At 36.8% G+C, this 62704-nt stretch overlaps 4 protein-coding genes, 1 long non-coding RNA gene and 1 pseudogene across 6 annotated transcripts; 3 read left to right on the top strand and 3 right to left on the bottom strand.

The window, feature by feature from the left end:
• Nucleotides 1–2061: 2061 nt before the first annotated feature.
• On the bottom strand, nucleotides 2062–3549 carry LOC133881245 (F-box/LRR-repeat protein At3g58980-like). The gene is made up of 2 exons (XM_062320203.1): nucleotides 2521–3549; nucleotides 2062–2385 (listed from the first exon to the last, which is right to left on the bottom strand). The coding sequence occupies exons 1-2, from the start codon at nucleotides 3526–3528 to the stop codon at nucleotides 2173–2175; spliced, it is 1221 nt and encodes a 406-aa protein (XP_062176187.1). The 5' UTR covers nucleotides 3529–3549; the 3' UTR covers nucleotides 2062–2172.
• Nucleotides 3550–9293: 5744 nt separating this feature from the next.
• On the bottom strand, nucleotides 9294–15865 carry LOC133860972 (cyclin-dependent kinase F-4-like; annotated as a pseudogene).
• An 8413-nt stretch (nucleotides 15866–24278) lies between these two features.
• Nucleotides 24279–26290, top strand: LOC133880682 (uncharacterized). The gene is made up of 2 exons (XR_009902376.1): nucleotides 24279–25320; nucleotides 26052–26290. It is a non-coding gene; the product is annotated as an uncharacterized LOC133880682 (long non-coding RNA).
• Nucleotides 26291–27415: 1125 nt separating this feature from the next.
• LOC133854254 (serine/threonine-protein kinase MPS1) lies at nucleotides 27416–35674 on the top strand. 2 transcript variants are annotated; one of them, XM_062290366.1, is made up of 6 exons: nucleotides 27416–28641; nucleotides 29371–29784; nucleotides 30016–30983; nucleotides 32675–32875; nucleotides 34042–34203; nucleotides 34989–35674. In XM_062290366.1, exons 1-6 carry the CDS (start codon nucleotides 28482–28484, stop codon nucleotides 35559–35561), a joined length of 2478 nt encoding a protein of 825 aa, XP_062146350.1. In that variant the 5' UTR covers nucleotides 27416–28481; the 3' UTR covers nucleotides 35562–35674. The 2 variants fall into 2 exon arrangements, with proteins under 2 accessions (XP_062146350.1, XP_062146341.1); XM_062290357.1 differs by having other exon boundaries at nucleotides 29947–30983.
• A 290-nt stretch (nucleotides 35675–35964) lies between these two features.
• On the bottom strand, nucleotides 35965–49399 carry LOC133854267 (histone-lysine N-methyltransferase ASHR1). Its single transcript, XM_062290379.1, has 14 exons — nucleotides 48900–49399; nucleotides 48041–48186; nucleotides 47395–47529; nucleotides 44666–44720; nucleotides 44438–44556; nucleotides 43784–43872; nucleotides 43624–43705; nucleotides 40158–40262; nucleotides 39942–40032; nucleotides 39725–39844; nucleotides 39412–39518; nucleotides 38719–38788; nucleotides 37513–37576; nucleotides 35965–36608 (listed from the first exon to the last, which is right to left on the bottom strand). Exons 1-14 carry the CDS (start codon nucleotides 48997–48999, stop codon nucleotides 36431–36433), a joined length of 1461 nt encoding a protein of 486 aa, XP_062146363.1. The 5' UTR covers nucleotides 49000–49399; the 3' UTR covers nucleotides 35965–36430.
• Nucleotides 49400–50351: 952 nt separating this feature from the next.
• On the top strand, nucleotides 50352–58750 carry LOC133854275 (biotin--protein ligase 2-like). The gene is made up of 10 exons (XM_062290392.1): nucleotides 50352–50518; nucleotides 50703–50976; nucleotides 51075–51136; nucleotides 51237–51385; nucleotides 52842–52962; nucleotides 53174–53329; nucleotides 54708–54753; nucleotides 55702–55768; nucleotides 57627–57703; nucleotides 58455–58750. Exons 1-10 carry the CDS (start codon nucleotides 50392–50394, stop codon nucleotides 58495–58497), a joined length of 1122 nt encoding a protein of 373 aa, XP_062146376.1. The 5' UTR covers nucleotides 50352–50391; the 3' UTR covers nucleotides 58498–58750.
• The last annotated feature ends 3954 nt before the right edge of the window (nucleotides 58751–62704 follow it).

The raw sequence follows: 62704 nt of genomic DNA, 5'->3' as shown, positions 1-62704 counted from the left end.
TGTCTCCATGATGCCCTGTGCATAGTAAAAGTTCTGTCATTTCTACATTTGACACGTAGCCGTTATTTTCACGAGTAACATATGGTATATATTATTTTCTTATCTTAGTCTCAAATTATTGGTTGATATGGCAGACTTAGCAGTGCTCATCAATCATTATATCAACTTTTACAAAAAAAATAAAAAATAAAAAAATAAAAAATAAAAAATCAAGAACTGATGGGCACTGCCACATTAGCCCAATAGTATTTAAGTTGAATGGGAAATGATGATATAGAATTACTCTATTTTTCACACTTTCATACATATTCCAACTCATCTTCTGTACTTTTACTGACTTCACGATTTTTCCAACTCATCCACTAGAGTTCGTCTATAAGGTAGACTTTAGTCCTCCCAGTGTCTGCCCAGTCAAATGTGTAATATATCAAAACCTGATTTAAATTTTCCCCCATTTAAAAATAAACCCTAAAAACGTGTGATATATCAAAAAAAAAAATAAATAAAAAGTTAGATTATCAAGGAAATAAAAACATTCGACTGCTTTCTCTCCTTTCGTCACTTATAAATATGACAATTAAAAGAATGGAAGTTTGAACGAAAATAATACAAATTCATTCCTTACACATCTCCTACCATCTTATTTTCAAATAAAAATTAAGAAGTTTGATTATCAAGGAATAATAACATTCCACTCCTTTCTCTCCTTTCAGCACTTATAATAATCACAATTAAAAAATTGAAGGAAAATGATGTAAATTCATTCCTTACACACATCCTACCCATTTTATTTTCAAATCAACCATTGGATTTGTAAGATTCACATTAGGTCCCACAAATCCAACGGTGAATTTGAAACTTGATTATATGGAGATAAGTAAGAAATGGTTAGGAGATGGATGTCTAACATGTCACAAGTTTTAAACCGTCAAAGAGATTAACCATTTCACACGCGAAGTGATGAAGCTACTATCATTTTGTAAGGGTGACACCACATTATAGATTATCCCTAATTTAAATGTTAAATTATGCACTTAGCTCATTGTCCTTCAGCTAGGGATGTGTGGGAAGCTTGTAGGCAAAAGATCCATAAAAGTCATAGTCATGGAAATGAGTTTATACAGGTTATGGAGGAGCTGTCAAACAGGTGCAATAATGATGAGTGTGAATTGATGGTGCCATGGTGGTGATAGTAAGGAAAAATTGGTTTAGAAGAAATAGAGGGAGAGTTTACTCACCCTAATCAAGTTATTCAAGGGGGTACTAAATTCTTGGTGAATATATATAGTAAAGTTAACGCTAAGGAAAATAGTCTAAAGAAAGATATATATGGCTAAGAGGAGCAAAGGTTGTGGAAGCATTCCCACAAGGATTTCAAAAGGTGAACTGAGATGTGGCACTGGATACAGTTAATAAATGTATTGGCATAGGTATCATTTTGCGAGATCATTAGGGATATGTACTTGCAGCTAAAAGAACCAAATTGGTTATTTTAGAACCAGTAGCGGCGGAGGCTTTGGCTATGTTACATGTAATAGAATTTAGTCATGATTTAGAGCTACAAAGAATCATCATGGAGGGTGATGCAGCTCAAATAGTTTTGATAACGAAACTGGAGTAGATATAGACTGCTAGTGGAGGATACTAAAGGAGTTTTGAATAGATTGCATAATTGGCAGATTTGTCACCGTAGAAAAGAAGCATTTTAGGTCTTAAAATACTACTTTTGACATTATCGTACTAGTAATCTTTTTTTTTTAATCTTCTGTAATAAAGTCCAAGATGAAACTATATTTAAGTGCATGCATCCATGTGCTCGTGTGCATGAGAGAGAAATTGAGGCACCTTTTCTCTGGAATAAACTTCACATTTGGTATTGTTCCTGTTGAAAAAGGAAAGATTATCTTCCTGATTTCTCTCCCAGATTTTCTCCTTGATTTATCTCCTTAATTAGAGTGTTGCAGATTTGCTGAATATGTTGAAGATTTTATGAAGATTTGTCCACCGTAAATAAGGCTGATTTATTTGTATTAATTTGATTACGATATTTCTTTCCATATTAGGTTCTAGGTTTTTCCTATTTAATCAATGTAGCCTTATGGCACAATATGAAGTTGGAAGTCATGTAATCAAGATATCAAGTCCTCAAGGAATAATAATATTTCTCTTTCTCTATTTTTCTACAGTTCCCTCATGATATGAACAAGCCTTGTAAATTAGCCAAAAATATCCCCTTGTCCTGGTCCAGGTTCGTACCTTAGCTGCTCCTTTCAGAAGTAAGGCCATCGCTGGCACTAGATTGTCATAGTCACTATCTGTAAAGTTTATACGCAAAGTATGTACATGCTTCAAAGGAATCGGCAGCATGCCTGCCTCATATAATGCCTGCAACATTACGAATGTCAATTATTAGAATGACATTGAAGATAAAATCATATTTCCTTAAAGATTTCATTGCAAAATAAGTTCTCAACAAGTAAATTGTTCCCCGTAGTGGATGAAGATGATGCGGTTGTTTACCTGAAGACACGGAAACTGTATCACTAGATCTTTGATCCCTTCTAGAAATTGAAAATACTCCATGTGCGGGGGCCTCCATGAGCTAGAAAGCTGTTCAAGACTTAATGCACAAGAACGTAAACACTTTAAGTTCCCCAGAAAATAGTTATCTGGAGCAAATCCACCCCATGTAAAACATTTGAGATGGGGAGTAGCAATTTTCAGTGATCTACCACCAGAGGGAAAAAATTTCCAGCATATTATCAACTCCTCAAGTAGCTCCCCAGAGACATTCACATGGAATAGGTTATTATGCATATAACTCGTAATTTCTAGATATTTAAGAGATGAGGACTGGATGTTAATGTTATTCGTCCCATTAACGCCATGAAGGCATAACTTATCAAGGGAGTTGCAAGAAGACAAGACCCGTTCCACAAAAAGGTCGTCAAGAACTCGAACATGTGTTAGTGATAATGATTGAAGCTTCTTGAACCCAGTTGAGGACGGCAGTTGGAGAACCCCTCCAAACAAACTCACTGTTAGAAACCTCAACGATTCACAATGCAAAACACAAAGTGGCATGTGAAAAGTCCCTCGACGAAATATACAAAGGTCAAGATAAATCACTTCAACATTAGACCTTACTGCATCATGCAACCATGTGAGAAAACGATATTCTTCAGAATGCCAATCAGGAAAAGTCCAATGAACGCAAAACGGCACCATCTTCATTCCATTGCGTCGAAGCATCAACCTATCAAGAAAATTCTTGAAGTAAATTAGTTTAAAATCCTTGCCTTTATATCGCATACCGTCAACGTCAAGGGTCAAGGACGGAATAGATATGCATAATTCTTGCCACCACTTTGACACTATGCTCAATCGTGCAATGTCTTCCATTGTAAGAAATGAAAGGATGTGATAAGCAATATGATTCGGAAGATTGTTGATTCTGTCGCTATTATCTACAAAACTTCCTTTAGATTGCAACAAAGAACATGCCTCTAGTTTAGGCAGCTTTTCCATGATAATAAAATTTTCCTGTTTCACTGAGAGAAATAAAAGGATACATAACTACTCGTAAGGATTAAGAAAATGTTAAACAAAAGCAGCTATCTCTTTTGTAGTTTATTGTTATTATATCATCAACAATTCAGTAGCATTTTTTTATTTTAATATTTAGTTGCAAAAACATCCAATGAGTTTCAAACTCACAACTTAACCTTCCATCTTGTTCTTATTGGCCAAAAGGTGACATTTGATCTAGAGCTCATTGATATCAACATTACTACTATTATTACTGTTAAAATTAATGCATTTCTCTACAAACAATAGGAGGAGGTAATTAGATATGCAGCCAACAAAAATTCAAGAGTAATTATAAAATATGAAATCTAGATAAAGCATTAGAAATTGATCATGCTCATGTAGATAAAGCAATAAAATATATCATCTAGATAAAGCATTGGCAATTGATCATACTCATGCAGTAACCAATAAAATAAAATCAAATAAAAAACATGATAAATGTGGTAGTAGAATTGGAGAGCAAGTGCTCCACCAGCAAGCTTTTATCTTCCTTCAACTATTGTTCGAAATCCTAGTATTGCACCTTTCAAGCTTTTTTCTTTTTGATAAGTCAAACAAGAGGTTCAATTGAACCCTCACTTTTTAAGCTTTTATACATCTTAAAATATTTCCTAACCTGGTTCCATTCCATCACTAGGCAACTAACACAAAGACCGGTGCCATTACCACTGGCATACCACATACAAACTAACCCATGCGACTATTGTGTCTGCAAAAACAATAATTGGCGTACGACTGCAACTAGTACTAGAGTGTTACAAATAGTAGGCACCTAAGATTTCACTCCTAGTGAGAGTTCTCTTCTTTCCTTTATTCGAGCTCTGGAAACTTTGTGCAAACAACTAACATACAACAAATTTTTTTAAAAAAACTAAAACAGCAACAAAATCATAAAATTACCCTAGGGGTCTAGGGTGCTACAGATATCATTAGGGAAGCAATTACGTCCTATTCAAAATACTCATATTTTTTATTTAGATTTCTAAAGTACGATTTTCTTTAAAGCTTTTGCTCTCTAGTTTAGTCTGAAAAGCAGACTTGTGCTATGTCACAGTTTTTTAATTGGGTGGTAAAACCCATCTATATCAAGTGACAGTTTGCTCCATTCATGTAATTGGTGAACAAATGGATGAGGAAATGGAGCAAAAGATGAGCAAGCTGACAATGAAGCAGATGACTTCAAATATGAACAAACTCAATGAAAGCTCACATGAACTAGTGACATGTGGGCCTACAACTGAATTTGATGAGTTCATTCGACGCCATCATTATATTAGAGATAGGAAAATTCATTCTCAACTCTAATTGAACCTCGTCGAGCACTTATGGCAACTACATGGCGAGGCATAGGAACTTGTGATGAAGAAATGTCATGATCATTGTTTTTGGAAGGTTTATGTATTTCAATTATTAATATTTTTGTAGCTACAGCTCTTCAATATAAACTTTCTTTCTAATTAGTGAAACATCACAATCATAAAAGTTCTTTAATTCTAGCCTACACGACCATTACCTAATAAAGCATTTTTTTTCGTTTTATTGCTTGAGGTGCTAAAAACACATATACCATTAATAAACAAACATATATAAGAAATCCAAGAGTAAGCAATTACGAAAAAGAGCAAGCAAAATTCCTTATCTCATTTGGGCTTAGGTTACAATGAAACATATAGCTATTCCATTAAAGCACATTCCATTAGAGTACAATGAAACATATAGATAGCTATTCCATTAGAGTACATTACCCACATAATCCCTTCACTTTCACGCAAAGCCTCTAAAACATTTTTTTTTTTTTTTTACAAGTAAATTTAGTTTTATTGAAAGTGTAATGCGCCTTTAAGTATACTGAGAGTATACAAGAGGAAACATCTAACTAGGAATAGAAAAACAAACAAGGAAATCAGCAAAGTTAATAGACAATGGGGACAAAAATGCCACCGTCCAGAGATATAGCGTATGAAAAAACGAAGATAAAATAACCTACATGGAACTCTCCACATGCGCCTCTCTCACAAAGCTCACGTTCCACTAAGTAGAACCACCCAAAACCTCCATATTATCCGCAACTGAGGCATCCTTCACCCGAGCAATACCAAAGAGATCAGAAAAAACTTTCTTCAGAACTGCATCCTTGCACCACAGATCGTGCCAAAATTTTGTCCTAACCCTATCCCCCACCTCAAATCTAGCAAATCCAAAGAAAATCTCCCACCCTTTCTTGATGTTCTTAAACAACCCCACTCCATGAGCACCTACAGGCTCAAGTGAACACCACCTGCCCCATAAACTGCCAAACTTGGAGTCCACCACCACTCTCCACCAAGCATCTCTCTAAATTCCATACCCCCATAACCATTTACCTAGCAAAGCGCGGTTGAACAACATCAAGTTCCTTGTACCCAACCCTCTTCTAAAATTGGGGTACAAACCTTCGATCAACTCACCAAGTGATATTTAAACTCTTCACCAATCCCACCCCATAGAAAATCCCGTCGTAACTTCTCAATGCGAGCAACACTCCTTGGGATAGGAAATAGAGACAAGTAATAAGTTGGTAAATTGGCTAGGGTACTCTTAATAAGGGTAACTCTACCACCCTTGGAAAGGTATAATCTTTTCCAGCTGGCTAGTCAATAGGGGTGTACAATCGTGACGGTTATTAACCGAAAATAACCGGTAATTGCTAATACTCGCCAATAACCGCTAACCGAGAAAATCGAAAAACCGAAAATGACCGCAACTGGATAACCGGGTACCCAGTTGCAGTTACCGGTTATTACATATTGAAAAACCAGTTAATAACTGGGTAACCATAACCGGTTTAATTATTATATAAAATAACTGGACAACGTCTCAACCCTAATCCTAAAGTCTTCTTTCACTCTTAAGTCTTCAAGCTTAGCACGCCGCCCAGCCTTTCTTCTTTCTTCTTCGATCTCCATTGTTCTCGTTCTCCAGCCAGTTCTCTTCTCTTCTTCTTTCTTCTTCAATCCCATCTCCCCACCCCACACAAGCAAGCCTCTTCTTCTTTCCCTCTTTCTTCTTCTTCTTCTTCTTCTTCTTCTTCTCTTCTGTATCTCTGATCCACGCCCACGACGCCCAGTGCCCACGCCGACGATTCCCAGTGCCCACTGTCAGTCTGTTTTTTTCTTCTTTCCTTCTTCTCTTCTTATTATTGTTCTTCTTCTCTTATCTTTGATCCACTTATTTTCCTTCTCTTTTGTTGAAAAGCTTGGGTGATCAAGCATTTGTTTTGGGTACAAGCTGGATGAAGAAGGAGAGGGTGGATGGGTTTTGTTGAAAAGCTTGGGTGATAGAGCATTTGTTTTGGGTACTGATTGTTGTTTCTCCATTTCTGCTCAAGAGCTTGTGGGATGTAAAGGGAATTGCATTACTTCATTCATCAAGATGAAAGTCATGTTTTTAGTTTAGAGGACGACAGCATTGGCAATTTAGTCACTTACTCGGTGGTGAGGATGCCATTTTTATGTTTTATTTTGAATTTGTAACAGTTTTTATTTTTTTATTTTTTTTTATTTTTTAATATAACAATTTTATTTTATGTTTAGACTTATTGTTTTTTTTTCTTTTTCTTTTGGATTTGAAATGTCTTTTTTGGTGACTCGGTGGTGAGGATGCCATTTTTATGTTTTACTTTTTTCTTGTTTTGCCAATTTTCCAGACAATGATTCATGATTGGTAATTTTTAGGACAGAAAATAATGTAATTGAATGCAAATGTTGGATTTTTTTTTTTTAATAAAATTAAAAAAAAAAAAAAAAATTTGAAAAATTCAACATATATGAAAACCGGTTATCCAGTTAATAATTGGGTTAAAATAACCGAATAACTGGCGGTTAGTAAAAACCGAAACCGACCTACCGGTTGCGGTTGCGGTTATGAGCTAATAACCGTTATTGCAACTGGTTGTACACCCCTAAGTCGACGCTCTATCTTCTCGATAACCCCATCCAAAATATGAGTGGACTAATAGGACACCCCCAAAGGAAGACCAAGATATTTCACAGGCAAGGAAGCAATCCCACACCCTAGTATGCTGGCCAACCTTCCCACTTGATCTACATTCTCGACTGGAATTAAATTCAACTTAGCCAAATTAACCTTCAAACCCGAAGCAGCTTCAAACAGAAGGAAAAGACTCCGCAAATAACACAAATGAGAAGAATGAGCACTACATAAAATCAAAGTATCATCGGCAAATAGAAGATGCGAAAAAGTAGCATTACCAACTTTGAAACCTTCCAACAAAGCCCCATTGACCGCAGCAGAAATCATACTGCTCAAAGCCTCCATAACAAACACAAACGAAAGGGGTGACAGAGGATCCCCTTGTCTCAAACCTTGGGAGCTACTGAAAAAGCCATTAGGAGAGTCACTGACTAACACCGAAAACCGCACAGAAGAAATACAAGGAGCTATCCACGAACACCATTTTCCCCCAAATCCACACCTCCTCAAGGAGCTATTCACATGATGGTATGATTTTTCCAAATCCATTTTACATATGACGCCTAGCTCCCCCGATCTTAATCTACTATCAAGACATTCATTAGCAATAAGGACCGGATCGAGGATCTGCTTCCCTTTGATTAAAGTACTTTGAAATTTATATATGACATTCTCCAAAACTGACTTCAATCTGTTTGCTAGAACTTTAGCAATAATCTTGTAGATTCCTCCCACCAGACTAATAGGCCGAAAGTCTTTGATGGAATTAGCACCCGGTATCTTTAGAATAAGCGAAATGAACAAAACATTCAAGCTCTTCTCAAACAAACCTCTATGATGAAAGTCATGAAAAACCTTCATAATGCCCACTCTCACGACATCCCAGCACGCTTGGAAGAAAGCCATAGAGAAATCATCAGGACTCGGTGCCTTATCACCATTCATAGCTGACACTACCTTCCTAACCTCCTCCTCCTCCTTTAAAGGTCTCCCAACCAACTAGCATCAGACTTCGAAATAGAATCAAAAGAAATACCATCCACCTTAGACCTCCACCTACACGGCTCAAAAAATAACTTTTGATAGAACTTAACCACGTACTCGCCAATTTTTACTGATTAGAAGAAAGAGTGTCTCCAATCAATAGGAGTCCACATAGTTGTATCTTCTATTTGAGTTGGCTATGGAATGGAAGAATTTAGTACACTTATCCCCTTCCTTTAACCACAACACCCTCGATTTCTACCTCCAACTCACCTCCTCCAAAAGAGAACACCTCTCTATCTCGCTGACAATCTCTGTCTTCTTTAGACGCTCCTCCTCAACTAAAGCCCTACTACCTTTAATAGAATCAAAAGCATGAAGTTCTTCAAACAGCATCCTCTTGTTACTCTCTACATTACCAAAAACCTCTTCATTCTATTTCTTCAAATCTTGTTTCAATGCCTTAAGTTTACAAGCTAAGACATAACTAGAAGTACCTTGAAACGAATAAGAATCCCAACATTGTGTCACCCTCCCCACAAAACCATCCGCTTTAAGCCACATGTTCTCAAATTTGAAAGGCCTGCTCCCCTAGAAATGTTGCCACAATCGAGAAGAATAGTAAAGTGGTCTAAATAGAGGCAAGGAAGCCTCTTCTGAGAAACCACAGGAAACCAAGCTTCCCAATCTGGGGAGACAAGAAAACAATCAATCCTAGACCAAACGGGAGGATCAAGAGAGATCAATCAAGTAAAAGAGCCCCCAACGAGAGGAAGGTCCATGAGACCCTGATCAGAGATAAAATCAGAGAAATCTCTCATAGCAAACATACTACCCTCTCCAGATCTTTCACTAGGGAACCGAGTAACATTGAAATCGCCCCCTATAAACCACGACATGCTCCGCCAACTAAGAATTCCAGCCAGCTCATTCCCACAGCAATCTCTTATCGATACCAAAATTCGGACCGTAAACACCTGCAAAGGCCCAACCAAATCGATCCACTACATCCTGAAGGAAACTGCGAGAGTGAATTCCCCCAAACAAACGTCAACCTTCTACACCACTCTTTTATCCCACATGATCAAGATGTCGCCTAAGGCCCCAGAAGAATCTAAACAGCACCAATCCACATGATTGCAACCTCATAGGCTACGTACAAAACTGCTCGACATACCATGAACCTTGGTTTCTTGGAATAAAATAATATCCACCTTCCAATCTCTGAGCAAGTTACTAATCCTTAGGCATTTTCTCCTCTTGTTCAGCCCCTTAGCATTCCAGGATAGAATCCTAGGCTTCAAGACACAACTAGATGACCCCTCGCCTTCCTATTCCTGCGACTTGAGCATGAACCTCTAGCAACATAGTTGATAGAACACTCCAAATTCTTAACCACCCGTTTGCCCTTCGTACCACTACTCAACAGAGCTCCCACCTCTTCATTAGGACATCCCTCTTCAAGAAAAGTCAAGAGTGCCAACAATTGTAGCTTATGACCCGCATACAAGATCCCTACAATGGGATAAATCTCATTCGCACGTTGAATGACCCAGTCAAAGTATCCCAAAAAATCCCCCAATGTTGGAGAATAGGTATTGAAAGGAGACACTCTACCATACCAGCTTCTCATTCCATCTCAGTCACGTCACATAAAACCTTCCCACTTTCTGCCACTTCAATAGGCTGATCACCCTCTTGAAACACAACCAAATCTAAACACCCGAAGGGCTGGCTGTTGGAGTTCCCAGCAACAACCCTATCCTGTCGAGATCGTAAATGTTGAAGGTTATTCATTGGCAGCCCCACCCAGACAACCCAGAGACATCCGGATCCATTGTAAAGGACCCTCGCCAAGCAAGACTCCCACCAGGCCACCACCAACACTTACTGAGCATGGATCAATAGGCCATGACACCCGATCCCTAATTGCAACCACTGCATGATGTTGATCTATCAACACCTGAGGTAAGACTGCATGATCGTCCACCCTACTCTTGCTCACAGGCTTTTTCTGCTCCGTATGGACCCTCGTTGGCGATAAGACGACCCTCAAATCGTCGGAAACCTCCCCAGACACCAAACCCACAGAGCTGGACACACCAAAGGACCCACCGAACCACCCACCTTGAGCAGTCCACCCAAAAATGCCAGTGTTCGCAGCACTGCGTGAGGACCACGAGAAGACGGCGTCGCCCCTGGGTAGCCTGTTGACCTGCACCCAAGCCCAACTTAGAATTTTCCACAAACAACCTTTGCCTTGGTCTTGGACCGCCCAATGGGTCTTGAAGGCTCACCAGCCCCTTTACCATTCCCACTCGTCGAAGCTTCTACACTTTTGAGCTTAGGGCCCAAATCACTCTCCAGCTGATACGTAGGACTAAAGTGATTCAGACGTGAAAACCTGGCTTGATTAAACACACTGCCCAATAACGGATCAGGATCCCCTCAAATTCTCTACTCGAATTTGAGAGAATTCGGGCAGGTGATTGTTAGAAAGCACTTATGAAACCTATCTGGCCGGATAAATAGTTGGGCAGCCCAATTTTTATTTGGTCAAGTGAGTTCCATAAGTGCTCTCTCACAATCACCTGCCCGAATTCTCTCAAATTCGGGCAGAGAATTTGAAGGGATCCTAATCCCCCAATAACCCATCTACCCTCTCCATACAAGCGCCAATATCTTCCTTTAGCTTTAGTAACGTCTCTCAAAGACTGACGAAATCGAAGTTATCACCAAGAAGGAAACTCATGTCAAAAGCCCCACTCCCTTCCGCAACTAACTTTCCAACACAATTTGAAATGACATGCTTCGCCGAATGTTAGGTAGACTTCACCGAAGCCGAAATTGCAGACGTCGGAGCGTGGGCATTCTCTACCTGAGTTATTAACCTCTGTTATTAAAGACCCACACATCATGGGTATGAAACATAGCAGGTGATAAGTTTTTTTTGTGATGGTTTGTCTTCCAACATGAGGCAATTTGTGGAAATGATGTGTAACGGTGAGTTTATGAACAAAGCACCCGACGAGGCTTGGGATTATTTTGATCTCTTAGCCGAAAATGCCCAAGTCTGGAAAACCACAAAGAGGACTGATAAGGCAAAACCTGAACCTAGTTCTAGGGGAGGTTTATATCACATTAAAGCAGATGATGATATGAGTGATCGTATTGCTACATTGACTAGGAAGGTGGAGGCCATAGAGCTGAGCAAAGTGAGTGTGACTAAGAGTCCCAAATCAATTGAGATTAGTTGCGAGATTTGTGAGGCTAATGTTCATTTGACCAAGGATTGTACACACTACAAAAAATTTCATCATTAGCGGCCAACAAATTTGGCCGCTAATGATGTTATTTTGGCCGCTAATAATCAATAGCGGCCAACTTTAACCGCTATAGAGTGGCCGCTAATAGTCCGACGCTAAAGACTATTAGCGATCACTTTTTTGACTCGCTGCTAATAATTATTTTATAGCGGCGAACTCGGTGGCCACTAAAAATAATTTTATCCGCTGCAATTTTTTTGTTAACCGAGTCTAAAGTCGCCGCTAATACGAGACTATTAGCGGCGACACGTTTGTGGCCGCTAATAGTTAAACTACTCTGGTATTATTAGCGGCCACAAGTGTGGCCGCTAATACTATTAAAAAATGGAAAAAAATAAATAAATATATATATATATATATATATATATATATATATATATATATATATATATATTTAAAAAAAATTAAGATCCATTCATCCTCACTAGTCACTGCATTAATTAAATCTCTATATGCAACTAATACTATTAAAAAATGAAAAAATATATATATATATATATAATAGGAAGAAAATGTCAGCTCTCTACCTATTAATTGTAACAATGTATAGTTGTAGCTAACAAAATAAGAAAAAACAGAGTATGCAAAAAAAAAAAAAAAAAAAAAAAAAAAAAAAAAAAAAGAAAGAAAGAAAGAAGAAGAAAAAACAGAGTTAACATACCCTATTGGCTTCTTTTTGTTTTGAAAATGTCAGCTCTCTACCTTCTAATTGTAACAATGTATAGTTGTAGCTAACAAAATAAGACTTGAAAGCAAGCGTCATACCACTTATACTACCTATAAACTGATGACACAATCACCCTTCCTATGCAAAAGTTAAAGACTTGAAAGCAACTAAGCAAGCTTGTGTCCTCTTGCTTTTGTCTAAAACAAAACTAAAAAAAGACTAATTCTGTCTCACATAAAAATAGGAAGAAAAGAATTTGCTTAAGGGGCCATCTCCTTAAAAATAGTTCTGAGTTTAAACAATTATATATATATATATATATATAAAACTTTTGTTGGGGTCATGGCCCACTAGTCTTCATGTGGCTATGCTACTACTTGAGTTATTACAAATGATATCGTAGTAAGTTAATAACACTATGTGGCGGTGAAGCACAACATGACATAGGCCTTGAGTCTTAGCGAGAATGTTAGGGATTTGTGTGAAGGGCATTGTGATACCCCAAAGAGTTGGTCCCTCTTAGGTGAATAAATTGCCCACATTGATTGAGTTGATTATAACGCTGCTCATAAGGTACTAACTTGATCAAACCAAACTATTAGAAATTAAAATTAGCACAAGCTTTCTATCATGAGTTGAAATTTCAAAAATATATGTGTATCTTCATTTTGGATGATTGCTTAGTAAGGCAGATCGCATCATTGCTTGCAGAGGGAACCAATACAGAAAGATGAACACTCGCAAACTGCAATGTCCAATTACAAACAGTATTAAAGGTTTTTACTTTCTAGAATAAGTAAACATCAGACCCAGCTGTTCACTTAAGGGATACAATCACACATGGTCACCTAAGCTTACAAACTAAAAAAACCCATGTACTTTTCTTTAATAAATACAATCAAACTGAGTTGTTCACAGGGAAGTAAATAACGGGATTACATTTAGTCACTTGGCTTGCAAACTTGGAACAGTCAAGGATTATTAACTCTTAAACTTCCATAAAAACAACAATGTATCAAGTGCCAACATCGCAACTTTCCTCAAAGGGGTTAGGTAATGCTCCTCTACATTCAAATCATACAATGACAAGAAAAATAACTGTGTTTAGCATATCTAGCTAACAGGATCCAGCCAAAAAGCACTCTACGAATTTCTCAGCTGGAAAATATAAACAACTATTTTCATTATGTTTAGAGCATGCCAACTGAAAATTACAAGAGTCTAGCACGTCCTTTTACAAATGCATATAAACTGCATGCACAACACCTAGGAAAGCAAAATTGACCTCAGGAAACTGGTAGTTAATATCCCTTGCCAGATGAAGTCCATCAGCCTATGAATCCTTGGTTGGAGTGCCGAGAACACTGCATATTTTGTATATCTCATCTGCTTCACTGCAATAGTAGTAAAGAAGACAACCACCACTTAGTGACTATCCAATTAGCATGTCTCTACCTAGATATTTATTGGATTTCAAAACAAGATTCAAATCATAAAAAAAAATAAAAAAAAATTGCACCTTTTGACAGATTCACAACAAAATACAAAAAGAAAAGGGATAGAAAGAATATCGGAGAAAGAGTGAATAAAGAAAATAGTTGTACTTTTGCGCTTTTAATGAACTTGCAATTACTTATTCGGAAGAAAAAAAAAAAAGTGAATCTAGAAAATATTTATATGGTTCCATGTAAAATTTATCCCTCATCAAATCAATCAGCATAATTGATTGCCAGGTAAGTCTCTCCATGTACAATAACTAACAATTGAAAGGATTGTACAATATTTAGAAAATAAAATACACGTACCTAATACTAGGAGAAAGAGGACGGAGAGTGAACAACTCAGACATGATAGCCCCCATTGCTCACATATCTAGAGGTTGAATGAAAGGCATAATCATTCGTAAGCATTACATCAACAGAACAATTGGCATTTGTATAAGAAACCACACTTTCATTCCAACGACACTTACCAACTTTAGAACTATAGAGGTATGACTGAAGCAGCACTTCAAGGCTCGATACCTGCAATATTCACATATTAAATGTCAATTACCACATGAAATATACAAGCAGAGGTCCATATATTAGATTAGAAGGACAAGAAAACACCAACCAATTCCGTATACAGTGGTTGCGAGTTGATTTCTCGAGCAAGACCAAAATTAGGAATCTTAATTATGTCCTTTGTGACCAACAAGTTCTCTGCAAAGACGTTTTCAGGTATTAGTTGCAAACTACAACAAAAGAAACTGGCAGCAAAATAAAAATATGCAAATACAATAAGAAATGGGGCGCATGGTTTAAGCAAAAATTAAAACACATTCTAATATAATACAAAATGCACCATTTTTTTTTTTTCCAAATCAAAATGCACCCATACATTTTCCAAAATATCTTTCGGCAATATATCCCACAAAAAATGACTCTTTGATTTGTCATAAATTCAACCGGGTATTTATGTTTTTGATGAATAATAATTTATTAAGAAAAAGAGCCAACAGGGTATTTATGTTCTTCCACATATATTTCGGAAATATGTTTGGTTTCTCTTCTGCCAATCAAGTTACTCCACCAACATAGATAATTACCTGGCTTAAGGTCAGGATGAAAATATCCACACTGGTGCATGTAAGCAAGACCTTGAAAAACTTGAAAACAACAATTCTTGAGTTCAGCTTCAGAGAAAAGCTTTTCTCTGTCTTTCATGAGTTGGTATACGTTGAATTCCTGAAGTATAAACGTTATTAAGCAACTAAAAGTAAATAACCAATTAAATATCAAATCACACATTTATAGCAAGCAATTGTCAAGGAAAGAAATGCCACTAACCATGTACTCAAAGACGAAATACAAGATGTCATTCTCTCTAATGACTTCCTTAAGTTTCACAATATTTGGATGATTCATTTTACGTAGCGACTGCCATTAGAAGAAATCCATGATGTATTTGTAATAGTGCAAAGCCAAAAAATAGGAAAAAGAAAAATAGCAGATCATATTACCTTCACTTCTCTCAGATACACACTCCTCCCATGACTAATACTTTTTCTTCATTTTTTTAATTGCAACCTGTCACAAATAGAACAAATGGTGACTTCACAAAAATACATTACTAAATATTCTGGTTGCAATGAAGCTTAAAACACTTACAACTTCACCAGTATGCTTATTAATAGCTCTCCAGACACTCCCAAAGGTTCCATCACCAACTTCCTTAATTAGATTGAACCTAGAATAAACCAAAACCCAAGTATAAGCAATCCACACAACAACACACAAACACCATAAAGCAAGTATCGCAGTAAACCAACTCACCTCTCCATTCTTATGGAACAAAAGCAGCTCCTCTTTATTCAAGGAAAGTAGAAGAATACACAAAAGATATATAGCATTTATAGTACTCTTTTTTTTTATAAGTAAATAAAGTTTTATAGTACTCTAAAGTAAAGATAAAAGAGAATTTAAAACAAATAGAAAAAATCCACCATAAAACTCTAAAAAACTAATCAAGGGAATCAAAGCATATTCATAGATCGAAATCTGCCAAAGAAAAAAAAATTGTTGCCTACTATTAAACCCCTCGCTCCCTGCCTCGCCAGATCTCTGTTCTGGCCACCGGAAACCGCACCTCCGTCGACCCACCGGAAAATCCAGCGTCTCTGGCCCCCGACCGACGACCCAGCACCGAGCGTCGAGCCTCCTGCTCCTCCGACGTCAACCCCGCTCCACAGGAACCGCCGGACTACCTTGCATCGCCGGAAGTCGGGCCCCAGGTCGCCGGATCGCCCTAGTTCTCTCCTCTCCCGTCGATCTCTCACTCTCCCTCTCTCGGCATCTCTCTCTCTTCCAATCTCTCACTCTCTCGATCCCTCTCATTCTCTGTTTCACTCTCTCTCTCAATCCCACTCTATGTGAAGTCGGGAGAAAGAAAAGTGAAGAAGAACAAGAAAGAATTGAAGAAAGAAAGGGCAGGCCAGGGAGAAAGGAAGAGAAAAGAGGAAAAAGAAAAGGAGTTTGAAATTTGTTTCCAAAAAACAGGGGGCGCGCAGAACACGAAAAATTTTGTGTCCCGCGCGCCACGAAAAAGTAAAAATATTATTAGCGGTTACTTTTTTGGCCGCTAATAGTTTTATTATTAAGCTTTATGGAATTTCCCACAGCTCCCTCTCTCGGGAAAAAAAAATAATTATTTTTTACAAACAAATTAAAAAAATTAAAGAAAAACAAAAACAACAAAAATTAAAAATGAAAAAGATTTTTTAAAAAAAAAAACTGAAAATTTTGAAAACATTAAAAAAAAAAAAAAAAAAAAAAAAAAAAAAAACCCGAAAAAGAAAAAAGTAAAAATATTATTAGCTAATAATTCATTATTAGCGGCCATATAAAAAATTACCCTTTTATTTATTAATTAGTAGAAAAAGACAAAGGGTAATTTTGGTTTTTAAATGGTCAAACTAATGATATTTTTCAGAACATTTTTGTCAAATTTGAAATGTTGCCACTGATAAGTAGTCAATAGAGGTGACATTTTGGGTCGATCGTGATAGATCATCCGATCGATCATGATATATCAATAGGATCGATAGATCATCCGATCGATTATGATAGATCTATAGGATTGATAGATCATCCGATCGATCATGATAGATCAATAGGATCGATAGATCATCCGATCAATCATATGATAGATCAATAGGACCAATAGATCATTAGATCGGCCTTGATCAATCAATAGGATCCATAGATCATCCGATCGATCGTGATGGATCAATATGACCGATAGATTATCCGATCGATCGTGATGGATCAATAGGATCGATAGATCATCCGATCGATCGTGATAGATCAATAGGATCGATAGATCATCCGATCGATCGTGATTGATCAATAGGATCGATAGATTATCTAATCGATCGCGATAGATCAATAGGATCGATTGATCATCCGATTGATCCTGATAGATCCATAGGATTGATAGATCATCCGATCGATCATGATAGATCAATAGGATCGATAGATCATCTAATCAATCATGATAGATCAATATGATCGATAGATCATCCGATCAATTATGATAGATCAAAATGATTGATAGATCATCCGATCAATCATGATAGATCATCCGATCAATCATGATAGATCATCCGATCAATCGTGATAGATCATCCGATCGATCATGATAGATCAATAGGACTGATAGATCATCCGATCAATCATGGTAGATCATCCGATCGACATGATAGATCAATAGGACCAATAGATCATTAGATCGGCCTTGATCAATCAATAGGATCCATAGATCATCCGATCGATCGTGATCGACCAATAGAACCGATAGATCATCTGATCGATCGTGATCGATCAATAGGACCGATAGATCATCCGATCGATCGTGATCAATCAATAGGATTGATAGATCATTTGATTGATATTGATAGACCAATAGGATCAATAGATCATCCAATTGATCGATAAGACCGATAGATCATCCGATCGATCTTGATAGACCAATAGGATCGATAGATCATCTGATCAATCGTGATCAATCGATAGATCATCTGATCGATCTTGAGAGACCTATAGGATCGATAAATCATCCAAGATCGATCGATCCTATAGGTCTATCAAGATCGATCAGATGATCTATCGATCCTATGGATCAATCGCGATCGATCAATAGGATCGATAGATCATCCGATCGATCTTGATAGACCAATTCGATCTTGATAGACCTATATGATCGATAGATCATCCGATCGATCTTGATAAACCTATAGGATTGATAGATCATCTGATCGATCATGATAGATCAATAGATCGATCGATCACGATCGATAGATAATCCGATCGATCGTGATCGATCAATAGAATTGATAGATCATCCGATCGATCTTGATAGACCAATAGGATTGATAGATCATCCAATCGATCGATAAGACCGATAGATCATCCGATCGATCCTAATCAATCAATAGGATCAATAGATCATATATCGATCTTGATAAACCAATAGAATCGATAGATCATTTGATCGATCGTGACAGAGTTCGACTAATCAGACTTCACACAATGAAGGTTTAATCGATTAATATGATTGATAAACCATCTGATCGACCATAGTGCATTAATTATGAAAACAATTTTTTTTTTTTTTTTTTTTAAAAAAAATGAAAAATAAAAAAGAAAAACTAGTTTTCTATTAATTTTTTTTTTTGTTGGTTGAAAGAAAAACCATAAATCAACTTTTAAAAAAAAAACAATTTTTCGAAAAAAAAAACTAAAACAAAAAAAAAATGAAAAATATTTTTTATTTTTTAAAAAACTAAAAACTAAAAATTTTGAAAACATAAAAAAAAATAAAAATAAACGAAAAAGTAAAAATATTATTAGCGGCCACATAAGTGGCCGCTAATAATCAATTATTAGTGGCCACTTATGTGGCCGCTAATAGTTTTATTATTAGCTAATTGCTTCCCGGAATTTCCCACAGCTCCCGCCAAGTTATAAGTGGCCGCTAATAGTTTATTATTAGCTAATTGCTTCCCGGAATTTCCCACAGCTCCCGCCAGAGTTATTAGCGGCCACATTAGTGGCCGCTAATAATCAATTATTAGCGGTCACTTATGTTGCCGCTAATAGTTTTATTATTAGCTAATTGCTTCCCGGAATTTCCCATGAATTATTAGCGGTCACTTCTATGGATTGTTGCCGGAGGAGCAAGAGGCACAACGATCGGTGGCCTGTGGAGTGATTTCCGGTGAAATCGCTCAGCAACCCGTGACCAATCGGAGCCCATTTTCTAGGAGACCTGAGACTTGAGAGACCCAGCCTGATCATGGAGGACCTGTAGCAATCCGACGAACCCAGAGACCCACGTCCATGGGGCGTCGGCCAGAACCCATCTCCGGTGGACGTGAGGTGATTTTCCGGTGAAAATCGTGGCAATTTTAGTGGGTTTCCGATGGGTGTTTTTCGGTGAGTTGAGAGATGACTTTTGGTGAATTTTTTTGCGATTAAACAGAAAATTCTTAATGTAATTTCTTGTGTTTTTTATTTGGATTATTATTGATTAATTTGGGCTATTATTGATTCATGGGTTTTAATGAACCGTGTGTATTTTTGATGTTGATCTCCCTGTTCCGGCCGATCGTGTTTATTGTGTGTTTGCTGTGATATTTCCGGTTGTGTCTCCCCTATGATATTTTCTGTGTTGATCTTCTGCTCATCAACGACTTTCCTCGCAAAAATGAAATAAACAAATGTAAAATAACAACAGACGATCGATTTTGCCCTCGTCTCATCAGACGAAGGTTTTTTTTCTGACAATCATCAATTTTACTGTAGAAGCGACGAGCTTGTTGGAGACAAGATTTTGAGTAAAATTGTCTGATTTTGGTGATTTCGTGTGTTTGACGACTTCACTAGAAATGCTCTAAAACACCATTGTAACGATCCATCTTGTAGAAGGGGGCAGGGACAAAAACAAAACAAACGAAAACATTGAAAATCATCCCCAAATGTTCTGCCAAAATTTCAAAAAATCCCGCTCACGCAACTGAATCAATTTGCAATTGAGTCTTTCAAAATCTCCTCTCTCTCTCTCTCTCTCTCTCTCTCTCTCTCTCTCTCTCTCTCTCTCTCTCTCTCTCACTCACTCACTCTCGCCTTTGTCTTCCACTCTTCCCTCACCGTGAAGATCGAAGTGCACGACCTACCTCTAGTCAGACAAACCTACCTTGCCATTTCTTTTCTTGACATTTTTAATTCTAGATCTGTTTCGTGCTCTCATTCACTCCCTCTTCGTACTAGGTCTGTTTGGTTCTATAAATTTTTGTTTATGTTCCTTTAATGCCTCTTAATGGGCTTATTTGTTTCGGTCTCTGAGATGTGGTGTTGGTTTTTGTTTTGTTTTTAGTTTTGGTTGATTGGGTGAGATCTGGTGCGTTGCTGCTTTGCACAACAAGCTCGGAGCTACCGGTGGGAACAAGACAAAAACACCACTCTGCAAAATCTAGGGCTTTTCATTCGAATCATTTCAGGTTTTCTTTTTATCCAGTTTTGCTTTGCGAATAAAATGCTTTGCTTTTCATCTAAAATCTCTCTCTCTCTCTCTCTCTCTCTCTCTCTCTCTCTCGTAGTGGTTAGTCTTATGCAACCTCTGCTGGAACCAGGTAACATATTCCAACTTTAACGTTGATAACTTTTTTCCCTACGAATGTTTGGCACAATAATTTTACTCTGTATTGGTTATGTCTTTTCATTTATGGGTTCAAGGTAGTTAGTGATTTTGATTGGTAATATTGCTTCTTTAGTGAATTACAGTTGGGTTATGAGTGTATTTCCTGTTTCTTTCCCATGTTTTTCTCTACAACCAAACAAAAGGGTATAGTTTTGTTGGTGCTGGTATGTCTTTATGCATCTATGGTATTGGAATTATTGGGTTTGGTAAATGGATAGCCATAAGTAAGTCAATGGGATATTAAATAAAAAATGCAAGAATTAGAATAAAACATGGTATGATAATGCTTATTTTAATAGAGAAAAATAACCACCTTTTCACTCCTAAAGATAGTGACAGACTTAGCAATTTCCACTTGAGTATTGCTGACTTCATTTACCCTAGCTCGAGTCCTTGGGTTAGGTTTCGGTTGGGCTGGAAACTTTTCTTTCTCTCTCACATTCAACTGAGACTCAATTCTGCCAACTGCGTTTTTCAATTCTTGGTTGATCTGAGTTTGGCTTTGCATGAAGGCTTGCAATGTTTCCTCTAAGGTCTACTTATGTGGCGGCACATAAAGAGCATGAGAAGAAGATCCTTGAGGTTCATTTGCAGATTGACCATTTCTCCAACTAAAAGGTAATAAAAAATAGTATTTATTTTGAAGCAGGGAATATTTGGAGAGTTGAATATTTAGAGCTTTTAAAAATTAGGTAGCTAAAATAACAAAAGTAGTATTTTTCGTCTAAATTTGCTGAAATTTTGATGAGTTCACTACAAGTGCTCCTGAGCATTCATAGTAAAGTCGTCAAACAAACGAAATCACAAAAATCAAACGATTTTACTCAAAATCTCATCTCCAACGAGCTCCTCGACTCTACAGTAAAATTGATGATTGTCAGAAACCCTTGTCTGATGAGACGAGGGCAAAGTCGATCATTTGTTATTATTTTGCATTTGTTTATTCTATTTTCGCAGAGAAGGTCGTTGATGAGCAGAAGATCAACATCAAAAATATCACAGGGGAGACACATAACCGGAAATCACAGGGGAGACAGCCGAAAAATATCACCAAAAGTCATCTCTCAACTTATCGGAAAACACCCATCGAAAACCCACTGGAATTGCCACGATTTTTCACCGGAAAAATGGGCTCCGATTGGTCACGAGTTGCAGAGCGATTTCGTTGGAAATCACTCCATAGGCCACCGATCGCCGTGCCTCCTGCTCCTCCTGCTACAATCCATGGAACCCACTGAAAATCGGCGCCTCTGGACAGTCGGATCTTCTCCGGTTCTATCTCCCGATCTCTCGGGTTTGATCTCTCCCAGTGTGCTCTCTCCCTTGATCTCAACTCTCTCTCTCTCTCTCTCTCTCTCTCTCTCTCTCGTTCACTATCTCACTGTCTCTCGATGTGGAGAGCGAAGAAGGAAGAGGAATCGGATTAGAGAAAGAAGGAAATAAGAGAAAGAATAAGAAAATAATAGAAGTGTGCGTGAGAGAAGAGAAGAGAAGAAAAATGGAAGGGAGGTATGATTTCTAGAACAGTCCGAAAAGAAGTAGGTTGGTTGAAAAGTTAATAAAAAATAGTATTTATTTTAAATTAGATAATATTTGGAGAGTTTGATATTTAGGGCTTTTGAAAATTAGGTAGTTAAAATAACAAAAGTGATATTTTTCGTCAAAATTTCAGCAAATTTTGATGAGTTCACTTCAAGTGCTCTTACACCTTCCAAGAAGAAGCTGACACATCATGTAAGAAGATTAAATACAATAAATATGAAAGTACCAAATCTCCTTAGAAAAAAAAAAAAGAAAAAAAAAAAGAAAAAAAAAAAGAGAGACTAATTTTCCCTTTCAAGAGCCCAACCGGTCCTAAAAAGGTGTAGAAACACGAAAAGCTTGGCAAGAAAATGCAAAAACAAACATCAGGAATTTTCCATACAAAAGATTTTAGTCTCATATCAGGTCACCGGTGTAAGGCACTCCTGCATGAGGTAGCCAATCATCCCCCAGCAAGAAATTAGACATCGTGAAAACAGTGGCATTCACGACGTCATTAATCACATGATAACCGGGCCATGTCACTCTCCCCGCCATGTCTGATCCAGGTCTTGTGTTATTATACTCATCGTAATACAATGTGCTCAGTGACTAATTTCCACTCCATTCATGCCAACCTGTAGGATTTATCAAACTACCCATCAAACTTTGCATGTAAACAATCTTACAATACTCCTTCCATGGCCTTCCCAAGTATGTCTGAACACTTGTCTTACTTGACGCCAAAATGTCGGATGCTCTAAGGCCATCTCCAACAGACTTGCTATTTTAACCAAAATGGTTAAATTTAACTATTTTTGCTCTTTTCTCCTCTCCAGCAGAATAGCCGAAGTAAACTTTTTCATCTAACATTGAACAGTGAATAGGCAGAGTTGCCTATTAACTGTTCATACAAGTCAAAATTTTTTATTAATATTTTCTCCCTCCCCCCTCTCCCTCTCCCTCTTCATCCCTCTGTCCCTCTCCGTCATCCCCAACAAACAGTGGACAAGGAAAAGGCCAATAGCTTCGACGAGGTCTTCTCGCAGAATTCGCCGCGTACCAGCAAGGATTTCGGCGGCTCCTCTGGCTTTTCAAGTTGCGATTCCGATGGTGGCGACAGGGTAGGCCATCCGCTGCCTCTGCCATCTCCACCACTAGTATCGCCCCAGACTCACCTCCGAGCTTTCTCAGCCTCGCCCTCTCCGTTGGCGAGGTGTTCTGATCGTTCTCCAACTTCCTCGGCACTGTCGACGAGTTGATCGGCGCGAATGGGACCGTGGAGGGGACTCACCAGCTCACTTTCTGGCTTGTAACCGCACCACCGACAAGGGACCATTGACTGCACTAGCCACCATCGACCGGTTATGGGACTATGGGTCTTGGGTGTGGGTGGGCAAGGGTGGTTTTCACTGGTTTGGCTGTGGGTTTGATGGGTTGGCCAGTTGTTGGGGATGGGGACGGAAGAGAGAGAAAGAAAATAAAACAATAAAAAAAGATTGGAAAATAATATTTTAAGGAAATGAAGAATAGAATAAAGATTATTGTTGGAGTGTTTTTAACTGTTGAAGTAGCTAAAGTAAATATTTTGTAGTTTTTGAGTAGCTACTTTAACTTTACCTGCTGGAGATGGCCTAATGGTGCAGTTATGAATGGAAGTACCCGTGTTTTGATTCAAGCCAGTTCACCCTTGTGCGATGATCGGAATGTATTGTCCGCTCATCGGTAGATGGGGATATATGCAAGTGCAGACCCACAGCCAATTCGTCCCCCCAAAAATTTTAAAGTTCTCTTTAAAATATATAAATTTATAAATTTGTCCCTCAAAATAATTGTTTTGTCCCCATAAATTTTTTTGTTTATATTTTGACCCTTCTTTCATTTTGAAATACCAAAAATATCCCTAGTTCCTATCGTTAGCTTCTAATCAAATATCCAAACTTGATTTTTTTTTTTTTTGGGATTAGGATCCCCGCAATTCTTAAAAATTGTTGTGGCAACAATAGGAACAATTTGAGGCCATCAATTTAAATCCATAGCTGAACGATAGTGAAGAGTTTCAAAAATCCTCCTAAAAACTTCCAAATCCTACGACCTTCCTCTCTGCTAAGCTGCTCATCTCCTCCAGCCCCAATCTCTACTCAGCTGCTCACCTCCCCCCCTCCCCCCATCAAGCTCCACCAAAACCAGATCTAAGAGCCATTGAGAAATAGATCTTGCCAAAATTTCGTGTACTTTCCAGGAAAATTTTGGACCAGGTACGCCTCTCATTCTCTTTCTTCTTACTTGTTCTTATTTACCAACTCCATGAACAGTAGCATAAATAAAGGGGGGCGGGGAAGGGCTGCCGCCCCGTGGGAAAAAAGAGTTTCCCAATTACTTTTAAGTCCCATCCCCTTTTGTTTTTGTTTTGGTCGTTGTGGCTGTGGTGGTGATGACAACAGTTGTGGCTCAGCTTTTGTGGCTGTGGGATCGTTGATAGCCCTCTGCCCTCCCTGCAGCCTTTGCTCTCTTCCTCTCAATCTTTTCAGTTCCCCCAAGAACAAAAACCTCTCCTTTCTCTCCTCCCCCTGCCAAACCCAGCCCAACCTTTGCTTTTGGGTATTTGCCTTATAGTATTTGTCTATGAATTATAGGCAAGAGATTTTGATTCAAATTCGTTGAGTAATCAATAATTAATAAAATCTGGACGTGTTTTGTTGTTTTATTAGCTATTTTATCTTCTTGATCGTTGACCTCCCAAGTTGCATTTTAGTGCCGGTTCTACCTTGAAATTATTGATACAGTGATACTCCTATTTGTTTTCTTTCTAAATAGATTTAAGTTCCAAAAGAATTGTTGTTGTTGGGGGGCTTTGGGGATCTTGTTAAGACAAAGAGTCTATGCTTAAAGGTACCTGTTGACATAGATTCTGGTAGGAAACGTGTCGATCAGTAACTCGCCTATAAGCTCATTCTTCGGTGGTGCAAACAAGAAAGCTGCATCGGGGGATGCCGACAATCCCGCTCCAATGCTTAAGTAAGTGTATTGTTTGAAAACAAATGCTCAGAGTAATATTAAGGAGATAATGTCTGTACCTCAACGTCTGAAGAAACTCTGGTATTTATAGAGATTGAGGAGCAGTTAAGATAGTTCCCTGTATATGCGGGAATCGGTAGTTGAAGAAGATGTGGCTTCGGGCGCACAGATATTTCAGGTTTCATGACAGCCTATCTCAGGCGCACGATCTAGTTTTGTATCGTGTGTCTCATCCCTCAAATCCCAGGTAATTTTGAGATATACTCGGGCGTAGGTGCCACTAGGTACCCGGGTCGGCTACTCAGGTCGGGTGAACCGGTTGGACCCAAATGATTTTGATGGGCTTGGATAAACTAATTTTTCTTGAACCGTTTTGACCTGGTCGGGTGGACCCAATGGGCCTGGAGATCGGGTTGGGCCTGGTACCCGAGGAGGCCAATATTCTCCCTAATAGTACTTTTTTTTTTTTTTTTTGAACCCTATATATTATGCTTAGTTTATTTTAATAGTAGTTTATAATATTGTGTCTTTATGATATCGTGAAAATTTGAAATTATAATTTTGAATCGAATTGGCCGTGTTTTTGATGTAAAAAAATTATACAAAGTTTTTTTTTTTTGTCGGTGGTAATAAAAACTACATGTAACTATATACGCATGTAGTTATGTATTTATATAAGTTTGTCCCCCCTTACTAAAATTCCTGGTTTTGCTGTTGGATATATGTTGTAGTTCTTGAAAACCACAGTGGCATTATCGAAAATGAAATCAACTGTTCCGAACAAGGAGGGAGCGGAGCTAGAAGCGAAATTGAAGGGGAACGAGAAAGAAGGAGCTGAAGATCGAAGAAGAGTAAACAAAGACATAGACAGAGAGAGAGGGGCAAGATGGGTGTTTAATTTGTTTCAAAGGATTGAGTCTTTTGATGTTTATTATATTTTTTTAGTTTTTGATGACTTGTCCACTTATAATTAGTTGCTGTAAAATGAGAAATTTAAAACCCATCCTTATAGAATGGAGTAATGTTTCTTGCACAACTCATATACAAATTTTGCACAACTCAAACTTTTTTTTGTTTTTTTTTTTAAAAAAAATTTATGATCAACCATTGAATTTGTTTTCTTACTTGTAATCCATAAATATTTAATGGTTGATCTTAAAAAAAGATTGTTAGAGTTGTGCAAAAGTTGTATAAGAGTGATACAAGAAACATTACTATATAAAATGTATTCTTTTTTTCTTTTTTTCTTTTTTTAATTTTTTTAATTTTTAAGTTTTTAATTTTTTTAATAAGTGGCAGCTTTGAATTCTGTTCTCGACCGTTTGGCAGCCATATCCTCATTATTTTCATTTCTCCCCTCCCCTTTCAAAAAAAAAAGTCAAACCTCTTTTCAAAATTATTACCAAACAACTTCGTTCATTTTCTCTTACAGAAAATTCAATCTCATTTTTACTTTATATTACACAAACTTTTTATTATTATTCACAAAAATTACAACTACAACAAAACTCTTTAACAAACAACTCGCTTTCACTGGCAAATGGCAAGGTACATGAAATGAAAGTACTTCGTGTTACCTTCATTTCCTCTTCTTTTTTTTTTTTTTCTTTTTTTTTGCATTAATTCAATATAAGAGAAATGCATATCTTAAGAGCAATAATTTGTATGCGTGTATCAGGTTCGAGTCATATTAAGACATGATAAAATTATTTAGGTCAATTATAATTTAATCTATTTACTTAAACAGGTCAGATCCTTAAATTATAACTGACTAATTTCAAATTAAATTCATATCAGATTTGTTAATCGTATAAAAAATTGTAAGAAACTTAATATTACTCATTTAGAAGAGAAGACAGAGGTCACTTATAATTTTTTCTTAACGGGCTCCTGGAAGAGTAATAAAATAGAATAGAGATGAAGCCCAAAGAATGGCCCAATGCTAGCGGAACCAGATCCTTTCCATTTCAAATGAAATGGAGAGGAGCCAATTTACGGCTGTGATCGACTTAAAAAAAATCAAAGGTCAAAAATTTGCAACGTCACTTAAGAACTGGTTAACGGCATCTAAAAACGTTGAACGTCAAAATCCCAACTCCCACTCCCATCCAAACCCAAATCCCCTTCTTCCATCCCCACCCCTGCGAGCTGCCTCAGCTTGCTCATCGCCTATTTTTAGAAGACGGGTCATTAAATACTTCTTCCAGTAAATCAATACCCGGGATTGATTGGTTATAGAGAGAAATGATAGGAATTACCGTTGAGCGTATGTCTTTCTATTCCAACCTTCATTGATTTTTCCACCTTTGGATGCATTTTCTTCTTAACACGCACAAACAAACCCCTTTGTACGCATTTCTCCAGTTTCAGCTCAAGATCCAGATAACTTGGTGTAAAAAGTGGTTAATTCCGATCTGGGTTCTCAAAGAAGTCCAAAGTTTATTGGAAACAAACAGAGCTTTAGCTTATCAAATTTGGTTTTATTTACTGTATTCGTTGCAATCCGAGTTTTCTTCTTGTTGGGTTTTTGGAGGAAAACGCAATAGATTGGGTTTCTTGTTTTGGGTCTTTGTCTTTTGGTGGATTGGTTTGAGGGAGACTCGTTCAGACTTTGGGGGAATTTTTGCTGTGTTTGGTTTAAGCTATGGGGATTTTTGTGGGAAGGTTTGTGTTGCAGAAAACAGGTTGAGAGTGACTCCACCAAATCGTTGAAGGGCGTCTATGAATGTGCAATTGGAAATTTTGGGGTTCCTCAGTATGGCAGAACCATGGAAGAAGGAGATTTAAGTTTGGATGGGAGATGGGATTTAAACGTTCAACTTTCATCTGAGATGCCGTTAACCAGTTCTTAAGTGACGTGGCAAATTTTTTTACCTTTGATCCTTTTTAAGTCAATCACAGCCGTAAACCGATGGAGAGGATCCGATTCAAGCGAGGGCACCAGGAGCGCCAATAGGCCGTTCAAAATTTCACGCTCTCCGTCTCTGACACTCTCATCAGTGAGTGGGGTGGGTGTCACCGAGAATCAACCACAACATGCTTCCGAAAACCCTTATGGCCATGGAGCATCATCGAGCCCTAATCTGAACCCCCCTTCCCGCCATTTGTATCTCAAATATTATTTTCCTGTATCCCAATAGAAATGCCGTTGAGATCCTGCCATGGACGGGGAGGCTAACCTTCCGGTCCGACCTGCGCTGGCGAGGAATCTGATCCGCCCAAAAAACGTGAAGCCACTGGATACGACGTCGTCCTCATCGTCTTCTTCGCCGGACTTCCTCCGCAATGTCCAGGCCGCCATCAAGCGCCACCGCCCTTTTGGTCTCTCTCTCTCTCTCTCTCTAACTCAAGGTCTAATTGTGCCTAAAATGTGAAACATTAGGCTTTTTTTTGTAGGTTAATAATTTGAATGCTGAATTTAGGGTTTCTTCTGTCTTTTTTTCGCCCTCTATTTGTGTTAGTTATCATTCACTGAAAAGTTAAAAACTTAGTGCTTATTTGGGTGGGTTTCTCATTAATTTCGCTATACACTATCTGTTTAGTTTTATTGCTGAAATGTCTGTTAAGTGTGGTCGATTTATTTTGGGCGGTGATTCAATGAATTATTAACTCAAAATTGAGGGCTTTCTTAATGTTTCCTGTATATGGATTTAGAGATAGACAGGTGTGGGGTTCTTCAATGATTTAGTGTTTGGAATTTGCGGTCTTTTTGAAGCCGCCTCCGAGTTTGATTTACTTCAATTGAACCCTTTCTTTTCTTTAATTAAAGTATATGTACTGAAAGCTTTGCTGGTTACTATATAATGTTTAGTAATGTTAATCACTGTATTTTTTCCAGTAGCTTTTGTTTTGTTTTTATGAATAATAATAATTTTGTTATTATTATTTCCCGTAGCTTATGTGAAATGCTATTTCTTGCAGTTTTCTGTCTGAAGGTGAATTAAATTGATTTATATGATTGTTTAACCTTTGGCCATTACTTCTGATCCTTGATTCTATGCATGAACGAAAATGAAATTTTTGTAATGTTCATTTCTGAGGAAATTTCAGGCCCAGCGCAGTCCAATTTTTTAAAGCCTAGGCGGATGTTGGTTCCCCAACGGGAAGCGTCAAGAAGTTTGGATTCTAATGTGGGTCCTATGTTAGATGCCAAGAAGTCTCAAGATGTAGTTTCATTGAGACAGGGTCACATGGCGAATGATTCAATTGTAGCGACTAAGAATGCAGCCACTGCTCTTGGGGAAACTCAAGATGATGCATCAATTACTCCACCTTCCATTTCAGGCACTATTACCAAAACCTTTGACGAGAGCTTTGATCCATTTGATGTGCAGAGAGATCAACCTAAATTCGTTACTGGTTGTAAAGATGACAAAGCAATGCCTTTGTTGTGTGGAGAATCTCAAAACACCAATGGTCATAAAAAGGTCCAGCTTTCCATTGGAAGCAATGCTGTTTCCCAGGGTAATATTCAGTCCCTTCTCTTATAAATTGCTTGGAATCCAGTTTCTCTTTTTTAGTGCATTTGTGGCAGCTTTCCGGGTGACATAGTGAATTTGGTAATGCTGTAGAATTCCTGAGTTTGTCACTATGCTCCGCAATATATTTTTCTCTTTCAACATGCAGGGGCCGATGATGGCATGGCCACTGGATTGGAGAAATTATCATCTCATATGGGTTCACTTGCATTGACAGAAATGGAATGGATTGCGAGCAATCAAGTTGAGGCATCAACCGTTGTTAACCAGGACTCGAAGTACCGGAGCTTTCCTAACACAGACTCCGAAAGGTCTGGTGCTGGGATTACTTCTTTGTTGGCAAAGAGAACCACAGCTGTCCAGGATCAGCTGCACCAGTTTAGAAACTTCTTAAGCCAGCCTGCTACTCAGTCTTCAGTTGTTGGGCCATCATGTGCTACCACAACGTCTGTCCACTCAACTTCAGCACCCATGCTGAATTTAACAACCTGTAGCTCTCATTTGCATCAAGATAGCAGTTCTCACGTGGCAGTAGAGCCTTTGGTAGATATTAATATTAATTCTCAATGTAAAGGTCAGGGGAATATGGCACAGCTTTCAAATCCTTCACCAAAGGACGTTGGTGAAGTGTTAATTGAACAGAAAGCTATTGCGGGCAAAGCTTCTAACTCTGCTATTGACACCCATGTGGAAGTGAAGCAATATGACCTTTCTAAGGAGCAACTAGGCAGAGTGCCAAAGGAAAGTGACATTTCCGAAAATCCATCTCTTCATGACAATAAGTCAACTAAGGGGAAAGGATATGCTGGTGATGTTACCAATGTGCAATCTCAGGGTCCCTTGTACAAAAACTCATCTTCAGATGTGAAGTTGGAACCTTCTAAATCAGAAAAACAAGAGAGGGTTACAAGTGGGAAAGGTGCATCAGCTCCTCGTAAAAGGAATTATGACCCTGACTTGTTCTTTAAAGTTAAAGGCAAGCTCTATCAGAGGCTTGGAAAGATAGGTAGCGGGGGAAGCAGTGAGGTCCACAAAGTTATTTCATCAGACTGTGCAATCTATGCATTAAAAAAAATCAAGCTCAAAGGTCGTGATTATGCCACTGCATATGGGTTCTGTCAAGAAATTGAGTATTTAAAAAAGTTGAAAGGGAAGAACAACATTATACAGCTTATTGACTTTGAGGTACTCACTTTCTACTTAAATAAAAAAATTGTTGATTAAAATAGTATGCAAGTCTCCTTTAGGGCATCTATTGTCATGTGTTTTTGTGTACAGAAAAACATGCTACTTAATTTTTTATTTTTTTTGTAAGTTATTAGTTAATTTTTGATGTAGCTGTTACTAAGAGAGAACCCAATATGATGCCAAAGTGTAGTCAAAATGGCTTTAACTTGCCATCTTAGTGTTGAGCAGTAAGGTCTTGATGGCAATATGGCACCTAAAGCAGCCAGAGAAACAAATGGTCTTAGAGGGATGCTTTTTAGGATACACTGATATTACGAGTCAAGTTTATTTAAATTGTCCAACCAAGCTGCCTATAAACAGTGGGCTTCAGATGTCAAGACAGTGGCCTACAAAGGGGTATGAGTGAGCCAAATCTATTTAAAGATGGGTTTAAGGTGCCCTAAATTTGTCTAATTACGGTTTAATGGCCATTGAATTCCCTGAGCAAGCCAAACAGCCAAAACTCAAAAACATACTCATGGCCAGAAAGCAATTGGCTACCTGCTTTTAGCATCCTACTTTGGATCCCCCACTTTACCCTTGGACCAAAGTTTTTTAGTGACTGATGACTAGTTGGATATTGAATTATATGATAAACATATTAAAACCCAAATAGAGTTTATTTACCTGCAGTTGGAAACCTTAAAGTGAGTTTTTTCTATTATTTAGGAGGAAACTCTTTCTCCTGTCATGGGCCAGATTTTTTTTCCCCTTTTATTGAAGTTTTGGTAAAACAAACAAATCTGGAATGGCCCAGATTTATGGGTTCCGATTTTATTAAATTCCAAAAAATATTGGTATTGACAAAATAAAAATATTAGATATTATAAATAGGAAAATTCCTTAATAAAGCTTCTTCCTTATCCTTGTTGCTCTCACATCACACGTTAATGTGATAGCAGAAAATGAAGAATTGTTGAAGGATCCTTATTTTATGTCAAGAAATAGAACCTTATAGTCCTTTTGTATACTTCCTGTGTACTTAAGGGTGCCTTACTCTTTTAATGATATTTGTCGATTACTTATAATAAAAATGAAGAAATAGAACCTTATTGGCATGCTCTTTTCTATCATTCCTTTTTTTTTTTTTTTTTTTGTTCCTATACACGCTTCACTTCTAACTTAAGGAATACCCACAAAGACTGAGACACACATATGCTTCTTGACATCAATTTATTTGTTAAACTTCCTAAGCGGTGTACATTTAGTCATGTTTGTTGAGAAGAATGGAGGAGTTGTTTGGTAAGTAATTGTGAAATAGAATATTTATTTGAATAGTAGTAAGAAGTGATTGATGTGAAATAAAATTTGTGAATGTTTTATAGAAAAGTGAAAAAGTTTTGTTTTGTAGTGAATTTTTTTATTTGAATAATAATAAAAAATTATTGATGTGATGTAAAAAGTGTAAAAAAGTTAGAATGTTTTTTATTTGATTTTTTTTAGAGAAGTAAAAAAGGAATTGAAAATTTAACAATGGGTTGCCAAACAGCTTCGGAAACTTCTTCTTATTCTTCCATTATTTTGGGAGTATTATGTCTTTTCACCATTGTATTTGTCATATAATTTAGGTTTGCATTAGAAATTATTTTTACAGTCTAATTTGTCTTTGTTTGTGTACTTGAGTGAATCTAAACCCAATCTGCTCTTAGGTGACAGATGAGGCTTTGCTCCAGGAAGTCATGAATGGCTCCATGAGTAATAAAGATGGTAGAGTCAAGGATGATGGATATATATACATGGTACTCGAATATGGAGAAATTGATTTGGCACACATGCTATCCCAGAAGTGGAAGGAAATGGATGGCTCCAATCAGACCATAGATGAGAACTGGCTCCGCTTCTACTGGCAGGTACTCAAGTTATACCTTTCTAAAATGTCCGTAGTTGGGCCAAGAAAGATAGATTCATATTTGAAAAAAGGTGGGTTCAAATGGATAATTGTTTTTAATTTTGTTTTTATGTTCTTTTTTTCCTTAATAGGGGGTTTCTCTTGTATACTTATCGTGTACTAGGATTACACTTCTCTGCGTTATTCTAGTGAAATTGCATTACTTATTAAAAAAAAAATTGTTTTTATTTTTGGAAAATTTTATCTATTTAAGACAGCAGAAAAAAGAAAGCACATCATCTATTGTGGGTAAGAGGAAATAATTGCTAATTTATCTATTGCTTTATATTTTTATTTGTGCTTACAATGACGATTGCTAATAGTTGCATTCGTTAGCAAATTGTTTAGTAGTTGGGTAGTTACTTCTTTACTCTTCGTATAGTGTGATTGTTTCGTGATGTTCCGCAAATATCTTCTTGTTGCCCATAGAGAAAAATTTAAACTGATGTAAACTTTATAGATAAGTTGAATATCACTTTTTTAATTTTAAACCCAAAGAGAAAATATCCCGGCCTGTGTGTGTGTGTGTGTGTTCCTCGAAGAAATTTGCATGATCTTACTTTTTCATTTGTTAAATAACTCTTGGACTAATATGTTTTCCAAGTGGGAAATTGGATATCTGATTGAAGTTAAACCAATTTATTATGTTTGATCTGAAATTTGGCAAATGTTTTTTTTTTTTTCTGAGTATTTGTATCTTTTAATATATTTTCTCTAACATGTCTTAAAGCAAAGGGTATGTTGGGGTTAAAGTTGATTGCATTTTTAGTTAGTTTGTTGATTATGGTGTCAATTTCCTTATTTGCGTTCCAAATTGTCAAACCCACAATTGACTAGTTCACTTGGCATTGTACAATTCAAATACCCCCTTCCCTTCAAACTTCTCTTGCACTTGCCGCTTTTCTCCATATTGTGCTGCTGTACAATCCAAGGGACCTGGATCTGGATTACTGTTTTTGCACTATGCTTGTTGCCAATGTACTGAGGCATGTGCTCCCTCAGTATAAGAATATTTGTGCTTAAGTGTGTACAGGAACTAGTTCACTTTAGGTGCAACAAAGTAATCTTGCTGATTGCTGATTGTTTTATGTATGGAAACTGAAATTATTTTGTTGAAAAACTTGGCAGCAAATTCTTCATGCTGTCAGCACTATACATGAGGAACGGATAGTGCACTCAGATTTGAAGCCAGCTAATTTCCTTCTTGTCAAGGGTTCCCTAAAGCTAATTGATTTTGGCATTGCCAAAGCTATAATGAGTGATACCACTAACATCCAAAGGGATTCACAGGTATTTCTTATTTTTGCCCCTCTCATTTAGTTTGTGTCCCTCTCTGGTGACTGATCATATGTAGCCACATTTAGAAGGATGTGTAGACATCTTGCTGTTCATACTGCAGAAGTGCAACAATTGGTGGAATGGAAGTTTATAATTATTGTTTAACATAGTTGATATTGGTCGATATGTATTGGCATTGGTCCTCCATGATACTGACTTTGGCTGGTTTAGCTGAATTCAAATATTACCAAGTAGGTCAGTAGAAGTTGTCTACCATTCTGTGTATGCTTTTACTTAGCTACTGACCCTACTTGATTTTTAGTAGAAATATGAAAATTTTGAGGTCGTATACTGTTACTAATAATTTATGTTCTCATTAATGTTTTTTTTTTTTATAGTTATATTATTTGATTTACTTTGGGGCTTTTGATAGGAAAAGTTATTGGGAACGTTGTTTCCAAGCTCTGTTGTTTATATAGAAGATTATTTTTGTTTACTGATATAGGATTTTGAGTATTCAAGAATCAGATGAATGTGTGAGGTTATACATTACTCCAACATGGGTAATTGTATTTCTATGATTAGGTTAACACTACAATATGATTCCAATTTTGTTCTTTCTTTTTCTTACTGTTTGGTCAGAACTTTTTGCTTTAATCATCAAAACATCTTTGTCTGCATCCACAACTGACACTGGTATATGCTATACTGTTTAATCACCAGACAAAGCAGGGTGCTTGACATAAAGGAAAAATTATTGTCTACTTTTGTTTAGTTCTCATATTTGACCACCGCAGGTGGGTACACTGAGCTACATGTCTCCAGAGGCATTTATGTGCAATGAAAATGATGCCAATGGAAACATCATAAAGTGTGGCCGGCCATCAGACATCTGGTCCCTTGGCTGCATTCTTTACCAAATGGTATATGGAAGGACTCCCTTTGCAGAGTACAAGACATTTTGGGCCAAGTTCAAAGTTATAACAGATCCAAACCATGAGATTACGTATGAACCAGTTCCTAACCCCTGGCTTCTTGATCTTATGAAGAAGTGTCTCGCATGGGACCGTAACGAAAGGTGGAGGATCCCTCAGCTGCTTCAACACCCTTTTCTTGTTCCCCCAGTTCCGCCTCAGCTATCTTCCTCTCAAGACCAAAGCTGTAAACTGCTCCAACTTATTGCTGAAACTTGCGCGGGTGACCAGGAAGCTTCAATTCTATGCTGTCAGCTTGGACAACTGCTTAAAGACCCAGTTCAGAGAATAGCATCTCCATTATTAAGGTCACGAGACGAACAATGCAAGCTGCTTTCCCAAATGTCAAAACTTTGCTTTCAGCTCCAGGAACGTTTGGCAAACTCAGAGAATTAAGTGAAGATCTGGGAATGTATTTCAGTATGTATTTTGTGTTTCGACCTTGGCCAGTTCTTTGTGCCCTGAAAAAAATCATGCTCGGCTATATATGCTTCGTCATCCTTCTGTAAGATGTAATCAGTCTTGTGCTACTGTGTTCTTTTAATAGGAGAAAAAAAAAATGCTATTAGGCATCCCTAATCCCTGCTGTAAGAAGTTAACTTATTCACTACTGCCGTCTGGAGGTCATGGCACAGAGAATAGCATATAGTAAGCGCTCCCCTCATCTATGCATTTGGCATGCCGCATGTGTCAAAACTGTCCTAAAAAACTGTGATTAAGAAAAAGATATGGAAAAGTGTAATGTACAACACAAATATCCAACGAAGCTGACATGATGAGGTCTAGTGGTCCTTGGATATGTCAAAATATTAAAACAAGAAATTTCTTGAAATCCTAGTAGTCATATGTGTCGTCAAAATGAATCAAGCCAGATTACAAATATGTAATGACTTTGTTTTAGATGAATATGTGCCTTGGAATTTCCTGGAAATGAAAGAAGTTACATTACAAGTCAAAAAAAGGCCACGATATTTAACAATTTACCACAGTTGACCATTGCCCAAATTTGAATACTAATGAAACTGGAAACGACTAAAAAGAGAACACTAAAGCTAATAGGAATTGGGGGAAGTTGTGAGTGTATGCATCAGTGCAGGTGGTAGAAGATTTTTAGGAGATGACCTGTACCAAGAGATCAAGGTGAATCCAATATGAAAATGGTTGTGGTAATTGAATAGAGATGTCAACTGAATCATTCTCTGCTCCAAGCTCATGTATTTCATAGGAATGGCTCAACAGAGCAGAATCCGCCAGGTAACGACAATTTAAGGAAGATCTTGTAACTCATCTTTATATGAGACTTTGTAAGAAGCTTCGGCACGTGCTTCCTCTAACTTCAGCAAGAGGTCCTTCATGAAAGGCGTATTTGTCCCATGCGTAACTCGTAGGATATCCACTGCCTTGGTCAGTGATTGTATAGCACCCTCCGTGTCTCCCAGTAACCTGTGACATTGATGAAAAGTTCAAGATGAACCAGATTGTTTACCAGGAAAAAGGGTGGAAGGTTCTAAGAGATGTAATATTTTGTTTATGAACTTGAGGGATGCAGGTAAATCCCCTACACAAGCATGTTGTCCAGACTAATTTAGCAGCAAACTGGACTTATATAACAAGAACATTTACAATTTTTGGTAGTTTAGGGAAGGACATTGACAATAATGTGGTATATTGAAGGGGATGTGTGAACTTTTCCCAAAAAGAAACATTGAATTGAGACCTGGGACAATCCTGAAATTATAAATCAATGGAGTATCACTAGTTCAGATTTTGAACAGCCTAAAGAAGTCTGAAGTGAACAAGGAAATTTGTCAAACATATGGATCTTGGATCAACTAAAACTACAAAAACTGTATCCAATTTATGGGACCCACATGACTAATTGGACAATCACAGTACTGCAACATATTTGCTTTGTGCCTGCAATTCAAGGCAAATGATGTCCAAATCAAATACTTCTATGACCCCATCATAGCAATCAATGAAAATTTCTGTCATTAGTTTAAAGAAGATTATTCGACCGAGGGTTTCTATGGGTTCTACCAATCTTACAAATTAGCACCTCAATCACTAAACATCGTATATTTATAAGTTTCCATAATATAAAATTAGAAGTGCCCAGCTGTTTAATACCCCATGAGTTCATGTGGTTTTCACATTCATGCTTATTCTATATGGTGATAGTTTCAGTAAGTTCTGAAGACCAGGGAACAAACTCTGGACAGAAAGCCACAACTTTGTCTTTGTTATTTAAAAAGTATGTGTTATAAGGAATCAGCTAGAGCATCTTGAAAAACAAACAATGAAAGAAACCACCACGAAACTAACAAATGTAAGCAAAGATTCTAACCATTCAAGCTTCCCACAGGTATAATATTGCAGTCCAAGCAAAGGATGGAATCCTGAATATAAGCCTGCAATGAAACAGTCAGCCAAATTCAGGACACCAGCAGCAACAAGTGGAATCCATAACTTATATCACCACCACCAACAAAAAAAGAAAAAAAGAAAAAAGGAAGAATATACAGGATTATGTGGGTTTCATAAACATGAATTGCGTAGTCCAGGCACACATGAAGCATTATATATGATGGTTTGTATAACGATGAACAACACTGAAAATAATTTAATTAAGAAGAACTTTGTGCTATTTCTTGATAATAAAAAGTTTGATGCAGAAGCACTGTACTGCAGTTGACAGAAGCAATCATTAAAAATGAAATTTAAAGAACTTCGAGGTTCTAGACCCCTAACATAAATTATTGCACTTATTTAGTATGCTAAAACTAATCATGTTTTAAATAGAGTATAATTTCAAAACGTGGTTAGAAATTGTCATAGGTGTGGAAGAATGATTTAAGGCCTATTTATCACAAGAGATTAAAGCCTTCAGAGAAGGTAATTAAACTCACCAGGTGGGACTAGTGTTGAAAACAGGTGACAAATGATTTAAAGAAATCAGCCTTCCTGCGAGGATTTTCATTGCAGGTGAAATTTCTTTGTCATAGCATTATCGTGTTTTTAGAGATCTATTCAGATAACTTTATTATTTCAATCTTTATACAAAAGATCTGTTCAGATCACTTTTTGGAGAATATGAAGTGAGAGAAATTATCCAAGTGTCCAGGGTTTTCTTTCTTTTGTGTGTTTATATAGAACTTGTAACCAATGTCTCCAAAACTTCTGGTGTGCATCATAGCCTTATATTTTATTCCACGCTGCTATCTCATCCTGTGGGTAGGTGAATTGATATCAACATACACACATAATCTTGGCCCTGCCTTCTCGATCTAAACATTTCTGTTTCCAACCAATTCCAGACTTCTTTCTTGTACAAAATTCTATGCCATTTCCATAACATTTTGGCACAGTCCATTTCTCGAGAAAATTGAACACACTCTTATGATGATTTTGGAACTAAAAGTAATATATGGTGAATGCCATGCATAATATTTCAGTTAAAACCTAGAAGCTCCAACTTAAACTACAACAGTTAGAACAGCAGAGAAACTTGAATATATCTCAAATTGTGGATACAAGTTGAAATGTTGCATACTTTGATACACCGGAATGGTCAATCTGCAATATGCTAGAGCTTCCCTCCAATCTTGCATCTCCATCAAAATCTGAAAAAAAAGAAAAAGAAAAAAGATATCATTTTATTTCAGGGAAGTTGGTGGTCCTATAAAAAATGGATTCGTATCATTTTGGTTCAATAGAGGCACAAGCCCATGCTTTCGAACTAAAGGCATTACAAAGTAGCAAAGAAGCGTTGGAAAAATTTGGGAGTCATCATAGAAAATGAGAAGGAAATATTCAAAACCAAAAAAAAAAAAAAAAAGACACAAGCTTTAGTAATAAATTACAGGGGACAGACTCACTCTGTCGCTAGAAAAATCTAAGGATCACTTCAATGGGATGTAGAATAATTTCAAGACTTTAATCATATTTCAATCTATTATGCTGCCTCAAAATTACAGATATAAAGCCTGCTAGTTTGAGTTTTAATTCTTCACTAAAGCACTCTTCCATAATTGCTAGTTTGCCCAAACCTAAAAGAAAGTTTCAGCCAATAAAGAATTCGTAATTTGTACCTAAACGACGCAAACAAGATATGTTTCACATAAATTTGAACAAAGATCCAGCACAATTTCACTAACTAAAACATGTGTCAGTAAGATTGCGCTCCAAGATAACTCAAATAAAAGAATAATTAAAGTGAAGGAAAGTTAAAACCTAAAAAAGCCACCTTTAAAAGCTTTTCTAGAGTTTGCATCAAACTGATTGAGAAAGGATGGCACAATTTCCTCTGGAATTTCTCAATCTTCCGATACATAGAAACAGTTTCCAGGTAATCTAAGATCAGTCAAAGACAAATTCTTGCTCAGTAATCATAATGTAGGTAAATTCTATTTCTACATTACTAATTTTTATCAAAAAGAGAAAAAAGAACTATTTAAATCATGGCGGCAGTGGAAAGGAAATTGAAGAAGATTCATTACAGAATCATATTATCAAATTGCCAATAAAAATTAGTAAGTGCAAACAATCGAGGAGGATACTGCCAGACGACGAAGACATAAGAACCTCGTCAGACATCAATTTTACTTCACTTGCAATCTTTCTTATCTCTCCCTTGTCCCTAACAAGTCCACATTGTTGGCATATAAATCCTTTGTCATCTGCATATCCAAACAGCAGAAGACAACTAGTAACTTTGGTCAGCTAACTGATCATTCTGTTTTGCAATAAACTGATTGATTACAGGTTATCACATACCAGAACTGCGGAGCAGGAAACCATTGCATCGATCATCCTTGCACCGATAACCTTCTACAATTGCACTTTCTTGGATATCATCAGACTGACCCTTCAATACAAAATTAGCTTAATTAAACAGCAGCAGATCTGGTTTTCCACTATTAAATGACATGCTACAAGTTCAATGAGAAAACAAAAAGAAAAAAATCCTAAGAAACAGAATGTAGCAAGTACCACTTTTATGCAGCGGGGACATGTGCAAGTGAAAAGGTACTGTTCTTTTAGAGCCTTTTGCCGAGTCATAGTGCTTCCAGCAGTTTCGATGTAACTAATCAACACCTTACAAAATAGAACCATATTAATAGCATTTACACTTGACCTGAAGAAAAAGGTTATGAGATAACTTAATACCCTACATTTAATTAACATCAAAGGATTTTGGATGACATTTATGATGGCTTATGAGATAGTAAGTTCCTTAGAAGAGACCAAGGAAAATAGGCAACATAATGGTGGGTATGGGTTTTGTGAATGACGCAATGAAGGCATAGAAGCAGTTCTATGGGTAATGCTTCAGAATGTGGTTGGGGTGTACTTCAGCTGGAAAGGTCTCTTTGGAAGGCACAGAACCAGTTCTATTTCGAAAACGGGACCCTCTTTGCCTTATGTGAACAGTATAGAGAAAGACGAGTAACCTTACATCCAATGGTATTGAGTTGTCTATTCTTGAGCTGTATCTTTATTTGAGCAGATTTTGTATGAGTGGCCTACTGGTTGTGGCAATGTTCACATCCGTTTATTTGTAGACTTTGTTGATTATTTAAACTTTAGCTTGTAACTCTTTAGAGGGATTATGTGTACTGATTGAATGCATAGATTTCCTCTGTTTCGAATAAAATTGCTATTTTGACTGAATGAATGCATAGATTTCCTCTTTTTCGAATAAAATTGCTATTACTTATCAAAACCTTATTTGGTTTTCTCATTAAGCATGTATAGTTTTAAAATCATCCATACAACTAAATATATGTTGCATCTGCAAAAGGCAAAGGTATGGCTATTAATTCCATAATTTCTCAATATTCCTGAATTACAGAAATACTTCATAAGGAACACAAATGTATTTTTTGTTAGGTCCACGCCCAAACCATGCACATCCAGCTCATACACCCATGTCCAGTTCATGCAAGCCACCGAATCTGATAATCATGGAAACCAGCCACTTTGCATGGAAAGAAGACCAACAAGTTAATTGACCGTTGCTTGATTCACTCCAACAAAATTTCCCTCCTTAAATAAATCATTGACTGAATAAGCTTAAACACCAAATCTCTTAGTTCCATAATTACAATCGGGCATTGATGAGAGCCCCACCATTTCTGTAATGACCATGCACTAGGATCATCATGAATGAAAAAACTCTTGGAAGTTTCTCCAATTTATAATTTCAATCTCTTTTCCTTAGTTAACCGATTGGTTCTTATCATTTGGTATTGCAGTGGATTGCTAAAAGATCGATTTGAAGCCAAAAACACAAACTTTCTTTAAGTTTGATCCCTCGGCCTTCTTTAAATACTTGTGATTCCCCCTCTGCTCACAGCGTGGTAACAAATGGTCCATTTAAAATCCCTTACACGGTTAGAGGGAGCCCGAGCTTAACAAGCAAAGGAAAAGAATGGAAAATAAAGCTATACAGCATAAGCCAAGCGATAACAAAATATGGAGCAAGAATTTATGTGCTTTATACAAAGTTCTAAGCAACAATGGTGGTAGATGACTATGGTGTTATTGACCCTCCATATGAAGTACGATCATGTGTCAGAAACTGTCCAACGCATGCAAGCATTAGGCAATGAAGCCCACTCTAATGCACCACCACTGCAGCCAGCTGGGTACCCAAAACCAACCTAGCAACCCCACAAGCACTACCCCATGCAAACCAAGCAACCCATTCAGTCCCGGACGCCGAGGCTCGAATTTCCCTGTTTTGATGCAGAGAGCCATCATGGTGGCTTTACTGTACCGAGCAATTCTTTGAGTACCACAAAATAGCCTCCTTCCAACTTGGAAGGTGACACTCTTCAATGGCATCAGGGATAACTTCCACCAGCAACCACTCAGACTGGACCGAATTTTCAAGGGCAATGGTGGCTTGGTTTGGTCCAACCGAGTACAAGGATTACGTGGAGTCACTGGCCAAGCTTAAGCAAATGCGTAGTTTATGTAACTACCAGAGGAAGTTTGAAAGGTTGGCCAATTAGGTCTTGGGACTAAGTGAATCTTTTCTGGTTAGCTATTTCATTGGAGGATTAAAAGACATTCAGCTCGATGTAAAGATGTTCTGCCCTACCATGTTGTTTTTAGAAATCAGGCTAGCTCGTTTGCAGGAAGAAAAGTGGAGCAGCAAGACGACATCCTACAAACAGCCACTTTCTGAATTGTCCACACTTCTACCTCCCATTAAATGCCTTACACCAGTCGAAGCAACAGAACGTAGACAGAAGCATTTGTGCTATAACTGTGACGAACGGTGGGTGACCAGCAACAAGTGTAAGCAAAAATACTCTTCCTTATTAATGATGATGATTCCGACAGTGAAGCCAAGGAAGGAAGTGACACCTATCAATCCCTAGTCCTACAACATCCTTTACGGATTTCCAACCATGGGGATAAGTCTGATCTTAAGGGGGTGGGAATTTTAAGACCACGCCCAAACCATGAACGTCCAGCTCATACACCCAGGTCCAGTTCATGCAAACACCGGATCTTCTAATCATGGAAATACACGGCTTTGCATGAAAAGAAGACCAACAAGTTAATTGACCGTTGCTTGATTCTCTCCAACAATATTTCCCACCTTAAATAAATCCTATTTTATTTAGCAACGTATCCTTAAATAAATCATTGACCGAATCAACTTAGTCACCAAATCTCTTATCCATAATTACAATGTCCACTCTTTATGTAATGACCATGCACTGAGATCATCATAAATGAAAAAATCTCTAGAAAATCTCTCACATTTACAATCTCTCTCTTTTCCTTAGTTAACCAATTGGTTCTTATCATTTTTCCTCCCCAAACATGCCCCGTCTCCTGCTCGAATTCATTCTATAATCTATGCCAAAATATACTAAAAATAATGTTCTGGGGGTTCATTGACTACTGGTGTAACAACCTCACAATGTTTTCCTGATATTAACTTTGAATTGAGAAGAAATTTCCATGCCTCTAATGGATTCTTGAATCCTAAACTATCACTATAATGCCAGGACCACTTTGCAACAGCAGTATCTCTTGGTGTCCTTTCACATTCATATTATAAGCAAAAGGATTGGTTCTTCAAAAACAAAAAATATACATATATACATACATACATGGTGTGTGCGATACTGGAGAAAGCTTACACCATATTGAAGTTAACAATATTCGCTATTATGTACATTCAATTAAGCAGTACATGTATAAAATTGACCAGGAACATGATGGGAAATGAAAATTCAATTCTCAGGCCAAGCTCTTGCCAACTATGAGTATGAATATTTTTTGGTGATTAGAAAGTTATATGTGCAGAACAAGCAGTTCTCAGGCTTATTACCCCTATAATCGGCAGTATCTCTTATCATGTCAAATCTTTAATATAAATTTTTATTTCGTTAAAAAACATAAAGATAAAAGAATTTTTCAATATAATATATACCTCATCTCCTTGTGGTATATGTTGCACAGCACGTATGACAGCCAACCTTCCCTCAAACACCAAAACAGAATTGGGCAAGCAGCTACAGTACCAGCACCATTTAGCAAACTAATAGCAAGATGTTGAAATTCAGAAAACATCAATGCACTAAAGTAGTTACCTATGGTTAATGACGGAAATAACAGGATACAGTCCTGTCCCCAAGGGTCTTAGTTCACTGTCGCAAATGGTGTGTGCATTGCATGCAAACTGCATCAGATGAGAAGTATCAGAATCCATAAACATTTTATCAGAAAACCAGTCTTCCCTATAGAGATGAATCTTATTCAGAAATCTTGCCTCAATGTGATAAATAAAAATTGAAAAAGATTTTGTAAGATAACGCGGTTTGCAGCTGAATCATAACAAAAATTTCTGGTTAATTAATTACAGCATGCCATGTTTTTGCATGAGTCGTTGGGCTAGCACCCACCAAGTTCACAGCATGACTTATATAACTCCATTATGCTTGAAGTATTTAATTTTTTTTAAAGGTGTATCCCCCTCCCCACCCTTTCTTTTTTTCGGCAGAAATGTTCAGCACAGCAGTTTGTACAACAGAAGCTTGATAAAGGGAAGTTTAAGTGATACAGTGGCGAACTCTCAAAGTGAAGCTTTATGAAAGATGTTTGAGGGAACTACTAGTCTTATCTTAAGAAGGAAAAAAAAGAAAAAGAACAAGTTTGAAAAACTTGTGGATGAAATAAATATGCTTAACTGCATATAATAATGTTAATAATAACATGTTAACTCTTAAACTAATATTTTAGAGGACCTTGGAAAAATTTTCAGCAATCTCTTTTGTGTTGATCTCAGGCAACTGAAGTATCAAGTTGACAATGTTAGCCATCTGTGCATACAGCACCAATTGCTTCTCATCAATGTCAGACATGTCTTCACAAAATTGAAGGTTAAATAAAACAATTATTTATGGAGATATAACAATTGAAAGAACCTCTAAATGGAGCGCACTGAAAGCAAAGAGTAAAATGGAGAAGGATACGAGACACCAGGGCCTCCACCAAGTTATAATTGTCTGTAGCAGTAGTAGGAATGACCTAGCAGCAAAAACAAATATACAAATTATGGCATAAGTTATCAAAATTTTATACAACCGATACAATTTTTGTTCTGCATCTAGCTTCTTAGAAGGAAGAAAAAAAAATTATCAGGACTATGCATGGTACAATATTCAAATGTACCTAACCAAGACCTTTAGAAATTCAAAAATTAAAAAACCAGTGTGATTCACATTCTACAACAACCTCTAAAAATTTAAGCCTCTACAGAGTGTTTGACCATGGGCTCCAACCCCCTTCTACATAGTTCTTAATTTTCACCCAGCACCATATCTTACAAGAGCTCACAGTTAAGCCACTAATTGTTCAAATCAAGCCAGGAACTATCCTACCAGTGACATTAGGATACAGTTTTCATAATATCAGTTGACAGCACCACATGCAAAGTACAGTCAGGAACTATAAAGAAAGTGGTGTACCCAACTCTTCTACAATTGAAAATCCTTCTAATCCATCACGGTGGAGAACCATGTTATTCTGTCCCCTACACAGATGGAACTACAAATGCTAGTCCAAAGTCTTGTAACCCCATTCAACAACAGACAAACTAGACCATCCCAACTAAAGTTGTAGTGAATAATACAAGGGTTAATTATACTTTGCCCATTGGTTTAGAATGAGTTTAATCTACCAACACATTATTTAAAAAGTTTCACTTTGCCCACCTGTGGTCAAGCCCGTTAATATTCATTAGTCCCAACTGTTAAAAAACCTGTGCACAAATCACATGACTCCAAATACAGCCCCAATACTTACCTGGTCTCATTGGTCTTCTCCAAGTTTCTACACAATGCTACCCCAATCTGCCATGCACCACCACCATTCTTCCCCAAATTTCCACCAAAAAAATAAAAACAATGGGCTCATTTGCTAATGCTTTTTAGAATGTGATTTTGCTTATTGGTTGCAATGTGACATAAAAGTAAAAGTAATTTTTAGTGTTTTGTGTGTTGAATTGTTTGTTAATGCTTTTGCTTTTTTGCTAAAAAGCAAAAAGCAATCCTATAGAGCATTAGCAAACGAGCCCAATGTCTTCATTCTTCACATTACTTCCAGACCTACCTTCTTTGCCAATACTTCAACCGCCATCCTTCAAATAGCAAAACTTTCAAATCTGAGCCTAAAACTTCCATCATCTTCCTTGTTCAACCACCAATATCACAAAGACCATACAAGCCCACCATCCAAATCACCATACCTATACATCGAAACCTACACCATCAACACTTCATCATTAGCCACCATCTTTATCATCACCAGAGCCCCAACAACCATGCCCCTCTCGTCCAGTGAGGGTAAGTTGGATAGCAAGCTAAGACCGAAGGAAGAAACGAGACGTGAAGAATGAAGACCTTGATTTTTGGGTGGTGATGGATGGAACTTGGGGGAAGAATGTGGAATTGGGTTGAAATTGAAGGAAGAATTGAGTTTAAGTATTGGGGCTTTTTTTCAAGTCATGTGACTGAGACTGACATATATTAACACCTTAACTTCAGGTGGGTACAATAATATATATATATTTTTTTTAACCACGGATTTGCCAAATCAAACTTGACCAATTCATAGATAAGTAACGTCTAATTCACCCATAAAATAAAGTTCCAATATTTTACCCTCTAAACAAACTTAGCCCATTTTAAACTTCCAACCATCTGTAAGATACTAGCTTCATTGATCATTAAATGCAGAGTGGAACCAAAGCTATTGGGCCAATAACCTCATGTGATATATTTGCTTTAGTGATCACTAACAAACATTTATCCTCCCTACAAGTTGTTCGCCGATACGGATACATGATGTTCATTAAGTATCCAACCACTCATAATTTGAGGAACATATGAAGTGAAAAGAAAATTTTCTGGGATTAGTTCTTTTTTTTTATAAGTATTTTCTGGGATTAGTTCTTTTAAAATTCAAGGATTTAAAAATGCATAGAAATATCAACTACCAATACCACTACCACTCCCGCACATCTTGGCCAATACATACCTTGATATCAGTATGATTCTCGCTCATCCAAATATCAGGTGAGTTTGCTAATCAAAAGTTTGACAAAGAAATTTCTTTTCAACTAGGGGAACATTGTATGGATGTTTATTCTATTTGCTAGATACATCAAGCACATGACATACATATCCAGACTAGTTTCGTAAACAAGCAGTAGCTTAAGAAGTGGTTCAAATTTTATGTTGCAAATTAATTTATTATATTTTTCATCATCCAAATATCTCCTCTCTTAATATTTCCCAATTCTCTCCTTTTGCTTTTTGCATTTTCATACACTATTCCGTGTGTAAATAGCTAAAACAATATTGTCGGTACCACATATATCAAGATCCACCAATACAGTGAGAAAAAGCTACCTATCTGATTACATAAACATCAAGTTTGAGCCAAATGTAACAGTCAGATGATACCGAGTTAGACAGATTCTGCCTATAGGAGAATAACTGCTAGACAATGAGAGACAGACCTAGTCATACTCCAAAATTTTGCATCTCTAGGCTCCACATTGTGATGCTTGTAATTTGACAAATGGATGGAAAATGGACTGAATGGGAAGCTAGAAGTAGTGTCCCAATAGGAGTAACCAAACTGAAGTAAGCAATTATAGATTAATAGCAACAAATATAAAGAAGAATACATTTTTTACCTTCTCACTTTGCAGATTTCTCCGTAGGTAGAGTTTCACCATCAGACGTATGGAAGGTGTAACAGATTTTCTCCTATCCTTGTCGAGCCTTGACAGAGCTTGGCATTCAAGACGATGCAACTTCCAGTCCAACTTCTGAAAATTATAAAGCGCAAACCAATATAAGGAGAGGAACTATGTATAATGATGTATTAGTTATTTTTGCTGAATGCTGAACATTATATTGCGTTAAGCAGAGATCTAAGTCATCATAAGGAGAAAAGAATTCCAATTTTAACTCTTTTATCTTCATTTTTGAATCTTTATAGAAAAATATTGTTGCTCCTACCAAACACTACAAATAGAGGTGATCACGATTCACGACACTCATTTTGGCATGAAGGGTCATCCATGTGAGAATTTTGAAAAGAATATCCAAATACCATTTCTTATGAAGTTAATATTTCTCCATCAGATATTTTCATGAATTATGTATTCTGTGCCAAAGATCAATGATGATAATATGTCAAGCACCGATAAATAGACAATGACCTTTACTCGGAATTTTTTATGCACTCAAACAAACTGTCTGAGTAGAAAGATGGCAAGCAAAATACAAAAACATTTAATTGGGCATGATGCTGCACAACATATCCAGATTTGATACCTGGCATGTGCTACCACAGTACCATACAACATGACAAGCTGAGCACTTCTTGAGGTTACTTGATGCGAAGCATCCATCACATCTCGAGTCAACCGATGACTTGTTTGGTACACAGACATAAGGCTCTTGGCTTATAATTACTTCTCCTGAAATATTAAAGCTGCATTAAAATAAGTTAAAAACAGATATATACCAATAACATTTTAATAGCTTGTCGTTCATTTTCCAGAGCAACTAATTTTATCTTCACCTATTCTCAATGATTCTTAAATATATACTCGCACAACAATCTCAACAACTATTATTGAGAAATGTATCAGAGCTTCGGCAAACTACCATGCATGTGTACCGAACACACTGCAGATGTGACACCCAGACTATTGAATTCCCTACATGGAGCGGGTGGTTTATAAAGGAGCTCATGGTAGCTAAGTCCACATTGGTTCCTTAGTAGTTGAAATTGAGCTTCATAAGTGATAATTGTTCCAATTACAACTTAATTAGTTCTTTTAGAGTGAGAGCGTAAATATGACTAGCTTTTTCCCGGGTAACACTTGAGTCCTCCGGAAAGCAACAAAAAACTTAAGCTTTCAAGATACTAAAAATTGCCCAAATTACACGCAAGATCACCAAATGAACAAGCACAACTGGGAAACGAAGTTGAAACTTTGAAAGAGCTAATAATTCGACGGCCAAAATTGGAAGCAAGTGCACATTATGAAAAATCAACCAATTCCACTCTGTTTCAACGTCGACTGGACCTATGTACACAAACTTTAACCAAGTACCTTTACTCCTATGTGGCCAACGCAAAGTTCAAATCCTATATGATAGCGACGCAGAAATTTGAGAGAGAGACCTGGATAGAAATCTCTGGTGGTTAAGAGGCACCGGCCTTTCTCTGGGACGGTGGAAACAGTTAGACCCTGTTCGTTAAGTGCACTCTGCAAGTCCTCCATGGTTGCTGCTCCCGCTTGCTCTAGAACGAGAATGAGAATGTGCCCCTTTTCTTTCTTTTTTGGGTTAAATATCTTTGACACGTGTTTAAAGACTTCATATTTTGCGGCACAAACAATCGGCTAACCTAATTTTTTCACTATCACATTTCTCATTTCTCCAGAGTCCAGCCGCCGTCACTCTCCACGGACACGACTCCAACCGCCACTCCGCGCGCCAGCCGTCCAGCACCGTGAGTCCGGAATTTCAATCTCTCTTAATATGATTTTTTATGTGTTTGCGGTCGCCTCCCTCGCCCTCTCTCTCTCTCTCTCAGCGTCATTGACCCTTTTACAATTTCTTCTTCTTGGTGCCTCAAAAACACGCATCTACGACCATTTCTGTGGCACAAGAAAAGCGCCTTCAACACCCTCAAAAATAAAAGTCTTTAATCCACATGGCAAAAAAGTATTTAACCTCTTTCTTTTTTCTTGATTTCTCCGAAATATAGACGAAGCAAAGTTATCTTGAGCTCGCCCGAGTTCGACTCGAATGCGATTCAGTTATTTTACCTGTGAATATAAAAATATACTTAAAGTATTAAATAATACAAATTCATATAAAACTCGACTCGTTCGATTTTATGATACTAAATTTTAAATTTTAGGTAATATAATAATAGGGCATAGTGTATTTTCATTGTATAATGTAAATTATGTAAATAACATATGATTTATCATTTATATAAATAAAACAATAACACTTATTTTGAATGACTAGTAACTAAATATAATATAATCATGTAAATTATATAATATAATCTAACAATTCATATGAATATGATATAAAGATTCATATGTGATATAATTATATATATATATATATATATATATATATATGTTACAATTATAAATTATAGTCATATAATGTCACATAATTCATAAATTCTAATTCATAAGTATACAATTTATAGTAATGTAAACTATAAAAATTAAGAACTAGTGGTAATTGGATCACTTTACTACAAAAAATCAGTATTTCTTTTTTCAAGCCAAGTTGAACTTAATTTTTAATTTTTATAACTTGTCATATGAGCTTGAACTCGACTTGAGCTCGTGTTAAATGAGCTCGAAAGCTGGCTAAGCACGTGATAAAAAAGCTCAAGCTTGTCTCAAGCTCATAATAAATTTAAATAAGTCAAGCTTACGCATGTAATACTTATCTGAGCTTTGCTCGTTACCATCCCTAAACAAAGTGCTAGAACCACATGAATCATCGCCGTTGATTCGAGAGAAAGATCTCGGGCCTGCCAGCACACGTGACGTGTAATTTTACGACTATATTAGTTTCGAAACGTTTCAACTTTTCTTTGTAGCTACAGAGCCTTGGCGAAAGAAACGAAGCTCGGTTTGTTTATGCCCCTCGCTTCGAGCTCACTGCGATTTGTCTCCGTACGGAACTCCCTCTGCGTTCTCTCTCTACGCGAAGTCATTTTCGCATGCAAACGGCCTTTCGGTGTCTCTCCATCTATGTCATTGCCAGGTTTGATCAACTCGTTATCACAACTCGTATTTAAAGTTACATATCAATCATCTACTGTCTGTTTGGCTGCTGAGAGAACTGCTGAATATTCTAGCTGAACTACCTTTATTCGAAGAAACCAACCAGGGAATTGAACTTGTAGTCAGATTTTTATTTATTTATTTTACCTTTTGTTTATGGGCAGTTATGGATTCCAGTTCATCTTGTACACTGATTCTATGTGGAAAATCGACGATCGAGAGTGAAATTGCAAAATCTATAAAGAGCAATAGTGCTCTAAAGCTCCCTGACAATCAAGACGTTTCAATTCTTTTGCAATCGGAGCTGGAGAAACCGCTCCAAAAAGACTTGGACTCTATTGGCGTCGATTCTTTCATGAATTCTCTTTCAACGAATCAGTTTGGTAGGTTTCTCATTTGGTCTCCGCGGTTGCCTTCCACACACGACGTCGTTTCTCAGTGAGTTTCAGAACATCCGCTGCTTTCCTCTATTTTGATTTTTTTTTTTTTTTTTTTCCTTTTTTGGGGGCTAAATTGTGTGTTTTAGTTTTCACCAGCAATTTTTGTGAGCTTCCGGTCGGTGCGGTTTGTGTTGCCGATGTTCAGTCAAAGGGACGAGGTTTGGAAATGCCGATTAATAGTTTTTGTGATTGTTGATTGCAGTTTCGGAAATTGATTTTTTTGTGTTTGTAATTACTTATAGTACGATATTTTCTCAGGTCGGTCGAGGAATGTGTGGGAATCTCCGAAAGGTTGCCTCATGTTTTCTTTTACCATACAAATGGAGGACGGACGAGCCGTGCCTCTTTTGCAATATGTCGTGTCTCTTGCTATCACTGAGGCAATAAAGGATGTCTGTGACAAAAATGTGAGTTGGTTGTTTGTGTATATTGGCGTTGTCAATTTTTTAAGCTGAGCTTTCTGTTTCTGATTATTGGCATCTCTCGTGCGTTGGTGAAAACCGTGAAATTGGTAAAAATAATGAACTAAACAACTAAGATAAATTCAGCATCCCATGGGATGCTTTTGCAACTCATGTGAGATATGAGGTTGGAGATGGTTCGAAAGTCTTGTTTTGGCCTGATGTGTGGTGTGGGGAGGTACCTCTGAAGACTCTTTTTCCGAATCTGTTTCTTATTGCTAGTGGCAAGGATGCATGGGTGGAGGAGAATATGCAGAGACAAAATGGCACAATTCTGTGGAATATTTTGTTTACTCGACCTGTTAATGATTGGGAGGTGGAAGATGTTAGTAGATTTTTGAGATGTTATACTCTCTTAAAGTTAGAAGTGGGGGGAGAGGATAAAATGTGTTGGATTCGAGCGCGAAAGAAATCCTTTAAGGCAAAGTCTTATTATAAGGTTTTACTTAATCCTATACAGTCTTTATTTCCGTGGAAAAGTATTTGAAAAGTTAAAGTTCTTTCGAAAGTGGCTTTCTTTGTGTGGACAGCAACTTTAGGGAAAATCCTAACTTTGAACAATTTACAAAAGAGAAACATTATTGTCATGGAGTGGTGCTATATGTGTAAGACTTCTGGAGAGTCCATTGATCATTTGTTTCTGCATTGTATGGTTGCTACAAAGTTGTGGAGTACGATCCTGCAATTGTTTGGGGTAGTGTGGGTAATGCCGTGATCGGTGAAAGATATGTTGGGGAGTTGGAGGGGGCAAAAGGGCAACCGGACGTTAATACCAATTTGGCGAATGACTCCATTGTGTTTGATGTGGTGTGTATGGAGAGAACGGAATGCACGCTGTTTTGAAGATTGTGAGACTGGTTTGTTGAACCTGAAGAAGTTAGTGATGCAAATGTTGTTTTTGTGGAGAGAGAAACTACAGTATATGTATGAGTGTTCTTATTCTAAATTTCTGGATAGGTGTTCTCTTTTTTCTTTAAATTAGGGGTTTCATGTATACAACCTATGTATTGTGGGTTACACCTCTCTGCGCTTTTTGAAATATACATTATTTATCCAAAAAAGATAAATTCAGCATCCCAGAACAAGTAATGAAATTGCAAACGTGATAAATTTAGGGACTTTTTGATTGACTTGAATAGTATCTGAAGCATGGCAAAGTTAAAGATGAATGTCACTCTTGCATAGTATCCAATTTTAGTATACATGAAAAGGTGATTATTCAGATTATCGGGTTGTTGTGGTAGTGGTATGCAATAGTTCAAGACCGCTTTTATTTTATATCCTTGACTTACTTGGGACTGTGTACTCATGGCATGCTTGTAATCTTGCAAAGTGAGTCAACGAGTGATGCTGAAGGGTAAAAATATTGATATGCTAATTTTCTATTCGGTTTCCATTTCAGGGCTTGCCATGTGTTGATGTTAAAATAAAGTGGCCAAATGATCTTTACTTTAATGGCCTTAAAATTGGAGGCATTCTATGCACCTCAACATATAAGTCGAAGAAGTTCAATGTCAGTGCTGGTAATAGACTTGTTCTTTGGGTAATGATACACAAACTTGTTGTAATCGACCACGCTTCTGCATACATAACTGGCTGGACTGTTTCCTTCTAAGCCCAGTTCTCTTTCTAAATTTAGAACTCTAGTCACCTATAATTGGTCTTGAATTCTATACTGTAATTTAAACTTTGTGTTTGTGATAGATAATATTATTTCATTCGATGTTCTTGCAGGTATAGGTTTGAATATTGATAATGAGAAACCAACAACATGTTTAAATGCAGTTCTAAGAGAATTGTGTGTTGGAGCTTACCAATTCAGTAGACAAGATATACTTGCTGCCTTTTTTAATAAATTCGAGAAATTTTATGATGTTTTCATAAATCAAGGTAAATATGTGTTTTTATAATTGTTACAATGTTTTCATTAAAAATAGTATGTCATTGCAATGGTCAATGTGTCATTTCCTTTTGTTGAAGAAGGAAACTTCTTTGATATTCGGCTGATTTTATTTTATTCCCATTATTTCTCATTAATTACTTTCCATGTTAGATTGTAATATTTTTCTATTTAAACGCATGAGCTTGTATCATCTATCATCAAAGAAAATAAGCATGTATTTGCCCTTCTTATTCCTCCAATTTTTTAATTCTACTCTTTTAACTTTGTATCAGAGCAAAAGTCTTGAGTTTGAACCTTGTCTCTATCATCACGTCTTATTTAAATTAATTATTTCACGTATTGGGCCTTAGTTATTCAGAGGGAGTTTGAGCTCACACAAGGGGGAGTGTTAAAATATTAAGTAAATGAATAAATTCACTATTTTCTATAAACTTAAGCTTTTGGGAGAATTGGTGATTTACTAATCATGTTGAATTTAATCTTTTCTCTTAAAAGTTGGCTTAACTATGCAATTTGATATTTCTTGGACTTTCACATCTCTCAGCCCATGAGTATTACCATATACTTGTAGCATTAACATAATTTACTTAGGTACACATTATTAATTAGTTGGTGGAAAAGGGAAGTTTGGAATGCACTTTTTTGCCTCAATAACTACTGAAACTTGTAAAATGTAAGTCAAATATATTGGATGAAAATTTCATATATGAAGAAAACTAAATCAGAAAGAACTGTTTCTGAATACATGAATTTACATTCCTGCACTTTGCTTAGCACCAGTTGCCAGTTGGAGTTGGCATCTTTTAGTAGGGTTTTTTTTTTTCCTTCCTGAGTGCATCTTTCAATAGGTTACCAGGTGTGTAAATGCGCTAAAGCCTATTAGCTATTAGGTTTTCCAAGTGGTTTGGAAACGTCTTCCATGATTTGTTGATGATTATACCCATCTGCCAATTTTTAGAGGTGTTGTCCATTCTACCATCCATTGTGTAGTTCATAGGCACCATAGGCTCCAGTGAGCAAGAAAAACACACTACGTTGGTGGTGGTAGTTCTTGAAAAGGGTATCAATTGCCCCGCTCTATATATTTCTGAATAAAATAGATTATTTTATTCCTTTTGATAACAAGATAGATTTTGTTATGCTTCTAGCAGTGCTTAATAAGCTGGCTCCCAATTCTACCCTTATAAACAAGGGGTTGAGGGTAAGGTAACCGTTCAATACTGTGCAAGTGTATGGATCGCATTTACCTATAAAAAATTGCATGTTTGATGATATGCTCTATTGTTCCTTGAGTTCCATATTTTATATCAGAAACTATATACAATATGTGGAAAATGCCAACTTCTTTTGATGCACATTTTGCAGGATTTCAATCTCTTGAGGAGCTATATTGTAAGACATGGCTGCACAGGTGCCATGTAGATCTTAATTACTTTTTTCTGTAATTGACACTGACAGTCTCTTTGTAATGATTTATGGTCATATTCATATTCCCTTTGCTTATGTGCATTAGTGGCTATTGGGTGAAAGGGTCAAACGTTTGGCATTATGTTTTGTTTCCATGCATGTGTAAAGTAGAGAAAAGTCTATTCCCATGTCCAAATTACTCCACTTTCCCCGCTTTATTCCTTTATGGCAATCAAAAACCAAAGAAGACAATTTTTTTTTTTTTTTAAATTTGTCCTTGCTTACAATTTGGAGCTTAAATAACAGAATAGTAACTTTACTCAACTATCTAACTTGACACCGTACTGGCCCTCCTTGTGGCCTTTGTTGTTGAATCTAATTGTGACCCTAAACATCAAAGAGATCAAGGGCTACTAGAGAAAAGCAATTTGTCTTAATTAATAAAATCACTTTACCAACTATTTTAAATCATATGAGGCCATATCTTTTGTTGAAATCATAGGCAATCAGTTTACAGCCACAACCCCCCCCTTCCTTTTCTTCATTGTGGGTTCAACTTAAGTTATGTTACTCCTTCATCTTTGGAAAGGTTGGTCTTGGTTGCACATTACTGAACCATTTTGGCCTTCTCTCTCATTGTACCCTCTATTTGTGCTACCTCCATCTTCTCACAACTGTCGTAATTTACAAATGTTCTTTTTGAGTTAATCACCACTCATCCATCTCAACGTAATTACTCCCCTCATTCCATCACTTTAAAAGATCGGGCTTGTTGAAGGACCATAAATAACAGAGTCTCACATCATTAATGACCAATGAGTTGGAGCGTGTTGGTTTATTAGTGAATCCATTATGAAGTTTTAATTTGTGTTAAATTGTCATCTTGTGTCATATTTTTATTAAAGCTTTAGTTAACAACAGATGATTTTTCTCTTTGTTGATGTGCATGTAGTGGGCAAAGAGTAACTGTACAGGAAAAGAATGGGGACCAAGTGGTTGAAAATGTGGTAACTATTCAGGTATGAAGAATTTAAAGGCTTCCTACTTGATAGATAAGTTCCAGAATGAAAAATGGGATATTCATGCACATGCAGATGGGAATTATGTATTTATATATGGGGAAAATAAACTTTGCCCCCCAAACTACTACCACTTTTTCATTTATGCCACCAAACTTAAAAAACTGGCCTATGGATATGTCAAACTACAATCAGTTGTTAAGAAAACCACTATTTCAACGTTGGACGTTAAAATGGATGGAAAATCTTTCTTCCTAAAATATCCCTTTTTTAAAAAAATAAAAATAAAAATACTAAACTAAATAACCCCTAAGGGGTTGGCTCGAGTGGTAAGTCACTTGATCCCAGTGCCTCATAAAACATCACATCTAAAGTCCAACCCCCTTGAATGCAAATAATTTTTTGGGGCCACACACGCGGGTGAAAACATGAGCTTTACCTGACCGTGTGGAGGAGGTGTTTTGCACAGTGTCCCGGTTGTAAAAAAATAATAATAAAAAAAAAAAAAACCTAAAGGATGGCCGAACAACCCCCTTTTTAGTTTTTTTTTTTTTTTTTAAAAGTAAGTTTAAAAATGTAGTAATTATGATGGGGGCAATTATGGTATTTGAAAGTAAAAAAAGTTGGGGTATATTATTGGAAGAAAGACAAATGTTGTCACGTGCGGTGCACATGACCACTTTTCCATTCATTTTAACATCTAACGTTGATGGAATGGCATTTTTTACACGAGATAGTGGTTTGACGTATCCAAATGCCACCTTTTGAAATTTGGAGGCGTAAATAAAAAAGTGGCGGTAATTCAGGGGGTAAAGTGTATTTTTACCTTAACTTATTTTTTTTTTTGATAAGTAATGATAGTTTTATTGAAAGCGTAAGGCGCCCCTACGTACACTAGAAGTATACAACAGGAAACACCTAACTAGAAAGCGAAAAAGAAGCAAGAAATTCAGCAAAGCTGATAGATAAAGGGTACAGATAAGCCATCGACCAGACATACAAGGTATGGAGAAATAACTCTAGCACCTCCTCTAGGGAGCTCTCTAGATTCTCAAAATACCTAAGGTTTCTCTCTCTCCAAATACACCAAAAAAGGCAAATAGGCACCATCTTCCATGTAGTAGCGCTCCCAGATCTCCCAGACTTCCACCAACAAGCAACTAAGTCAAGCACACTCCTAGGCATGACCCACGAGATACCAAAGCGGGAGAAAATGTTGTTCCAAAGAGAAGAGGCTAGCTCGCAATGCAGAAGGATATAGTCCACTGATTCCCCATCCCGCTTGCAAAGACAGCATCTATCCACAATAATAATGTGCCTCTTCCTAAGATTGTCCAAGGTAAGAATTCTGCCTAGAGCTGCAGACCAAGTAAAGAAGGCTGCCCTCGGGGGAGCCTGAGACCGCCACACACACTTCCATGGGAACCACGTACCTCCAGAACCCATCATAGAACCAAAATATGACTTCACCCTGAACACACCTTTCTTGGACGGGACCCATTTGAGACAATCAGCCCTCTCAAAGTTCACCTTGGTAGCGCCTAGCACCTGGAAGAAAGAGGCAAAAACATTGACTTCCCAATCATGAGTTTGTAAAGCTGGAGGAAGATTTTATACTCTTATGGTCTTCAAACTTGGGATATCATGGTTAAAATTCTTAAATGTAAATGAGGTTGCAAATGACTGGATGAAAATTAGGTTGCTATATTGTACAGTTTCCAAGTATGTTCAATACCAATTTTCATGCTATTTCATTTCAATGGGGATCTTGGTAGTTCAGAGTATGTGTTTCTATGCTTGAAATAGGAATAATGTTTTTTTTTTTTTTTTTTTTAATATTTAACTTCTCTCAATGCAGGGTTTGACATCCTCAGGGTATTTGTTAGCTATTGGTGAGGACAATCAAATGTGCGAGCTTCATCCTGATGGCAATAGGTAAGGTATTTCAATGGCATTTTAATGTTGAATAAAATAATATTACAAAAATTTGTAGAGATTTTTAGCAACTGATTGTGTGGAGTATATGGGAGTAGGTACAGTGTATATACATTTTCTTAAATGGTCATTTGCAAATTGCACTAAGACAGCCATTACCCATCAAGAAAAGAATGTGATTTACAAAATGCTTGAGATCCATGATGGTTTGACAATGTGGACTCCTCTAATGGGTATCCAGAAACGTTATGAAGACACCAGGTTAGTGTCCCAGCAAAAGAGATCAAGTGTGTAAAGCAGGTTTCCTCTTCAACCAAAACCAGGTCCACTCCCTCACATTTTTTTTATCCCTTTTCTTCCTTGGAGACTACAAAGCTTCAGAATGGAGCACATCTCTGACAGACTCTAGCTTGGCATGGTGATCATGGATAATCCTTGACAATCCAAATTCAAAAAAATGTCCCCAAATTGGTCTGTTGTGCACCAGATCTACAAATTCATACTCTGCCATGCAAAAACCAATCATTTCTTTTGAGTCCTGTTTAAAGCACGAAAAGGGGTAAATAGTACACTAGTATTTATCAGTCTTCTTAAGGCATTACATTCCCCCCACAATGGTTGGCAATTTAATCTATATGGTTGTGGAAGTGTGTTCCAGAAGATATCTAATTATGACGGAAATATAAGATATCAATGATTTTTTCCTTTTTCCTTTTTCCTTTATCGTTTTTTCTCAATATTGTGGTTGCAGTTTTGACTTCTTCAAAGGACTAATTAAAAGAAAACTTGAGTGAAGAAGATTCCTTGGCACCTTCAACTGGAAGCAACTATCGTGCTGGAACATGTGCTGTCCTTATTTTTATCCTTTTGTCCATACCCTCGTTCAATTCATTTACTTACTTTTGTTTTGACTCGTTTTATTTTTCAACAGACTAATACAATGAATGACAACCATTGTATATTTTTGTACGGTTGTGAACCAAAACGAAAATATTCCAATTTTGACATTTAATACACGTTGGGTCATATGGTCCTTGCAGATAATCATTCATTTGTAGGGCTTTTCGTCTCTTTTGTTGCCAGCTATAAAAGCAATTGGTTGAATAAATTGCCCTAGGATTGGTTGGGCGACATAGCCATTAGGTTATACTTATGTTTCAAGATCTACTCAATATATGCTTAATTTGGTTGTGTCGACTGATTGGTGAGGCCCATTATGATTTACGACCCAGGTGTCATAATGTTGTGTTTAGACTTTAGAGGGGTTGTCATTGAGCTGCCATGTATTATTTGAAAGATTTGAAACTCAGGTTTCCTTTGTTTTGGCGGAAAACCGAAAATATTTTTGGTCAAAAAAGAAAAACCTTATTTAAGCCACGTAAAACAAAAAAAAAATAAAAAAATAAAATAAAAAATCCGTAAACCATTTTTTGAGTTTGAGCTTTTCCTTTTCAACTAATAATACTCGACTTCTATCTTGCATGCACTCTTTCCCAATTTGTTCTCCGTCGCTGTCAAAGGTTGCCATTGTTGATATCTTGTACAAGCCAAATGTCGAAAATATTTTCATCTAAAATTATTTTTTAACGTTGAAATTAGTCCGGATGTCGATTCCTTTTTTTGGATGGGCTTGGAGAAGGTGACAACACACTAGTACACAGTATGTTGTATGGAAGTAGGGTCCTTGCTGTTTGCGTGTGTGGCAGAGAAAATGAGTCCCCCCACCGTCCACATACATATCCTTGTAATAGTGCAAAAGATCCAAATCATAGGGGAGACAATGCTTAGAACATTGTCTCTATCGCAACGGGGAACTATTTTTGAGGTAATGTCGTCCTCCTAAGGGGGCTAGTGGCTAGTGAGAGGGAGTTTATAACTACTCCCTTCAGATTTCATTTCTTTCTTCTGGGCCTATATCAGTTTTTGGATTTTCTGGGCTCGACAAATTGCCAAACAAATCAAGTTACAGTCTTCCCACTTGTCTTGTAATTGTCCTAATAGGGCACATGCAAACTCACGCGCAGTCCACAAGAGCATCATGAGTAAAATTTGACAAGTAAATTTAATTTAATGGTAGATATATAGTAAAGGTTACGGATCGGATGAGATGATGATGTGTAAGGTGTAATAAGTCATGAAAATGAGTGAGCATTTGTAACATATAATATAATTTCATAATGATTAGAAGAATGATGGATGTGGAAAGAGTTATACGTACATCTCTATATATTCATAATTCATCCCCTGGGAGGAGAGAAGGACATGAGATGATAGATGCATACATATGGGACAGGATAAACGAACGTACTAATGGATGATTATCTCCTAGAAAAATGGAAAAGAGAAATGAAAAGATTGGTCAAAGATCCGATTGGATGATCACATGGCAAGCAGACATCGTGGACCAAGGTGGGTGTGAGAGAGAGAGAGAGAAGATGGTACGAAGTGTTAACCAAAAAAACAAGTTTTTTTGGTTAGTGGGGTAGGCGTAAAGAGATGCTTCAAGTTGTGGAAAATGGAAATCTGAATAACTTTCACATTCACATTCACAGTCACAGAATCACATTCACGCCTGCAAGTAATACGGTGGTCCTAGAGAGTAGAGAATACCCAAGAGGCAAGTGCATGTATCAAGCAATTGCAATTTTAACGTAGCTCTCTCGGAGTATCTTTTCTTCCTTTTTGTTTTCTCTGCCCGTGCACACATGATGCCGCGTGTCGGGTTAACTTAAAATTATATAAATCAATCCTACAGATCAATAGACTAGTGTATGTATCAAACAATTGAAATTAGTGACAGATTCACATAGCTAGAGATGGAATGTCGAACATTGTTGGTGGATGGTGGACGGACAGCGTGGTTTCTTAATTATTTATTTAATTAACGATAAAATATTTTATCCTTATTTTCTTTGCTTAATTAGGACCGTATCCATATAAAATTTCAAGATTTATTATCTAATCGTGTAATATTTATTATTATTTTTCTTCTCTTTAGATTATGAATCTTATTACAATTGGGATAGATATGTCATAATTTAAAGTTATATTTATATTATAATTTTTCTTATAAGCCTAGATAAGGCACTCAATGTTGATTAATAAAATCTCGTTGATATTTCATTCAAATTTAGTTGTTTGCAAAAAGGATTAAAGTAAGGTTTATTGCACAACTCTTATATAATTTTTGTATAATTCTAACAATTTTTTTTTTTTAAAGATCAACTATTGAATATTTATGGCCCATATGTAGGAATACAAATTTAATAGTTGATCGTATAAAAAATTAGTTAAAGTTGAACAAAAATTATGTAAGAGTCGTGCAATAAATATTGCTCAAAATAATTTTTAAAAAAAAAAAAAAAATTTACTGAAAAAATTTACCGATAATGCCTGCAATCCTTTCTTCGTCTGTCAGTTCAGGTCGTTGAGTAGGGGCTGCCTTTCCCCAGCGTTCCATACTTCCATGGGCGGACACGTGTTGAGAGGTCACTTTCGGTGTGTCACAGACAATAAAGATCTAAAGAGTAAAGAGCACTGAGGACTGAGGACTGAGGACTGAGGACAGCACTGCATATATTAACATGTACCGGGGAATAGACGATCACGGAGACCTTTATTTCCGGAAGAGTTTGACCAAAATCTTGTCAAGGCGTGGGGAGTTAACGTGGAAGTCATGCATCATCTGTCTGGAACTGTCCTCGTGACAGGTTGGAGAAGCCATTACTGCATTTTCTGCGTTACTGCGTACGTTTTGTCCGAAAATAGAGAGATGAAGACGACTGAAATTGTTTTCGATCTCCTTTTTTTTCTTTTTCTTTTTCTTTTTTTATAATTCACTATTTTCTTTTTTATGAATTCGGGTGGAGAATCTATCGTTTATAAAACTACCAGATGAATATCTGTTAAGTTTGGGGAGATAGAGAGAATTAAAAGAAGAAGAAAAAAAAACATTTTAAAAATGTTTTTATTTGTAGTATTTGGTATGTTATTTAGTAGAAAGAAAATAGAAGTTTAAGGAAATTGCTGGTAACTAGGTAAAAAAGATAAAATTTTCCTTTAAATTTGGTCGGATGAATTTTCTCTAATTTTGTCTATTAAATTGACATGTGTCCAAATACAAATAATTCTCACATGTATTTTTAAAATGAATGTAATATTCAAGAAATTATATTTTGCCACCCAAAGATAACTATTAACACAACTATTTTTTTTAAAAAAAAAATACAAAATCAGACCCCCAACCCATTTACATGATTTTGTGATTCTTTGTTTAATAATAATAAAAAAATATGAATACTTTTCTTTTAAAGGAAAAAAAAAAATTAATAGTTGTGTCTTGACCGTCTTGCCCATGTGGCAAGGTAGTTACCTAGTTAGCTTTATGATTTTTTTTCTTAAAAAAAAAAAAAAAAAAAAAAGGGTAAAGTAAAAATTGCCACGTTGGTAAAGGTGGTCAAGAGTTGTGTCTTGGGTGATAATATATCATATCTCTTTGAACACATATCAATTGAATAGATTGAGTTTGAAGCAAATTTCCCTAATTCGGTTTAGGAAAAAACTTTATCCTAATTAAAAATAATTTTTTTTTAACAATTTAGAGAACGTATTTATACAGCAAGTCACTTCAAGTTCAATAACAAGTTTGTTTCGTGCCCTTTAATTGAACAAGTAACAAGTTGCATTAAAGAGAGGATATTTTGACGAACTTAAGCATTTGAGTAATATTTCTTGCACAACTCTTATATAACTTTTATATAATTATAACTATTTTTTTATAGGATCAACCATTAGATTTGTATTCTTACATGTGGGCCCTAAATATTCAATGATTTATCTTTAAAAAAAAATTGTTAGAGTTGTACAAAAATTGTGCAAGAAACATTAGTCTATAATTTCATGTCTAACTTTCTTTTTGCACTTTCTACTTTTATTATTTTTACTCTTTAAAGCCTAATGAGAATATATTAAATCTTCGAATTTCTTTTTTGAAATCATTAT

This window comes from Alnus glutinosa, chromosome 1 (assembly GCF_958979055.1).
Source record: "Alnus glutinosa chromosome 1, dhAlnGlut1.1, whole genome shotgun sequence".
NCBI classification, from domain to species: Eukaryota; Viridiplantae; Streptophyta; class Magnoliopsida; order Fagales; family Betulaceae; genus Alnus; species Alnus glutinosa.
Note: the sequence above shows the minus strand (reverse complement) of the source record. Positions and strands in the feature narration are given on the sequence as shown.

Excerpts from the sequence above, each read along its gene's own strand:
- LOC133881245 (XM_062320203.1), bottom strand. The coding sequence starts at position 3,528 with ATGGAAAAGCTGCCTAAACTAGAGGCATGTTCTTTGTTGCAATCTAAA. Across the intron at positions 2,386-2,520 it reads TACAGTTTCCGTGTCTTCAG|GCATTATATGAGGCAGGCAT; the intron begins GTAAACAACCGC and ends GTAATGTTGCAG.
- LOC133854254 (XM_062290357.1), top strand. The coding sequence starts at position 28,482 with ATGGACGGGGAGGCTAACCTTCCGGTCCGACCTGCGCTGGCGAGGAAT. Across the intron at positions 28,642-29,370 it reads CAAGCGCCACCGCCCTTTTG|GCCCAGCGCAGTCCAATTTT; the intron begins GTCTCTCTCTCT and ends AGGAAATTTCAG. Across the intron at positions 29,785-29,946 it reads AAGCAATGCTGTTTCCCAGG|GGGCCGATGATGGCATGGCC; the intron begins GTAATATTCAGT and ends TTCAACATGCAG.
- LOC133854267 (XM_062290379.1), bottom strand. The coding sequence starts at position 48,999 with ATGGAGGACTTGCAGAGTGCACTTAACGAACAGGGTCTAACTGTTTCC. Across the intron at positions 39,845-39,941 it reads TTTCCTGCTCCGCAGTTCTG|ATGACAAAGGATTTATATGC; the intron begins GTATGTGATAAC and ends TTGGATATGCAG. Across the intron at positions 39,519-39,724 it reads TATGTCTTCGTCGTCTGGCA|ATTACCTGGAAACTGTTTCT; the intron begins GTATCCTCCTCG and ends GACTGATCTTAG.
- LOC133854275 (XM_062290392.1), top strand. The coding sequence starts at position 50,392 with ATGCCCCTCGCTTCGAGCTCACTGCGATTTGTCTCCGTACGGAACTCC. Across the intron at positions 51,137-51,236 it reads TGTTCAGTCAAAGGGACGAG|GTCGGTCGAGGAATGTGTGG; the intron begins GTTTGGAAATGC and ends ATATTTTCTCAG. Across the intron at positions 51,386-52,841 it reads AGGATGTCTGTGACAAAAAT|GGCTTGCCATGTGTTGATGT; the intron begins GTGAGTTGGTTG and ends TTTCCATTTCAG.